Source organism: Mytilus edulis, chromosome 9, assembly GCF_963676685.1.
Source record: "Mytilus edulis chromosome 9, xbMytEdul2.2, whole genome shotgun sequence".
In the NCBI taxonomy this organism is placed as follows: Eukaryota; Metazoa; Mollusca; class Bivalvia; order Mytilida; family Mytilidae; genus Mytilus; species Mytilus edulis.
This window is the reverse complement of record NC_092352.1, coordinates 37,763,299-37,835,387: the sequence shown is the minus strand read 5'-3', so window position 1 is coordinate 37,835,387 and position 72,089 is coordinate 37,763,299. Positions and strand designations below refer to the sequence as shown.

The following is a 72,089-nucleotide window of genomic DNA, read 5'->3' as shown; positions in this document are numbered from 1 at the left end:
ATCTACAAATAGAATGATAACCGGAAATTTGTCTGTCATTATATACAATTATAATTGTCGAATGATGACTTTATTTTTTTTTGGAAAATTTAATTACATCAGAGGAAAACATTTATTTTTACCATAAAAGGGCACTCATATGAATAAGTTTACAAAATGTTTCAATTGAAACTAAGAATTTAATGCTTTTAATCAAGTCAAAGTTATATAGATAGAAATAGTTGTGATATCACTAAAGTACAGCATATCATCATTTTGGCAAATCACATAATTTATAATATAGTAATGATCCCAAATTTAACGTCAACTTTGGTTCAATTTCTCCATAATTCATAACAGTACGTTTTCAGCATAATTTACCTTTGTCCCAACTCAATCTGAAGAAAAGGTTTGTGTCCATGGATACACCATTATGGTGAGCACGTCTTGGTTGAAGAAAATTTTTGAATAAGTTTCGGTCTAGCTTTTAGAAAAGCCTTAATGTAAAAAAAGAATGCTTCAATCAATGGATTTTGACTATACATGTATGTCCAAATGTGCTGACTTTGGATATATAAATAAAATTATGTGGTGGGATGGTAATTTTGAAATATGATATACTCTTTAAGAAAATTTAATTGACCGTGCATTTTTAAATTTGATATTAATCAATTTTAGAACCAAATTAGGATCCTTTTGATGTTTAAAAAAAAAAGTTGAATTTTACGCCCGTATTTGGTCAAATATCCTTGACAGTTGTACTTTGGAATGTATCATTGAATAATATATAATGGGTATTTTGTAGGCGACAAAACATCGGATGATTTTGTTTTTAAATTGAACAAGGAAATAAAAGAAGAAATATCAGACTTTTTTAAAACTCAGTTGATTTAATTCAAAAGCTGTATTTTGCGAGTTGAAAGAAAGATGCCAGAATTGTAATTGTAAAATGAACAGCTACAGTTTGAATATGTAGGAATTCAATTTTTATATTAAAGGCAGTTGTCGATAACACATTAAGGAGCCTTTGAAATAAACAACAGGGAGAAGATGAAACGCCAATCACGATTAATGCATATTTATCTCTGAGAGTTTGTAGGGCAATGCATGTTCTTTTAAATTGAAAGCCCATAGAATCATGTCAAAGCGAGTGACCTAAACGGCTCCAAACGATCAATTATCCATAAGACGTCTTCCCATTATTGTACGATGCTGGAATATTAATGGCATAAGACAGTCGCATCAAATTCCATTATATTGACAACAATGTCTGAACAAAACAGACATAATAGGTTAAAGTGAAAAATAGGGGTACAACAGCCAACATTTCGTTATAATCTTAATCACCATCAAACAAATGAATATGTAACAAAAAAGCATAAAAAGGCATATAGACAAAGCATATTACCAAACATAAAGGACAAGAATACACAAATTTACCATAGCAGAATAACAAAACGACGGGATGTACAGTACAGAGTCACATCATATATGTATCAAAGAAACATAAAAAGGCATATAGAAAAAGCACATTAGCAAAACTGAAAGACGAAAATACAAAAATGCTTTACAACAGCACAATAACGAGAGTTAAAGTACAGATCCACTTCAAATGTATCAAAAAGAAAAACCACAGAAAAGCACACAGGCAAAGCAATCAAGAAAAAATGAAAGACAAGAATACGACTATTATCGTAGAACAATAACACAATGACGGGATGTATTAGTAAAAAGCACATTTTCAAAATAGTCAGATCTATTGCAAAGAATGTCATTGTGAATTTTAATAAACCATAGGCAGATACACGTCAAATAGTGTAGTACTAAGAAAAAACACGGGGATAGAACAAAATTGAGTATTTAATATATTTTTGTTTGCATGAATAGATCTACGAGAGTAACTCTGAATTTCATTTATCGCTGCATTAAACTTTTTATATCCACTAACGTTAAAATATTATATATAAATATACTAAATAAATAAATGATTTGGAAAATACATTGAAGGTATAAAAAGTCATGAGAATTCCGAATGCAATTAGGTTATATCCGGGCACTCTGGTTCTAAACCTTGGTTCCATCTGGGTTTTCTGGTTCTGAACCTTGGTTCTTTGGTTCGAAACCATGGTAACTGGTTCAACATCCGGGTTGTTTGGTTAAGGCAACCCAACTGCTTGGTTCCATCTGGGTTCTATTCTAGAACATTCTAATGTTCCCGTTGAACATAACAGAAGATAACCGCAAGTCTCCGAATAAAAAGGTAAAGTAGGTCAAAGACGCTAAAATTATTTTATAACATTAAACATTTTAGCATCGACGGTAAAGGAAGCTATAAGGTATTTATCTTCTCATTTTAATTATTTTGATAAGGAAACTAGATAAAAATAAAGCATCGTATAGATTTTTAAAACAAACCGAAGTATACAGTACATCGAACATCTTTTTATTTAATTCAGTCATGCTGTTTTCTTTTTTTTTCCTTTACTCATCCCTTATTTACGTAAATATGTCTACACAGTGGCGGATCCAGAACTTTTCCTAAGGGGGCCCGCTTCATTCATGCTTCAATGATTCCCTATATAATCAACCTAATTTCCCCCACAAAAGGTTTGGGGGACGCCCCCTGGATCCACCTATGCTAGAAGTTTTAAAACCACCCAATTAGGACATGTTGTTTATATAGCTAACGATATGTGCATCTAGCCACTTGACCAGTTGACGACTTGCATATATATTTGATTGCACATTTATTATCAAGTTCGACTGAATTTTATTTAATGGATTTTTAATAATGTCAGATTTGAAAGAAATACATGTGAAGTATATGTTAGAAATCTTTTTGTTCAAAACAGAATATTAAAAGACATATAAAGGAAAGTTATGATCAATAAGTTGGTAAGCTTTAATTAGGTGGAAAAAAAGTTATAAATATAATAAAATGTATAATTATGTACAATAAATTTGTCAAATTTGATACTCATTCAGTCGTTGTGAAGGGCATGTATATAATCATTCGGCCAAAAATAAAGAAATCAAGATTAAGATTGAATAATATTTTTATAATAAAATTAATTGTACATGTGTTAATGACAGTGCTAGTGGGATGTGTATCACCAGCACAATAGTAAGAACTTCTGTGTTGGCGCCATGATTTAGGAACATAAAGAGTTACACTAGTCCGTCTGTCCCGAATGTCCCATAAAAACGGGTTCTGCTCTTCTTACTTTAGTTTGCCTCAATCAAATACTTCAAAACCTAAACACAATATATAAAAGGAGCTGATGCATGAGTGCCAATGAGAACTCTCCACAAGAGACTAAATGACACAGAAATTAACAATTATACAATGTAGCCTAGGTCACCAACACGGTCTTCAACAATGGGCAAGGTTCATACCGCAAAGTCAGCTTTTAAAGGCACCGACATGACAATGTAAAACAATTCAAACGAGAAAACAAACGGTATAAGTTATGTACAAAAAATAAACGAAAAACAAGATAGGCACGTGCATATAAAATAAGGCGGGGTTAAAAATGTTAGCGGGATCCCAACCCTCTCCCGTATGTGGCATGAGTGCCAATAAGAACTCTCCACAAAAGACCAGATCACACAAACACTAACAACTATGGGTCATATGCAGCTTTCAACAATGAGCAAAGTCAATACCGCATATAGTCAGCAATAAAAGACACTGAAATGACATTGTAAAACTAACACATAAAAAACGACATTCATTGATTTACAGGCTCCTGACTTACCACAAGCACATACATACCGAAAAAGGCGGGTTGAACATGTAAGCGGGATCCCCACCTCAACACAAAATCAAATTTGAAATTTTTAAGTATCACTTTTACCGTTCAAGAGTTATCATGTCCCTTTAAAAAAATATATAAAAAGTGCTGACTCTTTCGTTTCCTTTGTTTTAAATAAGTCTGACTCAATCAAATGTTATGAACCTTATACGCGATTCACATTACCCCATAACACAGATCTGTAAAGCGCAATATTTGGTCACGATGGCGTCACTGTTCATGTTTTTTTTAGATGTTAAAAGTTGTGGTACGAGTACCAATGATACAAATGTCAACCCGGAGCCTTGAGATAGGAAAACTGCTAAATCTATTGTTTCCGTTCTTTAACTTTAATTTGCCTCAGCCAAATGTTTTGAAACTTATTCACAATGCTTATGGTCACAAAACGGTCAAAATTACGCGAATCCTGCATCTATATGTGGAAGTTTACTCATTTTTTTCACAAGCAGGGGCATCTGTGATTAATAGACATATTCTACATTTATTTCAGTAATCAGCTTATTTTCTTCCATTGAATTCTTTTTTAAATAAACTGAACTTGCACATTTTTTTACAGGATCTCGGTGCAGTTTGGTAACAGACAGTGATATCAAGTTAAATGTGACCAACTTAAAAAAGTGTTTCACTAGATTGAGCTCTCTGTCTAAGTGTACTTTAATGGTTCTTAGCATTGAGTTCAGTTTAATGATATGCGTATACCTTCTGTGTGAATTTTTATGATGTAAAAGCAGACTATCCATACCTACATGTCCATGAAATGAAATCTAAGGTAAAATGATTGAAACATTTTGCATTATCTATCACAGCTGGCAGAACATGATGCTACTGAAGCAGTAAATTTTCTTACTTGATATTCACGGAAATTAAAGGATTTAGTTTCATTTGAACCAAACATTCTAAAAAATTGAGAATGGAAATGTGGAATGTGTTAAAGAGACAGTAACAATGTCAAAAGAGCAGAAAGCAGTCAAAGGCCATTTATGAGTCCTCATAGCTGACTATGCGGTATGGGCTTTGCTCATTGTTGAAGGCCATACGGTGACCTATAGTTGTTAAAGTCTGTTTCATTTTGGTCTTTTGTGGATAGTTGTCTCATTGGCAACCATACCACATCTTCTTTTTTATATCTTCAACAAAGCGAGAAAATCCCTCTTCCAAAGTCGGGCTCTTAACAAAATGTGTACCAGTTCAAACTTCAAATTATAAAATCAACTTACAATTAAAAATATACAAGACTAACAAAAACCGAAGACTCCTGACTTGACGTCAAGGTAATCATACCAAGAGACACATCCAATATGCAAAGGTCAAGAGTCAAAAAGTCATAGTCTGGTCAAGAGATTCTTGTGAAAAAAAAAAGGATTTTGATAAAAGGGTCATTGTGGTACACTAAACTAACAATATATCTTATGTATCTAATATATCTTAGAAGATGTGGTACGAATGCCAATCATACAGTTAATTTTCCATTTAATTCAAACAAAATATACAAGTTTTACATTGAGGGCAAAGGTCAAGCTCACATGAAGTTTCTCGTGCCAATAGACTCATATAGAAAACCTAGGGCAGAGACAGAAACACAAGACATATAATAACTAAACTCAATTGAATAGAACTTGTATTGCAGGTCACTACAATTGCCTTCAACAAAGAATATAAACTCTCGCAACAAAGCAAGATTAACCCCGTCTTTCACTAAAGTTTGAGCAGGATTCTTTGCAACGATTATCTTAACACATATAATTGAGAATTGAGTCGTGCAGTTATGTCAAGAAATTAAAACGGTAAGATTAAACATTAAAACAGTAAAAAACTAGCCTAAGGGTTTACCATTAATTTTTAACCCAACCATATGATAGTACTATGGTAAACTTATGGATACACATGATACAGTCATGAAATTGAATATTTGAAATAGTACGACCAGAACAATACAAGACAGAGTTGTAAACAAAAGAAAGTAATGATGCATATCGAATTTTTAATTCCAATGCACAAATTAGGAACCGTAGTTTTCATTCAATTTATTTATCTAAAATGTACGCTTGGGTTAAACAATGGAAATTAACACTGTATATTTATATAAACGATCAATCTTAAATAAAATTAAATAAATAAATAAATAAATTATATTTAGATTAACAAAAACTCCGTATACTATAATTACATTAAACAAATACATGCATTATCATGAATACATTATATATTGCTTCTTATAACTATGTAATTTTTAATTGTCATAATAATCTGCATGGGAATTTCCTCATTTCTAGCTATAGAACATTCATCGGGTACATAAAGTTATCATACCGACTCGGAAAGTTTTAATTTACGACAGATAGTTCAACTTGTATTACCATGATTACCTATGAATTATTTTATGGGCCATTTACAAAATGCCATGATATAACGTAAATTAAACTCATCATAGATGAAGCCATCAGAAATGTTTTACTATCATGTTTCTATTGCGAACAAATAAAATAAAATGGCCGCCTGATTGGAAAGTTCTAGATGACCTATTAGATGGTATTACGTCTGTCATACCAATGATTGAGATAAACTTATTGACGTTAAATACGTTTCCGCTGATAATAGACGATTATGGATCCTTCTTGAGTTTGAAAGATTGCATCGTCTTGTGAGAGTAGAAGTTAAAACTACTCGAAGAATTAATCATGTTAATAGAAGGAAATCTGCAAGGACAGATAGTCTTAAAATTCGTAGTGTTGGCCTTGGTGGAAAGTCAGCAGGTATATATTTAAAGTGTATATATCAGATGCTGGGAAGATTAAACATATAAAGAAAAGAAAGTGGTTTTAAAAAGATGATTTTGAGATTGATCGAACTATTTTGCGTTTTTCAAATAACATAGAGAAGACAAATTCACAAGTGAAGAGCAGTGGAAGAATAAACATATGACAATACGAAATGCATACCAAAACGATGCCATCAAATAAGTTTGAGGAATTTAAAAACATTGTGATTTTGTTGTCGAACAGACTTTGCAACTGGCTTGCGCCTGATTGTCCGGTTTAACGTACGAAACCTTGGAGGGATATGAAATTGCCCAAGAAGTGCGAGTCGTTTGTATTTATTTGTGGAACTTGAAAAAAGATTTTTTTTATTAACAACGATGCCGGACAGTATTTTTTACCGTTATCAGGTATCAACAAAGTAACAGACTTTCCCTTTTGGTCAGTTTTTGACCACCTTACTCTTAGCTCCAGGACTTTTCTCTTAACTAAAATATAAGAAATTGTTAAGTTGGAACCATTTATAACAGACTTGGATTTTGAAGTAGTGATTTCCCCTACTCTTAGCAAACCAAAGAAGGCAACAGAAAAAACTGCTGAAAATAAAGCAGCTTGATATTTATTCTTACATACTTTATCTAAGCAACTTATCATATCTGATAACAATTGCACTGTAATTGGTGCTCTAATGTCATTACGTTTTCCCCCTTGAATTCTTTTCATTCCTTATAATGCATTTCCAATTATAAAAGAATTTTGTAGTATCCTGTATCCGTTGAATTTTATGATGGTATTAAACTCCTGATATATAAGGTGATATAGTCCCCCCCGAAAGACCCTGTACTGACAAAAAAGCTATAAAATTTAACAAATCATTGACTGGCACCGGCCAATCCTGTTTCAATTTATAAGATGATCTAAAAGTACAAAGTTCTGACAGAGCCAAATTGTATGATTTTTGTGTATTTTTGGACACACCTTGATTGACAATATAATCAGCCACCTGACTTAAATGTTCCAGATCTGTGTTGGAATTTTGGTTGGCCACTGGTCTGCTTCTGGAGCTAGGCTTCTGAACTTCCCCCATTGAGAACGAGAAAGACAATCAGCAATTTGGTTTTGTTTTGAAGGGATATAAATTGCCTTAACTAATGTATTATTTTTTAAGTTCATTAAAACCATCTGTCTTACTAAAGTCATAACTCTACTTGATTTGCTAGTTTTCATATTAATGATTTGAACAACCGCCTGATTATCAACATGAAAAATAACTTTTTTGTTAACAAAATAGGATTCCCAGGACATAAGAGCAGCTACAACTGGAAACAACTCTAACAATGTCATATCCCTGGTGATTCCAGTCTCAACCCAATGTTTTGGCCATATGCCTTGGGCCCACTGACCTGCAAAATAGATCCCATACCCGCCTTTGGACACCCTGCACTATCAGTGAACAACTCTAATTTGTCATTTGCAACCCATGCATTGTCTGTTATTACAGTGACACCATTGTATTGTTTTAAAAAGTCTAACCAAACTTCTAAATCTGCTTTCATCTGCTTGTTTACTCGAATTTTGTAATACGATTTTCTTACCCCGATTGTTGAATTTATGAGTCTGCGACAGAAGGTGCTTTGCAGGTAGTCATAATTATATATACATATGTCAAGAATATAATACAAATGAAATACAAAGTGATCATAGATTATAACTGACAAATAAACTCTGAATTAAAGAACTACTAAGTAGTATCTTAATAAATTTAAAGAATGAAGCATAACAAATTAAAAATTCTATGAAATACAAATGAAATATAAATTTCATACCCGCCAAACCGAAGGTCCGCCAAAAAAAATCAAAAAATCTCAGAAACTGCAAATTGCAACTTTTATAATAATTCTAAAATAATAAGAGAGTAAGTCTACATCATCTTCTATAATCCAAGTCGAGGACTCGAACCTCGATCCCCCATCACACGGACAGGTGTACTAATCATTGTACTAACAAGGATGCATGATAGAGTCAACAGTGTAAACCCTCAACAATAATAGAAAAAAACAGGATTAAAAGTCTACTCTCTCTCATGCGGAGATTAAGAGTAAACCTTCTCCTAAAATTAAGCTGCAATTTACTAGTAAATTTAATTTAAATTCTTAATCAAATTTCCAAACACAATCAAAATTCATCAAAGGATTTAAACATGTGCAAGAGTATTAGCTTTAAAGCTAAAAACCTTATTAAGACCAGTGGTGGACAAATGCAATTTGTCAACTGTAAACAAAGTGTTAATTGGCTTTCTCACTCTACTATAAAAAGTCTTCTCACATTGCATGTATTTGACATCAGTTAGAGAGGAAGCCAACTGTTTTAGAACATTGTTAAAATTGATGACGAACAATTCAGAATGATTAAAATCACATGGTCTAGGTAATACAGAAGATAAAATAATAACACAATCTGGATTACAAATCCTCAATTCATGTATAATATCACGAATGTATTTTTCAAAGAAATTAGCATTTATATTAAATACATCATTTGTACCAACATGTACAATTATATTGTTAAAATGGTACCAGGTGAATACCCTGTTTTTTAATTTCCTTAAAAGCATTTCACAACTCAGACCCCCAAAGGCCTGAAGTTGCGTATTCCTCATCTCTGGAAGATACTTTAAAATAGAATCTGATATAACTAAACTGGGTTTACCCCATGCCTTCAAACCTACAATATAATTTAAAATATCAACTAATCAAATTATAACACCAAATAAAAAACATATATATCACAGTCTACCCATCATTTTTGACGACACTTGCATCTTGTCATCTAAACCATATCTAAGATATAATTTATAGGCGTCACTCTTCCAATCCAAGTTGCACCTCCTCTTCTAAAGCTATGAGAAGAGTATTTTGTTGGATCTAACCCAATTTTCTCCACAATGTTTTTCAAAAAACTCTGTAACATATTGTAGGACACTGGCTTAGTTTTTCTACCAGATAAAACAAGAAAAGCTGGGGAAGATGCTGAAGCAAGAAATCTTATGCACATGGCCTTAAATGCACTAAAAGCACACAACGGAGAGGATGAATTTTTAACAATTGGTATTTTTAAAACTCTCTCCCCAAATTGTATAGTCTTAGACCAACGAAACTGAACTAGTAAATAATCTTCAAAAACTGAAATATTTTCTCTATGCAAACATTTAGAGCTATCATCTACTGTCCCAACCAAATTGGATTTTCTACAAATCAAATAGCAAGCAAAAAGAAAAATGCACCAATATGTGTAACTATTGACATCATCAAAATTTAATTCCTCCCTTATTTTTAATAAAATACTAGGAGTGATTGGAAGAGCTGCCCGAACTGTGTGGGGATTGCATCGTTTTAATCCCTTCATAAACAATCTAAAATAGAATGACTCAAAATGAATAAAAGGTAGATCAAAAAGTAAATGTATCACCTTAACTCCATTCAGATAATTTCTGATTGAGTCTACACTTTTGAATGATCTACTTAAAAATTGTGCAAACAAGCAAAGCGTATTTAACTCGCAAGGCAATGTCTTTAAATTATAAAAATGACAAAACAGGAAAAAGGCTTTCCACTGTATCTTCAAATTTTTTCTAGTTCCTGAAGCGTGTGCAGATTTCAAAGATTCTTGTGCTTGTGTTTTAAGCTTGAGAAGATCTACAGATAAACTAAGTTCACCAATTGTGACAGAATCTGAAAAAATTTGAATCTACATTAACATGTTGAAAATTTCTACCTTCAATTGCTTTATTAACCTGCACAGGGTAAATATCTGACAACCTCCATCTGGACAACATATCTGGTAACCTATTCTCAATACCGTCTATATGAATAGCTCTTAATTCACATTTTTTAATTGCACAAATAAAACATATTTCTCTAAGACAAGCTTGTAAAAAACGACTCCTTGATTTCCCTTGATTGATAACTTGAACTGAAACCATATTATCACACTGAATACATATCTTTCTGCCTCTCTGTCCCCACAATTTCAAACAAACAATAACTGACAATAATTCCAAAGCATTTATATGTAAGTTTTGCTGTACAATAAAATCTGGAAACACACAGTGAAAGAACTGTCCATTCGAAACTCCTCCACAACCAACCAAACATGCATCTGAAGCCATATACTCGTCTGGTTCTGTCCACTCTTGAAGATTCAACAGTGAAACACCATTATATATCTCCAAGAATTCTGACCACCAGAGAAGATCATGCTTCAATTCCACGGAAACCTCTAAAATACAATCCTCATTTTTAAACTCCCTAAGAAAATTTAAAATTCTTGATATAAAAATACGACCTGGTCGAACACAACTAGCAATAAAATTCAGTTTTCCTATTAAGGACTGTACTTCTTTTAAAGATGATGTGTCTTTGTTTAACCAAAATGACACTAAGTCGAAAATCTCCACTAATCTATCAGGAGCGACTTCCATAGTCATTTTTTCAGTATCAAACCAAACACCTAAAAAGCTCATTCTGTGAGAAGGACTACTAGCTTTCTCTACAGATTCTTCTTCCAAACCACAGCTATCTAAAACCCATTTCAATTTTGTATATGAAATATCTGCTTTTTCACTAATTTCAGCACCAGCAAAATCATCTAAATAACTTTCTGATTGAGTCTACACTTTTAAAAAGTCTAACCAAACTTCTAAATCTGCTTTCATCTGCTTGTTTACTCGAATTTTGTAATACGATTTTCTTACCCCGATTGCTGAATTTATGAGTCTGCGACAGAAGGTGCGGCCTGGAGCAACTACCTTACAAGCAAAATTCAGGAGCCCAAGAAGGGATTGCATATCTTTATTAACCTGCATTATAAAATTATAATCCTGGTACTTTTGATAACTATTTAAGAGTTATTTTAGAACTGTCCAATGTATCTCTGATTTTTTGTGAGAGTTTGACAAGTTTTTCATTTGGAAGTCGCATGATTAAATTCTGTGTATCAATTCTATACCCAAAAACATAAGTAATGTAGTCGGCAAAGAGTCTTGCACTAGCAAGAGAAATACCTATTTTGTTGCATACTTTTTGGAATAACTTCAAAGTATTGCCAACTTTTGATGTTTGGCTCGACTCGACAAAAATAAAATCATCTAAATAATGGAGGATATCCTCATTTCCGCTTTTTAGCAAATTTCTCCCACAGGGCACAACTTATTGAGGCCCCATAGGGAGCATTTTATTAAGATAATATTCACCCTGAAATTTTATCCCAAACAAGTCAAAATGGTGCGGGGCAATTGGCAACAAACGAAAAGCCGCTTTTACGTCACACTGACTGATTTGGGCAAATGTTTTGTGTCTATTAATCAAACATGCTGCTTCGTCCACTGAACTGTACTGCACTGAACAATGATCTTTATCAATAAAATCGTTTATTGAACTATTCTCAGGATAGGATAAATGTTAAATAAGTCTGAAATCCCCATCCTTTTTTTGGCACTAGCCCCATTGGTGATACCGAAAGTGTGGGAAAAGGTGGGTATCTGAAAGGACCAGCAATGCGACCAAGTTTAACTTCCTTCATTAATTTTTCTTTTTAAATTTTGGGTAGCTGTAATGCACTTTTTAAATTGGAACTCTCCCTTGGTTCCCTAGAGCCAAAATATTTTAATGAAACACCGTATTTGAAACCAGATATAATTTCATGTGCTACATTGTTAAGTGGATAGAATTCTAAATAATTTTCCAAGACTGATACTTTTATAGGAGTATTTCCAAATAAATAAAAATTAATACTTTTTGTTACTTCTTCCTTGGGCCCGGTTATTACATTGGGCCTTTCTGTGTTTGCCACTGCATATTCCACATATGTGTTTAAACCTACAACGAGGGAAGTAGGGACAGTCATTACCATTATTATGGTATTTACATGACATATTTACACTTCCACTAGTTACCTGTGATTGTTGATGTGTTCTTTTGTTTGAAAGTGTAGCTGCATTTGAGTTATACATACCACGATTTTGTGTATTTGTTCTATAACCCTGTGATTGCACTGACACACTGTTATGTACACTACAAACTCCTCAGAGTCTGAATTGACCAGTTTTTGTGCTCGACCAGTAAAATCGAGCACACATTTTACTCGACTAGTCTCGACATTGTCTCGACTGTACTTAACTGTGCTTAAGTGTACTCGACTAGGTCTCGACTAGGTCTCGACTTTACTTAATTAGTCTGATTCAGTACTTGATGATCTTTGTGTAGTCTGAAATGGTCTTGACCAAGGCTCGACCTGTCTCGACCTGTCTTGACTAGTCTCGACCTGTCTCGACTAGTCTCGACTCAGTCTCGACTAGTCTCGACTCAGTCTCGACTAGTCTCGACTCAGTCTCAACCAGTCTCGACATGTCTCGACTAGTCTTGACCTTCAAAATTTAGTTTTGACTGGTGTAATCAGCCCATCTAACTAAATTAAATATTGATCTTAAAAAATTCAAGCTTTTTAGGTAGTTTGATTTATTGCTGTGAAATGAAAGAATTTAATTTTACAATATGTAAAAAAAAAATTATTATATAAAAATTCAGATGGGCATCTTTAATTTTTTTTATAACTTTTTCAAATCAACTTGGATTTTCATCAAACTATGCAGATATCTTACATATACATCAAGCTTACTGAATCCCATTTCATTTAGTTTTTTGTTTTATTGCTGTAAAATTTAAGAATTAGAGTAATTTTTGTAAAAAACAGCTAGGATTTGCAATTCGGACAAAATAGAGATAGTACACTTTAATTTTTTAAATAACTTTTTCAAATCAACTTGGATATTCATCAAACTATGCAGCTATCTTACATATATATCAAACTTACTGAATCCCATTTCATTTAGTTTTTTGTTGTATTGCTGTAAAATTTAAGAATTAAAGTAATCTTGGTATAAAAAGCTAGGATTTGCAATTCGGACAAAATAGAGATAGTACACTTTAATTTTTTTAATAACTTTTTCAAATCAACTTGGATTTGCATCAAACTATGCAGCTATCTTACATATATATCAAGCTTACTGAATCCCATTTCATTTAGTTTTTTGTTGTATTGCTGTAAAATTAAAGAATTAAAGAAATCTTGGTATAAAAAGCTAGGATTTGCAATTCGGACAAAATAGAGATAGTACACTTTAATTTTTTAAATAGCTTTTTCAAATCAACTTGGATTTCCATCAAACTATGCAGCTATCTTACATATATATCAAGCTTACTGAATCCCATTTCATTTAGTTTTTTGTTGTATTGCTGTAAAATTTAAGAATTAAAGTAATCTTGGTAAAAAAAGCTAGGATTTGCAATTCGGACAAAATAGAGATAATACACTTTAATTTTTTTAATAACTTTTTCAAATCAACTTGCATTTTCATCAAACTATGCAGCTATCTTAAATGTATACTTAGCTTACTAAATCCCAGGTCATTTTGTTTTTTGTTGTATTGCTGTCAAATTTAAGAATTAAAGTAATCTTAGTATAAAAAGCTAGGATTTGCAGTTCGAACAAAATAGAGATAGTACACTTTAATTTTTTTAATAACTTTTTCAAATCAACTTGGATTTGCATCAAACTATGCAGCTATCTTACATATATATCAAGCTTACTGAATCCCATTTCATTTAGTTTTTTGTTGCATTGCTGTAAAATTTAAGAATTAAATTAATCTAGGTCAAAAAAGCTAGAATTTGCAGTTTGAACAAAATAGAGATAGTACACTTTAATTTTTTTTATAACTTTTTAAATTCAACTTGGATTTTATTGAAGCTATATAGCTACCTTGGTGATGTATTCTTCTTACTGAATCCCAGGTTGTTATAAAGTTTAATTTGTTGTAATGCTGTCAAATTTAAGAATTAATTTAATCTAGGTAAAAAAAAGCTAGGATTTGCAGTTTTGACAAAATAGAGATGGTACACTTTAATTTTTTTCATAACTTTTTCAAATCAACTTAGATTTTCATCAAACTCTACAAATATCTTTGCAATATATTGATCTTACTGAATCATAGGTTGTTATTTTGTTTAGTGTATTTCTGTCAAATTTAAGAATTTAATTAACCTAGGTCAAAAAGCTACGATATTAGAAATATATCTTTTCTCATAATTTTGGAAAAAGTATACATAAAATATTAATATAATTCCTTTAATGTTTTATTCCTTTTGATATACACTATATAAATATATCAAAAAGGGATGAAACATTAGAAATTATTAAAATAGTTCTTCTGATTTGTGATGATTTATAAAGCAATACCTTCTGCTTGGGGCAAACTTATTAAAAAGATCACATCTACCAGAGAGTTTTAAATTCTAAATAACATTTATTCAAAGTTGCAACATCCTGTTAAATCTTAATTGCAGGGCTTTTAATTCACTAGATAAGTAATACACGAGTTTAAGAAAAGTAGGGCTTTCTTTTTACCTGTAAAACTCACGTGTACTGCAATTACATCATGTATAGTGTCATGTCATTAAATTTGACAAAAATATATTTTAAAACTTCATAACAACCTGGGATTTAGTAAGATCACCAAGGTAGCTATATAGTTTTAATAAAATCCAAGTTGATTTGAAAAAGTTATTAAAAAGCTTAAAGTGTCCTATCTCTATTTTGTTCGAACTGCAAATTCTAGCTTTTTTGACCTAGATTAATTTAATTCTTAAATTTTACAGCAATACAACAAAAAACTAAATGAAATGGGATTCAGTAAGCTTGATATATATGTAAGATAGCTGCATAGTTTAATGAAAATCCAAGTTGATTTGAAAAAGTTATTAAAAAAATTAAAGTGTACTATCTCTATTTTGTCCGAATTGCAAATCCTAGCTTTTTATACCAAGATTACTTTAATTCTTAAATTTTACAGCAATACAACAAAAAACTAAATGAAATGGGATTCAGTAAGCTTTATATATATGTAAGATAGCTGCATAGTTTGATGCAAATCCAAGTTGATTTGAAAAAGTTATTAAAAAAATTAAAGTGTACTATCTGAATTTTTATATAATAACTTTTTTTTTACATATTGTAAAATTAAATTCTTTCATTTCACAGCAATAAATCAAACTACCTAATAAGCTTGAATTTTTTAAGATCAATATTTAATTTAGTTAGATGGGCTGATTTACACCAGTCAAAACTAAATTTGAAGGTCAAGACTAGTCGAGACATGTCGAGACTGGTTGAGACTGAGTCGGACTAGTCGAGACAGGTCGAGACTAGTCAAGACAGGTCGAGACAGGTCGAGCCTGGGTCAAGACCATTTCAGACTACACAAAGATCATCAAGTACTGAATCAGACTAATTAAGTAAAGTCGAGACCTAGTCGAGACCTAGTCGAGACCTAGTCGAGTACACTTAAGTACAGTTAAGTACAGTCGAGACAATGTCGAGACTAGTCGAGTAAAATGTGTGCTCGATTTTACTGGTCGAGCACAAAAACTGGTCAATTCAGACTCTGAGGAGTTTGTAGTGGTACTGTGGGAGATGTGATGTGTAATAGCAAATATTCACCGTGTATATTTCCCCAAGTTATAAGAGAGAAGACGTTAGTAAAGTCAAAATATGTTTTATTGGCGAAGTAAGATCATGGCTTCTGTCGGTTACCAACCCACAAACAAAGGGTCTTTGGGCAACCGTAAATTAGATGCAAATAAAATAGATAAATAAAATTCAAAATTCAAATAAAAACTAAAATGAAATGAAATTTTGAAATAATGGGGTGCTGAATTGAACCCTGGCAACAGATGTCCAAAATCAACATGAGAAACTACGTTTGAGGTGGAAATGAAGATTACATGGATTAATGTTCTAAATTAAATAATAATACAGTGATAAATCAAGTTCATCGGTACTGGTGCAGCCTATAAAGTCCGACCTAGTGATGAACTCTGCTTAAAGACTGTCATAAAATTATCTATCGGTACACTATGACTGTTAATCCGTTATCACTCGTCAGATGGACGTCGTACTGTGGTTAATTGTGTTTATAGACTGGCGAAGAGTTGTAAATCCAGAAGCCGTGACAGGAGGTTTATGTTCAGGTTAAAATCAAGCAGAAATCTGTAAAATAAGACATAAAACAGCAGTATCGAAAAACTAAAAGAGGAGGGATGGGTGGGTTTACATTAATTATGCGTACAATAAACTCAACAATCTGACTTAGATATATTCAGTTACTACCTAGCAGACCGTGCATTAAAAATATTGTGAGGAGTGCTTTAGCTGTTAAAATTGATATGCCGTGTAATCAAATTAAGACATGCGCGTTACATTGACCTGTGCATGAACTGTCGCAAGTCTTGTCTTCCTCTGATAACGCGATTTAACGGTCAAGCCCTTTAAATCGAAATAAATTTGGATTCTTTTCTATTTTTAGCCTAAATTGCTCGTCATAGGTGGCCCAGTTTTCTGACCTTGTTGCCGCTAATCTTATATCGCGCATATATTTTAACAATTCCTGTGTTCGTGTGCTGTATTTCTCAATGTAGACACTCAAAAAAATCATGAATGCTGAAGTCCATTCATTTATTGACAAATAAACCCCCGACGATCTTTTTTCAATGCAAATTTTCCCCCTTTTTAATTTCAAATCGCCCTCGTCAACCTCTTCCATTTCTTTTTGCGTTCTCAAAAGAGAATGAAGCTCTATAAATTTTCCCTCCCAAATCTTTTCTTTAATTTTAAAAGACACGTGTTCCCCCACTGTGTCATGAACGCTAGATTCTTGTGACGGAGTGAAATCAATGGAATTATTTGCAATTTCGTGCCTTAAAGAGGGGAATGCCCGTGCATCCTCCTCCGACTTATTACCTGATGAGATATCAGTAGTTTCCTCAGGTACTTCTGCCACCACATGTCCGACCTCTTTTATTTTCTTGGCAGGTCTTCTCCGGCCAGTTCCGTCTTTATTTTGGGCAATTTCTTCGGTCTGCACTTTCTTTTCTCCTGTCCTGCTGGTCGTTCTTCTTTTCTTTCCCATGGCCCTTGATGGCGATCCTACGGCATTTTTCTTGTTAGGCATCTTCTTTTTGGATATTTTAACTAATTTGCGTAACACTTGCTTTCTTGTCGACAGCAAATTAACAAGTGTCCGATACGGGAATTCCAAAATTCTATTCAAGCTGATACGGGATTCCAAAATTCTGATTCATACTGCGAGCGCCGATATGGCCATGCCAAATATGGCATTGAGCTACAGGCTGCAACACCCACGCACACACACGAATATTCGATTGAATTAAACCAGATTATTGAAAATATGAAATTTTTATAATCTCAATTATTCGTTCTTACATTGATTATGTTATAAATGAATTAAAAAACATAATTGAATATGTACTTTTAAACAGTTGTGCAAACTTACTGACCTACATTATGTCGGTATGTATAGTTTGAAATATCACAAGGTTATGTTTTCGCAGATTTTTTATAACGTCTTTACGATTATTTTTTGGGGTACGCACCCATTAATATTTTAGTCTGGGAAACATGATTTATTTATAAGTTGTAATTGGCCTTAATCCAGTTTTTAAAATGACGAGTATTTTAAGATAAATAATTTGCGTATAGATTAGGGATGTCAACAGATCTGAAATTTAATACTCGGATACTCGGTCATGATTCTCAAGTACTCGCGAGTACTCGGATGAATCTTAAGGTGGTACCCAACACTTTCACTAAAACTAATTTGTCTCGTTTAATTTTCATGAAATTTTGTCAAAGTATTTACTTTGACCCTTTAACAAAAATAGAAAAATTTCAAAGATTTGGAACCAACCGTTTTGTCAGAAAAATTACACTGGTTATATAATAATTTGACAAACACCAATTTTGATCATTGAGAAGCTTAATATTCCTTTTACAACACAACGTAATTAAAACGTTTAGCTGACTTTACACAGTTATCTCCCTGTAGTGTTAGGTACCACCTTAAACGTCAATTGAAAAATAGATTTTAGTTGGGATGCAGTACTAGTATTATTGTTATTACCTTTCATAAACATATTAACAAAAGACAAACGTACTACAAACAGCGTGATTCTCTCGTTTGTGTCAATTAAACAATGAATTACCGACCGCAGTTTTTACAAATAACCTATCATAATAGCAATTATTGTTTGGGTACTTGATCATGAACCAAATTAAAATATTAAGATAAAAAAAAAGACAATATATGTATCATCTGTTCCTTGGGAGTTGGTATTTTTCAAAATACGACTTGTCCATTATGGACTTCAAATTACTTGTGCTTTTTCGTGTTGCTCAATCTTACTTTATCTGTATTTGGTGTTTTTGCACTATCGTTTGTCTGATTTTCTTTATTTTTAGTCAAGAGATTGTCAGTTTATTTTCGACTTTTATGTAATTGTTTATTTACATGTGACGCAATTTATTTTTACCTAGGTTTTGACCAATCCACTAAATGAGTCACAATGCATGATGGACTACTATGTGTTTACAATCAAACAAGAACACGTGTTATTTACTGAAATACAACACATTTTTCGTGCAATGCGGGATTCACAATTTCGCTTAGTTTTTCATTTTGTGTGTCTCCTCATTTATAGTTCGTGATATAAAGTATTACTTCCATGCTCAGATTAAAGAAGAGTTGTTTCTATGCGAAGAAAAAAGGGTTTGAATTACCCGATATATAGCCATTAACATGTTTGATGATGGCACAGAGATTTCATGTATTTGTCCACCAGAAGCAACGAAACAACAGTGAAAAGACACAATTACCCATGAGACAAACTTACTGGTGTAAAGTAAGCCGTCGATAACAGCCGGTGCTGATATTCAAGAGTACAGCAATGTTCGTATAGATAATTAAAGGCAAATGTGGGATCCTTGAATTTTGTGTTCGTAACAAAAGGCGAAGAAATATTTACATACATGGCAGTGTTAACAAAATCTATAAGTATTTTTGTTGGTCACATTTCAGTATATCGGACTTCCAAACTGTTCACTTTTTTTGAAAGTAGTGAAGTCAGCAACTGTAGTTTCAGTTTGTTCGTTTTTTAACGGGCTCGGACTTCTTTTGGTTGGCTTGCTTGCTTTGTTTGTATAGCTGTTTATACAAGCTTTGAAAATAAGATTGACATCTTTAAACAATATATATATATAGGCATAGTTTAACTTGTATATTTTATATTTTGTACAATATACAAACAAAGCAAGCAAGCTAACCAAAGTTTTGCTCCACATGCATTAGAAATATGCTGTAATGATTTTATCCATATGTATGTGCGACAAAGTGGAAAATTTGATATATTTTGTGAAAATTGCAGCGTTGGATCTATAATAAAAAAGAAGATGTGGTATGATTGTCAATGAGACAGCTGTCCACAAGAGACCAAAATGACACAGAAATTAACATTTTTAGATCACCGTACGGCCTTCAACAATGAGCAAAACCCATACCGCATAGTCAGCTATAAAAGTCCCCAATATGACAATGTAAAACAATTCAAACGAGAAAACTAACGGCCTTAATTATATAAAACAAAAATGAACGAAAAACAAATATGTAACACATAAACAAACGACAACCACTGAAATACAGGCTCATATACAATATTTTTTTTATGGGATAGATTTCTTGTCCTTTTATATATTTAATTGGGCCGTTTTTTTTTTGTTTTGTTTTTTTTTGATTGTTTTACACAAGTAATTTTTGGGTCATTAATAGCTTACTTTTCAGCATTGGACCTATGACTGCTTACTTTACTAAATTATGTCTTTGTTGGAAAGATGTCTCATTTGGCACTCATACCTCATCTTCTTATTTCTATATACAAAGCACGTTTTAGAAAAAAAATAATAGGTAATATGACACCCACTATGATCCAGAGACTTAATATTTGAGATATTTTACATATGTCAACAGGACAGCAGCCGAACGATAAAAAAAACCTCTGAGGTATATTTTGTGATAAAATTCGCAACAAACGGATATTATCAATTAATGAAACTATAAAAAAATGTATTGAGCTATATACCGTACCCGCTCAGTGGCGGATCCAGGGGGGCGGGGGTTCCGGGAGATGGACCCCCTTTTTATGGACGATCAGTGCATTTGGATGGGGACATGTAGTTGGAACCCCCTCCCCTTTTGTCCAGGGTTAGGACCCCCTTTTTTAAAATGGCTGGACCCGCCCCTGCCGCTTTCATAACACTTCTTTTTAGCATACTGAATATTATGATGTTCTTACTATTAGTTCAGGTCCTGATAAAAAAAAATACACATTCAGTACAAAAAAAAGTGTTTCAATGAAAGTTTCGTGTTTTTCTAGGCAGAAATGATTTTGCGATGACATTATACAGGTTTAAAAGAGCTCAAATGATTTTCTTACTGGACAGTGGTCACTTCATTGGATATTTCACTGTGTCATGTTGTGAAATTAATGCAGGTTCAAAAATCATAACAATGCACAAAACCGGTTCAACTACTTTTGCAAGGCGAAAAAGAAATTCGAATCGTGAAGCCAATAAACAATATTTTTTTTAATCTGAGCATGCAAATTGAAGATTACGTTATATATTTTACATTAAATATATTTGCAGAATAAAAACTTTGGTAATGAGAGTCCCAGACTGTTTTCCCACTAATTCCACGTGTTTTAAGTAGTAGTTAACTCGTAGTAGCCCACAATGCATTGTAGTTCATCGAGTCGATTTGTCAGTTTTTCAAGGCCATATTGGCCTTGTGTTTTGGAAATTACTATGCAAATATATTCTGACGTCAGAATATATTTGCATAGTAATTTCCCAACACAAAGCCAATATGGCCTTGAAAAAAATGACCAATCGACTCAATGAACTACAATGCATTGTGGGCTTCTACGAGTTTACTATCATTTGAAAACACGTGGAATTAGTGGGAAAACTGTCAACTAATATAGTGTCTGGGACTCTCATAATAAATCTTTTTGATCTGCGAATATGTTTATTGTAAAATGTATAACATAATCTTCAGTTTGCATGCTCAGATTAAAAAAGTATTGTTTATCGGCTTCACGATTCGACTTTCTTTTTCGCCTTGTAAAAATAGTTGAACAGGTTTTTTTCATTGTTATGCATTGTACCTGTGCAATATTTTCACGGCGTGAACCAGGGAACTTTCAGATAAAGTGACCACTATCCAGTATGAAAACTTGTTGAGCTCTTTTAAACTTGTATACCGTCATTTTAAAACATTTCTGCCTCGAAAAACACGAAGAACTGGCACTGAAACACTTCTATCTGTATTGGATGTGATTTTTTTTTATCAGGAGCAGAACTTAAATTAAGAATATCATAATATTCAGTATGTAAGAAATAAGTGTTTTAAAAGCGGGGACGGTAAATAACTTAACATGTTTTGTATAGTTTCATCCATCGGTCTGCAACAGAGGTATTTTTATCGTTGGGCTGCTGTCCTATTGACGTATGTGCAATTACTCCAAATATTTAAATCCTCTGGATTATAGTGGGTGTCATATATTACCTATAAAGGTTTTCTAAAACGTGCTTTGTATAGAAATAAGAAGTTGAGGTATGAGTGGCTAATAGGACATCCTAATTTCCATCCAAGACACAATTTAGTAAAGTAAGCAATCAAAGGTTCAATCCTTAAAAGTAACCTATAAACGGACCAAAAATTACTAGTGTAAAAGAATTAAAAAAAAACCAACAACGGCCTTATATATGTATATATAAACAAAAGAAGAAGACTGTTGAAAAATTATCCAATAAATAAAAGAAAGTATAATAGGTTTAGACTCAACTCTGCACTTTTCACAAAACATATCAAAGTTCACGTCCTTGTCGCCCATAAACATGGATAAACATCATTGCTGGTTTCATAAAGGTTGGCAAATGGCCGAGTCCGTTTGAAATATAAAACAAATAAATATCTCCATTAAATCAAAAACAAACTTTGCAAAGAAAAAACCAAAATAAAACTACAGTTGCTTGCTTTATTACCTTCATAACAAAGGGAACAGTTTTAAAGTCCCAAGTACTGAAATTTGTAAAAAATCAATACTTATAGATTTTGTAAACACTGTCAGACAAGAATTTAAAAAGGTCTTGTGCATTTTTGATGAAATATGACGGATGTTATATTAGGCTTTGAGCATGTTCGATACCCTTAGTCTGTATACCTGTCAAATTCTCAATATGAAAATATTACTTAGTATTCTACCAACATCAGTAAATGTTTGATAATGGAAACCCGAACTTTCTGAAAGATGTTTGTATACAGAAATAAGGAGATGGGTATGGTTGCCAATGAAACAACTATCCACTTAAGTTCACTCAAATGAAGTGGATGTTAGCGATGACAGGCAACCGCAATGCCTTCAATTTGATTGGTGATTATACTTTGTTGTTTCCTAATGACAAATGAATAAATATATTATTTCCTCGATTTAAATTACTTTTTGATCATAAAAGAAGGTACAATATCATAAAATCAATTTTGTGACCCCACACAATCCCACATTTGTTATTCTATCTATGCGAAGTTTGCTGCCCTAATGAATATTATCACCGGTTGTTATCTACAGCTAGATTTACACTAGTAAGTTTGTCGTAAGGGTAATTGTGTTTTCACTGTTGTTTCAGTGCTGTCTGGTGCACTCGAATACCTGAAATCTCCGTGTCATGATGAAACATAGTAATTGCTATGTTCTCGGTTGATAGTAAACACGTAGTAGCATATCATGCATTGTAACTCATTTAGTGGATTGGTCAAGAGCCCAGGTAAAAATAAAGAATAAATTGCGTCACACTTAAATAAACAATTACATGTGCGAGGTCATCAGTATGCTAATTTATGCATATCCATATAAGGTAGTGTTCCTGACCTGTTTAAATTTCGCTCTCGTACTTTCACCTATCTTTAAATTGTAAATTTAGCAACTATTGTTAAGTTTCAAAAACTGAGTAAATCAATTAATTCAAATGTACATCTCATACCAATCACGTTTACCTAAAATATAAAAAAAGAAGATGTGGTATGATTGCCAATGAGACAACTATCCACAAAAGACCAAAATGACACAGACATTAACAACTATAGGTCACCGTACGGCCTTCAACAATGAGCAAAGCCCATACCACACAGCCAGCTATAATAGGCCCCGATAAGACAATGTAAAACAAAAATATGTAACACATAAACAAACGACAACCACTGAATTACAGGCTCCTGACTTGGGACAGGCACATATATAAATAATATGGCGGGGTTAAACATGTTAGCGGGATCCCAACCCTCCCCTTAACCTGGGACAGTGGTATAACAGTACAACATAAGAACGAACTATAAAAATCAGTTGAAAAATGCTTAACTCATCAGATGGACAAAAAATACAAGTGGACGTGGCCGGGTACTGATAAAAGTCTTGATTATTAAACAAAGGTAAGTTTTTACGGCTTGTGATGAGTTAATTATTATAAATCCATGAAAGTGTTGATCCGTGTGCAAACACCGTTAAAAATTTCCCTTATCAGTTGCGTCGGGTTTACCACAGGTCACTTTTATTTTGTTCTTGATTAGTTTAGAAATATGAACTGGTCAATTATTTCAGACGGAAGACAGTTTGACTCTTTGTTTTTTGTTCTAAGTAGTGCACATGAAAATGACGTTGCTGGCACTTCTATAACAAATAGTATTCTCGGGATAAACATATTTATGTTATTAATTGATTTTATTTAGGGGATATTTCAACGGAACTAATGTGAGTGGAAATGTGAAGAGAAATATTTCAAGATGTATAACAGACAAACGAGTATCCGAGTACTGACATGAACTCGAGTACTCAGCCTTCAGAACGAGTACCCGAGTACTCGAGTACTCGTTGCCATCCCTAAATTATAGATATATGAAGATGTGGTATGAATGTCAATGTGACAACTCTCTATCGAAGTCACCATTGTGTTTTTTCGACGGTGGATTTGTGCTTTTTCAATCTGATGAATCGAGCCTTTTCGGCATATTATTACAGATTACCTTTCACTTGAGCATCTTTACTAGTCCAACAGCTAAGTCCAATATTTTGGGACAATTGATCACTTTGTGGTAAAAGCATGAAACTTTGCACAGTGTTAGTTATGATGTTTATAAATATTTTTGGATATGGAGCCATCAAAAAAAAAATTCCACAATGGCCGCCAATTTCAAAATGGCCGCCAACAGTCATAAAGCAGAGTCTAAAAATATAGTATAATTTATCATTTGAAAATAAAAACACAAAACTTTGCATATTGCTAGTTATGATGATAATTAATCTTTTCTGAATATGGAACAATAAAAATAATTCCATAATGGCCACCAATTTCAAAATGGTGGCCAACAGTCATGAGGCAGAGTCCAAAAATATGGCTTAATGTCCTTAATTTATCATTTGAAAATAAAAGCACAACACTTTGCATATTGCTAGTTATATTGCTTATTAATCTTTAATGAATATGGAATAATCAAAAATAATTCCATAATGGCCGACACATTCAAAATGGCCGCCAACAGTCATGATGCAGAGTTAAAAAAATGGTATAATTGATCATTTGAAAATAAAAGCACAAAACTTTGCATATTGCTTGTTATGATGCTAATTAATCTTTTATGAATATGGAACAATAAAAAATAATTCCATAATGGCCGACAAATTCAAAATGGCTGTCAAAAGTCTTATTATCAGAAACCATAAACATTCTTGCTTTCAAATATGACACTGGTCCTGCATTGACGAGAGTCTGCTTAGTAGACAATTTTTCAACATATCAAAAGCAGCTACGTTTGTTCGTACAGATATTTTCGCATCAAATTAGGAATTTAAAGGAACCTTCCCAAAGTGATGTCAGGAAAATTCTGTACCCCAGTCATTGCTTTCTTTGGTCAGTATGATTTAGTTTGGACCCAACATTCAGGATCGTTTATATTCTCAGTCGACATTAACGAAAGCACAGCGCTTCTAATGTATAGATGTACAAAGAAACTATCAAACCGTCACATAAAAGATCATGAACCTACAGTTTGTGCTTATTTGGGAATCATGATCCTCTGTAAGACTAGAAAACGTGATCTACATGTAGTAGATACTTTCTTCAAACTTGGACTATTTGTCTCCTACCACTGAGTGTTAGAAATTTCTACTTCCATGGCTTATGACCGTTATGTAAAAGACGGTATAGTTTGCCCTACCACAAAATGTATTTACTTCATCTGCTGTAGACAACATTGATCACAATCCAAGCAGTATATCGTCAAAAAATTCATTCGATGGTACAGGTATATCTTTATTCCAACATATTTCAGAAGATGTTCAAGGCGTTGTTCAAACATTTCTCCAATCTGAACCCATGTTGAAATGCCAGTCAAAGAGAGTTTCTCTTTAACCATTACCAGAGAGTTATTCAATCTTCCACCAGCTGTACTAAGATTCAACGAACCAGATATCCCATTAGTTGAAGGAGAACTTTCAATTGATATGTCCTCATTCCCAGCTGCATTAAAAGGGAAACTCAAATGGCTGAAACATGTTGCAGAAAATTCAAGTGTTAAGGCTAAAGTGGGTAAAAATATTTCATGGTCCGCCTATCATGCTGTAGTACTGCCAGATGCGAATAAATTACCAGCAGTGTCTGCCCTTCTACCTCTGTTTCATGAGCAAGCAAAATCTGTTGCATTGATACGACACTCATTGAACATTATTCGTAACGCTGTAAGAAAGCTAAATCCAGACCAAACTCCAGTTGTTGCTTTTAACCAACCCCTTTTCACAATAGCAAAACAATTATAATGGAACTGGCCTCAGATGTATGGCGAGGATCACTTTGTAATGATGTTCGGCGGCCTACACATAGAAATGGCTGCGTTCAAAACATTTGGTAGTTGGCTTGAAGATAGTGAATGGACAAGTGTTTTAGTAAATGCACAGGTTACATCACCAGGTACAGCTGATTCATTCCTAAAGGCTTCTCCTGTTACAACAACACGAAGAACACACCAAGTTACAGCATGCACACTTAACCGTCAATTGTCAAACGCGTACTGCCAGTACAAAGATGTTTTGAGGTATGATGAGGTTATCTTAGAATTTGAAGAGTGGAACTATCTAAACAATCTCTTCACTTTAAATTCTGGTATATGAATCTCAAATTTGAATAGACATTATTAATATTTATATGGTCTATACGTGAGGGTAACTTTTTATTATATATTGAAGCTCTCGCAAAGATCATTCCTTGGTTCTTTGCCTTGGATCACACCAACTATTCACGATGGCTGCCAATTCGTCTGCGTGATATGCTTCAGTTACCAAAAAAGAGACCAGAAACCCACAGAGCAATCCTTAGCGGCAACCCTTTTTGTCACCAAGACCGAGAAGAAATTTTCCTGTATGGCTTTTAATTAAGCCGACGAACAAAATAATGCGCATGTTAAAGCAGATAGTGGTGCTGTTTGATTGACGGAAAATCCAGGAGCGCTTCATAGATTGATGGTTGCTGGGCCTGAAATGGCTAGTTTGGTAAATGAATTTGAAAATGCCACCGAATGCTTTGTATACACTAACGAATCTAATAAACCTCATCATGAACAAATATTATCCTTCCAAGAATCATTCCAAACAGACTGCAGATTGAATAGCTGTGGATAGGTTTTGGCACTAGGAAGAACTTCCGATATATAAGTTCATGGATGGTGCCTTGTCCTAGGACCATTGAATCGAAAGTCGTTTCACTGTGTCATGCCTTTACCGGTTGTGACACAGTCTCAGCTTTTTCTGGGAAAGGTCAGAAATCAGCTTGGGACACATGGTCTGTATATGAGGAGTTTTCAGAAGCATTTCTTCAGGTCATTGAGAATCCAAATGAAGTGGAAATTTTAAAAGTGTTAAAAGTAATAGAACGGTATGTTGTGCTTTTGTATGATCGGTCTAGTACAAATTATACGATGAATGAGTTAAGAAAATAGTTATTCACACAGAAGACAAGAACAATTGACAATATCCCTCCAACACGTGATGAACTTCTTCAACATACGAAACGTACAGCTTACCAAGGTAGTGTTATTTGGGGCAATTGTTTAGGTGCAAATCCAAGTATGCCAACACCAGATTTATTTGGTTGGCAAAAACTTGATGGTACTTGGGTACCATTCTTGTCTGTGCTTGCTGACGCTTCAATGTCATGCCAAGATCTCATCCACTGTAAGAAATGATGTCGAGGAGCATGTAAATGCTTGAAAGCAGCATTAAAATGCACAGCAATATGTAACTGCTAAACGGACTGTGAAAGAGAAACTGATTGAGTCACTGTGCTTTATTTTGATTTTCCTGCATTTTGATCATATTGTCATTATAATTTTGATCTATGTTTATGTTAAATAGCTACTTGGGAGTTTTTTTTATTTCTTACCTCATTTCTAAAAAGTAAATTCTCTTTGTAGAATTAAATACTGCATATGTTGTTGGTTTTTTTTTCATTTCAGGAAAATTGTTAAATTTTCTAAGGTTATTACCTGTAACTGTGGGGGGAAAAAACCTCGCCAAAGACGCCATTTTGAGTTGAATCGACCATTTTCATTTCATAGCTAATGTCACTCATTACATAAAATAATATGTTTGTATATACGTGCTTGTATTGAAAAAATGATCAAGTATTTTTTAATCATTTTTATACCATATTTAAAAAGAAACGTAAAATTTTGACATGTTAAACGGCGCCATTTTGAATATTGCTGCCATTTTGGAAATATAATCTATGCACCTATGTATTGTTGATACACTGTAGGCCTGTATTTATGTCAAATGATCAGTTTCACGGATTTGGTAACTTTCTATCACACAATGATAATGTACACTTACGAATACTTTCAAACTTAGACATTTTGACGCGCCATTTTGAATTTGGACGCCATTTTGATGATTTCTTTATTACAAGGTTTACGAAAATAATAACTGACATATCTTAATTGTATTTTATTAAGTTTGTGACATCTTCTGAACTCATTAAAATTGGAAGTCTTCATCAAATGAATGATGTTATACTTATGTCGGCCATCTTGAATTTGGCGGCCATATTGGATTTTTTTTTTCGTGGCTCCATATCTGAATTTTGTCTATACCCCTTAATCTTTCACTATGCCAAGTTTCATGCTTTTACCATAAAGTGATCAATTATTCTGATATCCGCTGGACTATACAACCGCTGTCGTAATTAATCGATTTGTTACCAGTGTTACCTCGTCACATGCTGTTTGTTTCTATGCAAAGGCAGGAGCCTAAAATTCAATTTCCGTCTATTGATTGTATTTGGTTTTTTTTGGAGTACACATCAGGTCGTTCGTTGAAACATTTACATTGTTGTTATATCGGGACCTATTATACCTGTCTAGAGATTTTGTACAATAATTTCAAGATATATACGTACCCTTGAAACAATCAAATTATAAAGGCAACGACCAGTCAACTTTCGGGGACAGGAGGTTAGCAATTATATCTGTTTCATATTTGTTATATCCAGTCTTAAATGTCGCTTTTTTAGCTCACAAGGACCAAAGGGCCAAGTGAGCTTTGCTCATCAATTGGCGTTCGTCGTCGTCGTCGTCCGTCATCGTTAACTTATACAAAAATCTTCTCCTCATCATTGGGGTATCTAGTTTAAAAAATGTGTCCGGTGATCCGTCCAACCAACCAAGACAAGTTTCACAAATGTTTTACAATAGCACACTAATAAGACATACAGCATTTTTTATTGTACCTGTAGGTTGCATTTCTGTAAATATAGACAATGCAATTTCCTATAGTAACTCTAGATCTTTTTACGGCTAAAACTGTACCACTTTCACCATAAAGTTTCGAGAAAAAAATACATCTTAGATGGGACTGTTTAACTGCACTACTTTAAAAAAAAAAGTAAACAAAAAGGGCTATGCAGTATATTATCAACATTTATATGTTCCGAGTTACATATTTTAGAGAAATTCTGAACTACACCTACCTTCACTTTGGATCTTCCTTAGAAATTGAGGGGGCTGTTCTCTATTTTTATTTATACTGATAACATTTCCAAGTTATGTCTCTATGAGATTAAACATAAAGATAATATCTTGGAACCAGTACGTAAACCCAAAAATATAACAATGAATAGTATATATCAACCTCCCCCTGTACTTAAAAGTACAAACTGTATATATGATGAATTTTTTGTGATTGTCGAAAAGGGCATTTAGGTTTGCCCTTGTTTGTCGGTACTTACGTCATAGATTAGTTTCCGTTCTCAAACTTTAATTGGCCCATTTAAATATTCAGAAATATATACGAAATGCTACAAATCATAGATGAAGTAAAACAGGTACAATAAAAACTGCTGTATGTCACATTATTGTGCTATTGTAAAACATTTGTGTAAAAGAGGGACGAAAGATACCAAAGGGACAGTCAAACTCATAAATCTAAAACAAACTGACAACGCCATGGCTAAAAATGAAAAAGATAAACAGAAAAATAATAGTACACATAACACAACATAGAAAACTAAAGAATAAACAACACGAACCCCACCAAAAACTAGGGGTGATCTCAGGTGCTCCGGAAGGGTAAGCAGATCCTGCTCCACTTGTGGCACCCGTCGTGTTGCTTATGTGATTACAAATCCGGTAAATAGTCTAATTCGGTAGGTCACATTTATGAAAGGGAAGGGGATTGCAGTTACGACGTAAGGAACATATCCGAAATCATTTGTGAAACGGTTATTCCATAACGGTCAACCAACTCGTGATGGCGTCCGTAAAATTTACGAAGGGATGATTTCAACTTCACCATTTGGAACTCTTGGTTTAATAGCTTCCTTGTGAGCAGTAACCCTCTATCAAGAAAATCATGATAGGAAATGCAAGCACGGGAATATCGTATCAATTGGGAGATATATACCCCGTATGCAGGTGCTGCTGGAATGTTGCTACTTAGAAATGAAAAGTTCACAATTGGAAAGCTGAAATCATCTCTTTTGTCGTAAAGTTTTGTTTTCAATCGACCCTCATTGTCAATTTCTAGATGTAAGTCAAGATATGAAGCCGACTTAACTGTATCTGTAGTATCCTTTATCTCCAATTCGATGGGATAGATGCGTTCCACATAGTCACCAAATTTTGAATTGTTAAGTGAAAGAACGTCATCTATATAGCGGAAAGTAGAGTTAAAGGATATAGCTAACTTCTTATCTTTCTTCCTAAGAAGTTCCTGCATGAAGTCAGCCTCATAATAATAAAGAAACAAGTCGGCAAGTAGAGGGGCACAGTTTGTTCCCATTGGGATGCCGACAGTCTGTTGAAAAACACGTCCTCCGAACGTTACAAATATGTTGTCAATCAAGAAATCAAGCATCTTGATAACATCGGTTTCAGAGAATTTTTTGTTTGAATCAGAGTGATTCTTTACAAAGTATGATTTATCCCTCCCTAAGACAAGATACTTGTATCTACGTTGGCCATTCTTTTTTATGAAGCAAAGTAATAACAACTCTTTCAATTTGTCTTTTAGTTTGGAATGTGGAATACTTGTGTAAAGAGTAGAAAAGTCAAATGTTTTAATACTGTTACAAGATGAAAGAGAGTTAGATTGTATGTACTCTAAAAGATCTTTGGAATTTTTAAGTATCCACTTCTGATTCACGCCACCTCTAGAATAGGCAGTTTCACAATAACTTTGAAGCCCGTCTTTGATTGCTGATAAAATAGATGTTAATAATTTAGAAAGAGGTTTCGTGGAGCACTTGGAAGACCCAGCAATATACTTATCTTTCATATTTTGCTGATGTGCATTGTCTAAAACATAAATGACGTGGCTCTGTACTTATATATCTCGTCATTGTGTTATTGTGCTATAGTAAATTTGTGTATTCTTGTCTTTAATTTTTGCTAATATTCTTGGTTTATACATGTATGCCGTTTTGTGGTTCTTTGTTACATATTTGTTTGTTTTTATAGAGATTAAGATTATAACACAATGTTGACTGCTGTACCCCTAATTTTGACATTTCGCCGGAGCATGAGTGTCTATTGCACACTTATTCTTTTTAAACGGAAGGCATTTATAAAGAAAACATCAACTAGGGACTATTACAGAACTGTTCAAGTTTATCTGATATGCTGCGTTTACGAATACTCAACTACAATTGTAACACACCTTATCATCGATTAGTAATAAATAAAGGCAATAGAAGTATACCGATGTTCGAAAGTCAAAAACCGATTAAGACAAAAAAAAAAACCAAATCTGGGTTACATAATTAAACCGAGGGAAACACATCAACTATAAAACCTAAAACTGCATATCGTGCTGTATGCAACCTAGATTCTGTATTAAATAACTAAGTGTTATGAAGTAGAGACAGGATAATGAATAAATTTCAAATACATATTAAATACATGTAATCAGAGACAATCATACACTCGTACTTCAATATAAATAGCGGATTGTTTTCAAATAAACTTTATAGAGAGTCATTTTTACAGAAAGAATGATTTGATTTAATTTGGAAAAAGCATGCAAAAAATGTTAAACATTCCTTTTCAAATCTACTTCGAGATTGAAGGCCTTGGAATGTCATATAAGAAGTCCTCGTGAACTATTGCCGTATCGCAGTATGCAGCAACTTGACCATGTTGAACATCGGTCGACATCACTAAAGTTCCTGCTATACCCGGACGTTTCGTACTATCTTTATTCACAGCAGGAGGATGAGTAAGTGCATCGCATGGTATACAGTATTCAGTACGTTCTTTCGTCTTCAACGAGTTTCCTGCTTTTGTCGGACATTTCAAGCCACTATTTATGACAGGAGGAGAACGAGTAAGTTTGTCATAAGACAGAGAGTAAATTTTATGTTCTTTTTCTGCAGTTGGTTCCACCTCATTCCGCATTGTAAAATCAAGTCGTTGATATTGATTGTCCATATCAACAGGCTCCTGATAATCGTTGACTGAAATGATTTCAAAACCCTGTGTATGCTGACGGTTTGAAGGTTTTGCATCAATATGAGACCGGTTGTTGCATCTGGACGTTTGCATTAGTTCTTGTCCTTCAGCATAATTCCTCATACCAGTGCATTCAGATTTGCGCTTGTATTGTTTCCGTTTCCTGAAATTTGAAGGAAATGTCATAGAGCTAGTTACGTTTTTCTTGGTTTTTTATATGAATTAAACATGTATCTGTGAAAATTTTAAAAAGTGAAAATATTATATGTCACTAAGATATAACATTGAGCGTGTACATAAAATAAAAATCTTAAAAGAAATATTCGAAAGCGTTACACAACTCTAATAAAAAAAACAAATGCCGGGTTCCGAAGGTGGCCAGTATTAAGAAATAGTGTTTGCTCCATCCAAATTGCCCGTAATTTTGCAATGACCAATCTTCATGGTCAACCTAAATATATTGTATGATTGTATCTCTTTCTCGCCACTTATATGCATCAAATATCTGCAATGAATTATTGCAATTGGAAAATCGTCTAACAACAATCAATCAATCAAATATAAGAATTATTATTAACAAATAAGATAACGCACAATTATATTTAAAAAAAAAACGCGTATATTTTGGTTCTATGTAATCACAACGACTATTATGAACTGTCATTCCCATAGGATATCTAAAGTCAAATCCTTCAGTATAGACATGAAAATACTGATATCGTGATATACTAACTTACTGTTTTAAACGACAAGAAAAAACTTTAAATTAAGGAATGTATTCATTCATTTAAAGTTATGATTGCTTGTCCTTGATTTACTATATACACATGGTAATTTTGGTGATATCAATTCGTCAACACTTATATATAATTTTTTTTTCATCTCCAACGTCAGAATGTACATCTAGCGCGCTTTGATAAATTAAAGTTTATTTTGTTGAGCATATAACTTATATTGAAAATTTACCGTTTTCTTTTAAATAGAATCAGGGTCCCAATTACCACAGCAACAGTTATTACGGCGCCAAGAACGGTAATAACTGAAAAAAAAACTTAAACATCTGCATTATCTGTATTACTTAAATATAGTCGCGTTTTGAAAGTCCCCTCTTGGCTTGCGCCGGTTTCTCTACTCCTACTTTTTTTTTCTTTGGGTATACTGAATCTTGAATCCGTTTTTGACTTGCAAAATATTATTGTTATTTCTATTCTTAAAGTGAGGCAAGCGTTACTTGTGAAAGGGGACGAAGTCCGTATTAGTTACATTTTCTTTTAATTTTAACATATTTTAAATGCTCCAGTCTTGAGTTATAAATAATTTGTGCTGACGTTCAAAAACACCGCAGAGCAACAAAAAAAAAAACAAACGAACAGCACGAATCCAACTATAAACCCGGAAATCAGGTGTTCGGCAAATAGAACTTTTCCGTCGTAACTCTACAATAAATATTCAATATCAATGATAAAGGGCAATCAACCCGTGAAACTTACAAAAGGTTGATTTCAACTTTGCCCCTTTGAATTCATAGTGTAATAGCTATCAAGAAAAATCATGATAGGAAATACAAGCCAAAGAATATCGAATCAACTGAGAGAAATGTACTTCTTTACCAGGCACTGCTCGGTGGTTCTCTATAGAAATTGAAAGTTCACTATTGAGAAGCCGAACCTAACTCGTTTGTCGTGAAGTTTTGTTCCAACGTACCCTCATTGTCAATTTCTAGATGTTAGTCAACATATCAATTATTTATAAGAGACCATCAACTATAATGCAGAAAGTGAAGTAAAAGGACACTAGTACTGTTAACTTCTTTTCTTTCCTCCAAAGAAGTTTCTGTATGAAATAGCCTAATTTGAATGATAGAACAAATAGGTAGTTGAATGTTTATAGAAAAACACGTCCTCAATCATTCTTTTAATGTCAGTTTCATAGTTTTTCAGTATGTTTGTTTTGATTTTTCAAGTCATTTATGTTGTATATTTATGATATATGTCCTTTAGTTGTACTAAATTTTGGTTTTGCTTGATCCCAACTATTGTCACGTTAACCAATTTTAATTGTCAATATAACAAAACTATAAACAGCTGCCATACAAGAAGAGATTAGTCTAAACTTGGTTTAATCGACCATTTTGTTCGGAAAATGTCAGTGACACGTCAGGAATATGACAGTTCATTTTTAGTCATTCTATTGGCAGATAGAGTCGATTGGTAGGTTTTTCAAACTTCTCTCTTTGCGAATTTTCTTTGAAGTTCAGTGATTGTTTTTTATATACTAAAGACATTGAGATAGAGAGTAGAAAAATATAGCGGGATTGTGATTACGAGAGAATGAAATGGTACACATTCAGATTTTGTTGTATCAAAAGAAATATTTAAGTCAAGATAATTTTCTAGAAATATGTTAATTGTACAACATACCTATAACTTGATTCATGGTCACTGGAACCGATGATTTATTCCCAGGTGACGCTGTGGCAGAACCCACGAAGTAAATCGTCTGTTCCCGTTCAGTGCTTGACTTGTTGATATAAGTTGTTATTGTTCCACTTACTATAACAATGTTAATACTTAAGATACATGTTTGCGCTTGATTATCAAAAATGTCATAAAATAATGGATTTATTTACAATTTAACTGTCTCCAAATAGTATTTGATAGTTTTAATATGCTAAATATGGAATAACCAAACATTGAGCCAGGATAATACAGCTATACACACATCTTGTAAGCTAGAAAAAATCTACATTTCGCAATTCACATTGTCGGAATAAGGTTTTGTCTAGATATCTTCGAAACAAACTTTGACTGAATATATATATTGATTACAAACTGAAGTTTACCAAAAAATGTGGTTTATTTCCTAGTTTAGTGTATGTTTCCTTTGCTTATTTCTTTCCCATAATTTTGTCGGTCTTTCGTTGTCTTGTGAGGTTTTGTTTCTCTCCCTTTGGTATTTTCCACCTTTCCTAATGAGAAATGAATGTTAGGCTGATATACAAAAAAAACGACGTGGTATGATTTTCAATGATATAACTCTCATCAACAGACCAATTGTCACAGAAAATAAGATCTATACCGTACGGCCTTCAACAATGACCAACGATATGCCGCATGTCAGCGTTAAAAAACAAAGAAATGACAAATGGAAACAATTACAACGAGAAAACTTACGGACTAGTTTATGTATAAACTAATGACCGAAATACAAATATTTAACTAGCATAGTAACAAACGACAACGGCTTTATGTTTAACAGGAATAAAAATAATAAAACATTCATATTCTGTTCCCAAACATATAATATGAACTGTACATGTAACAGATCGTTCTTAAACAAAGTTGCAATCTGCATCATACCTTTTTCTTTTGTCACTGATATCTTAGGTGATGCTGTAGATGACACTCTTAATGTAACTGAACTCGTCAGGTGAGTGGTAGACAGACTTGTTGTCACATCGATAGCTGTTGTTATTGTTCCCTGTTCTATAAATAATTAAAAAAATGAAGTTTGTACATGTTAGTTACTTTCATGCTAAAATTAATAATGTTATTAAAGTGCAGTTTTTGTATACATATGTTTCCATATTTTGCTTTACAGCACATCTTTTGAATGTAAGCTTTGTAGTAGTTGCAACTGCGTTCGACTCTTATCTTAACTAGTTAATCAATCAATTTAGATGCCTGCAAATTTTGTTTTGTAGTATTAAATGTATGATAAATAGAATAAACAGACAACTCCTCATTTCAAATATGTTCGAAATACAAATTTTTCCTGGAGGTAGGAGAAATATTTTAACGTACGTTTTATGATGAATCTTTTCAGAAGAAAATGTAAAGACAAATCGAACTAGTCCTCTGATGTATAACATTCGTTTCTTGGGATTTTATAAAATATCAGCTGCTACTCACAATATGAAACCTTTTGTTAAGTGAGCGCAGCTGACAAGTTCTTTTAAGCTTTACATATGTAAGACATTGTGAAAAACTCTTTGAAAGGACGGATTCATTTTTCTTAAATTAATATTGTTTAGGGGCCAGCTGAGGCCCACTTCAGGGTGCAGGACTTTCTCACTATATTGAAGACCCGTTGGTGGCTTTCAGCTGATATCTGGTATTTGGTCGGGTTGTTGTCTCCTGGACACATTACCAATTTTCATTCTCAATGTTGTTCAAAATATGACGCAAAACATACAAACTTATGAAATCAAAATTTATGACAGAAGAATATCTGAAGAGAAATGTCTCACAAGAAACAAATGATCAATCTAGTCGAGAATGCGATGTATAACGTTTCCTCTAGATTTATTTTAAAAGGGGCGTATCCGAATATTTCGGTTGAACAAAGACTATACAAATTGTGTGACAGTGGCAAAGTCGAAGATGAGTTGCTCATGTCATGTAAAATTGTTGTGTTGTGTCGTTTTCTAGTCAGGAACAAGAGAAAGAGTCAGTATTGTGAGTATGTCTTTATTGTTTTATATTTAGTTATGTAAAACTAATATTCCGTAAAACTATTATGTACAACTAACATTCTAATGCAATTTGTTTGTAATGATAATTTTCATTGGACGTTGACAAATATTTTCAAGGGGTAAAATCCACGTTTTACCAGTCCGTAATAAAGAAAGCCACCATGTTGAACTCCGATGGTTTTTCATGCAATTTCTCACAACATAAACATGAAAGTCACATTTTCAGCATGCAAATGTTTTTTGTTATCGTTGAAATCAAGCGTACCAAAGGTATAAATACGACTCGAGGTTTATGTTTGACATCGTGAGTAAACATACGACGACACATTGTTTAGTTTCAAAAGAAAATGTAACAGTTTCGCGGTCTTTTTCATTTATATTATTTTACGCTAAAATATTTGTTAAATGATATTTATTCTAATATGCTTCATTAGAATGGAGATAACTGTATTGTATTTAAGCTTTGCCTTCGTACAACTTGATAAAACTGTCGCAAATATCCGTCTACATAGCTCCGCTACACGTCGGACTCACTAGGTAAAATCAGTTTGCGACAGTAAAATCTACGTTTTACGGAGGCCAAGCTTAAAATACAATATAGTTATCTCCTAATTGTTACTTATTAGACACATTAAAACTTGATTGATTGAACAAATTGATAAGTTCTACGAAAGTTCATATGTTCTGTTTATGCTCTAAGATTGTTCTGTAAAATTACTGTTTGCGACATACCTGTTAATTTAGTCATGTTAACAAAAATGGATGTGTCTGTTCCAGGTGATGATGTGGTTGAAGCCTTGGAGCTTATTTCAGGAAGAACGGTAGACATACTGGTTTGTCTGTTAACATCTGTTGTTTTTATTTGTGGTACAATGAAAAAATAAAATATTTCAGTAACCGTCATGTACATGTACATTTTGTGTAAGTATCAGTAGTAGTCAACAAATAAGGGGCTAATTATCCAAAGGTTTCTGCGTTTTCTCTGTACTGATAAATATATATAAACAATGTCATTATAATATCTTGAAAATGTGTTTGAAGCATGCTTAGCATCGATTATAAATCATAATGTTAATTTGTATAAGACTTCGAAATATTTAGATTTCCATGGATCTTTGCGGCATAGCCTTTCTATCAGGTTTCTTTCTGGGTATGAACAAATCTTTCGTTGAGACAATATTGCATTTTCTTTTATCTTACAATGCTTTAGAAGTTTTTGTGTGACAATTGAGAAGTTTTGGTATAAGCCTACAACAAACGTATACTCCTCAGAGGACCAATATGGGAAATTTTAAATTCGTTAATCTAATTTGATATTAATAATGAGTATCTATCAACATATGAGGTTCGAAATTCAATATCCAAAATGGCACCAAAATGAAATTTTCCACTGAAATAGCAAAAAATCAAATTGAATTGCTTGTGATATGCCATAACATTAAATTAGACGTTAAATAGTATGTTAACAAAACAAGATTGTTTAGACTCTTGTCATCTAACAAACGCCCAAAAGTTAGTCATGTTAACCGAAACGGATGTGTCTGTTCCAGGTGATGATTCGGTTGAAGCCTTGGAGCTTATTTCAGGAAGAACAATAGCCAGACTGGTTTGAAAGGTGTCTTCCCATTTATCCAACTTTAAAAAAAATGTATTCTCATTTAGTAGCCAACTTTTATTTTTGTTAATTATTGGGTTGTTTGTTTAGTAATAATAAGGTGTCTTTCTAAAATGTTTTTATATCATTTAAAAATGTATATGTAAAATAGGCGATAGTAAACTCGTTACATTTTATTTTTAAATAAAATTTAGTATATTTTAAATAATAAATAAATGTTTCGCCATTTATACAGAAGAAACCCACAAATCAGTAATATTTTTATATTAACATTTTATGAAAGTAAATATGACTGTCTTTATTACTTTTTAAAATTGTAGGTGCAAGTCATAACATTACAATAAATGTTCATGGTTAAGCTCATGATAATGTAAAGTCAAATCGAACTAGTCCTCTGATGTATAACATTCGTTTCTTGGGATTTTATAAAATATCAGCTGCTACTCACAAAATGTTCATGGTTAAGCTCATGATGTAGTATGTAAAGCTATTCAAGCCAAACGTCCATTTAAGAAATAATTGATGCAAGCTATACTTGATTGTAGTTTTAACATGGGTAGACATTATATTCATGATTATTTTTGTCCGAGCGATAGTGATTATTATTTCGATTCTGATTAAGACAATTAAGGTAATTTCTATGTCCGATGTGTATAAGTGTAGATCGTTTGTGTAGGCTATTCCATGAAACTCCATGAAAGAGATACAGAACTTGTATACTGGAAATGTACAGAAATGTACTGCCCAGGCCCCTGGCACCATAAACACCACAGATAATCTAGTTACCAGATTTCCAAGAGACCACAACGTCCCACCATCAGATGCAGATATCAAAGCCAAACTTATTGTTCTATTCAGTCTTTGTGTAGTAAAACGTATTCAACTTATATTTTGTCCCATTTTGATCATTTGGTCAGAAGAACAGGAAAAAAAATGAACGAAAAGGATATATTACACAAAAAAAGCTCCATCTCATTGACAAATCTCTTCATGAATAAAAGTGCAACTGATATTTTTCTATCAAATTCACATTTCAAGTAATGGTTAAAATTTTTTAAAATACTTTCAAATGCTTTACATTATATTAACTAAATGTCAGTTGCACATTTAAACATGCTATGCTTAATAATACTACAGAAAATTTAATCCGGGTATAATTTTCAGTCTCATTTATCACCTGTCATGCAACCCAAACTCTAATTAAAAAACCGTTTGTTCTTGATTACCGTTGATCTCATCTATCGAACTTTTTTTTTACCTGTACTACTAGTCCAGCGGATATCAGAATAATTGATCACTTTATGGTAAAAGCATGAAACTTGGCATAGTGAAAGATTAAGGGGTATAGACAAAATTCAGATATGGAGCCACGAAAAAAAAAATCCAATATGGCCGCCAAATTCAAGATGGCCGACATAAGTATAACATCATTCATTTGATGAAGACTTCCAATTTTAATGAGTTCAGAAGATGTCACAAACTTAATAAAATACAATTAAGATATGTCAGTTATTATTTTCGTAAACCTTGTAATAAAGAAATCATCAAAATGGCGTCCAAATTCAAAATGGCGCGTCAAAATGTCTAAGTTTGAAAGTATTCGTAAGTGTACATTATCATTGTGTGATAGAAAGTTACCAAATCCGTGAAACTGATCATTTGACATAAATACAGGCCTACAGTGTATCAACAATACATAGGTGCATAGATTATATTTCCAAAATGGCAGCAATATTCAAAATGGCGCCGTTTAACATGTCAAAATTTTACGTTTCTTTTTAAATATGGTATAAAAATGATTAAAAAATACTTGATCATTTTTTCAATACAAGCACGTATATACAAACATATTATTTTATGTAATGAGTGACATTAGCTATGAAATGAAAATGGTCGATTCAACTCAAAATGGCGTCTTTGGCGAGGTTTTTTCCCCCCACAGTTACAGGTAATAACCTTAGAAAATTTAACAATTTTCCTGAAATGAAAAAAAAACCAACAACATATGCAGTATTTAATTCTACAAAGAGAATTTACTTTTTAGAAATGAGGTAAGAAATAAAAAAAACTCCCAAGTAGCTATTTAACATAAACATAGATCAAAATTATAATGACAATATGATCAAAATGCAGGAAAATCAAAATAAAGCACAGTGACTCAATCAGTTTCTCTTTCACAGTCCGTTTAGCAGTTACATATTGCTGTGCATTTTAATGCTGCTTTCAAGCATTTACATGCTCCTCGACATCATTTCTTACAGTGGATGAGATCTTGGCATGACATTGAAGCGTCAGCAAGCACAGACAAGAATGGTACCCAAGTACCATCAAGTTTTTGCCAACCAAATAAATCTGGTGTTGGCATACTTGGATTTGCACCTAAACAATTGCCCCAAATAACACTACCTTGGTAAGCTGTACGTTTCGTATGTTGAAGAAGTTCATCACGTGTTGGAGGGATATTGTCAATTGTTCTTGTCTTCTGTGTGAATAACTATTTTCTTAACTCATTCATCGTATAATTTGTACTAGACCGATCATACAAAAGCACAACATACCGTTCTATTACTTTTAACACTTTTAAAATTTCCACTTCATTTGGATTCTCAATGACCTGAAGAAATGCTTCTGAAAACTCCTCATATACAGACCATGTGTCCCAAGCTGATTTCTGACCTTTCCCAGAAAAAGCTGAGACTGTGTCACAACCGGTAAAGGCATGACACAGTGAAACGACTTTCGATTCAATGGTCCTAGGACAAGGCACCATCCATGAACTTATATATCGGAAGTTCTTCCTAGTGCCAAAACCTATCCACAGCTATTCAATCTGCAGTCTGTTTGGAATGATTCTTGGAAGGATAATATTTGTTCATGATGAGGTTTATTAGATTCGTTAGTGTATACAAAGCATTCGGTGGCATTTTCAAATTCATTTACCAAACTAGCCATTTCAGGCCCAGCAACCATCAATCTATGAAGCGCTCCTGGATTTTCCGTCAATCAAACAGCACCACTATCTGCTTTAACATGCGCATTATTTTGTTCGTCGGCTTAATTAAAAGCCATACAGGAAAATTTCTTCTCGGTCTTGGTGACAAAAAGGGTTGCCGCTAAGGATTGCTCTGTGGGTTTCTGGTCTCTTTTTTGGTAACTGAAGCATATCACGCAGACGAATTGGCAGCCATCGTGAATAGTTGGTGTGATCCAAGGCAAAGAACCAAGGAATGATCTTTGCGAGAGCTTCAATATATAATAAAAAGTTACCCTCACGTATAGACCATATAAATATTAATAATGTCTATTCAAATTTGAGATTCATATACCAGAATTTAAAGTGAAGAGATTGTTTAGATAGTTCCACTCTTCAAATTCTAAGATAACCTCATCATACCTCAAAACATCTTTGTACTGGCAGTACGCGTTTGACAATTGACGGTTAAGTGTGCATGCTGTAACTTGGTGTGTTCTTCGTGTTGTTGTAACAGGAGAAGCCTTTAGGAATGAATCAGCTGTACCTGGTGATGTAACCTGTGCATTTACTAAAACACTTGTCCATTCACTATCTTCAAGCCAACTACCAAATGTTTTGAACGCAGCCATTTCTATGTGTAGGCCGCCGAACATCATTACAAAGTGATCCTCGCCATACATCTGAGGCCAGTTCCATTATAATTGTTTTGCTATTGTGAAAAGGGGTTGGTTAAAAGCAACAACTGGAGTTTGGTCTGGATTTAGCTTTCTTACAGCGTTACGAATAATGTTCAATGAGTGTCGTATCAATGCAACAGATTTTGCTTGCTCATGAAACAGAGGTAGAAGGGCAGACACTGCTGGTAATTTATTCGCATCTGGCAGTACTACAGCATGATAGGCGGACCATGAAATATTTTTACCCACTTTAGCCTTAACACTTGAATTTTCTGCAACATGTTTCAGCCATTTGAGTTTCCCTTTTAATGCAGCTGGGAATGAGGACATATCAATTGAAAGTTCTCCTTCAACTAATGGGATATCTGGTTCGTTGAATCTTAGTACAGCTGGTGGAAGATTGAATAACTCTCTGGTAATGGTTAAAGAGAAACTCTCTTTGACTGGCATTTCAACATGGGTTCAGATTGGAGAAATGTTTGAACAACGCCTTGAACATCTTCTGAAATATGTTGGAATAAAGATATACCTGTACCATCGAATGAATTTTTTGACGATATACTGCTTGGATTGTGATCAATGTTGTCTACAGCAGATGAAGTAAATACATTTTGTGGTAGGGCAAACTATACCGTCTTTTACATAACGGTCATAAGCCATGGAAGTAGAAATTTCTAACACTCAGTGGTAGGAGACAAATAGTCCAAGTTTGAAGAAAGTATCTACTACATGTAGATCACGTTTTCTAGTCTTACAGAGGATCATGATTCCCAAATAAGCACAAACTGTAGGTTCATGATCTTTTATGTGACGGTTTGATAGTTTCTTTGTACATCTATACATTAGAAGCGCTGTGCTTTCGTTAATGTCGACTGAGAATATAAACGATCCTGAATGTTGGGTCCAAACTAAATCATACTGACCAAAGAAAGCAATGACTGGGGTACAGAATTTTCCTGACATCACTTTGGGAAGGTTCCTTTAAATTCCTAATTTGATGCGAAAATATCTGTACGAACAAACGTAGCTGCTTTTGATATGTTGAAAAATTGTCTACTAAGCAGACTCTCGTCAATGCAGGACCAGTGTCATATTTGAAAGCAAGAATGTTTATGGTTTCTGATAATAAGACTTTTGACAGCCATTTTGAATTTGTCGGCCATTATGGAATTATTTTTTATTGTTCCATATTCATAAAAGATTAATTAGCATCATAACAAGCAATATGCAAAGTTTTGTGCTTTTATTTTCAAATGATCAATTATACCATTTTTTTAACTCTGCATCATGACTGTTGGCGGCCATTTTGAATGTGTCGGCCATTATGGAATTATTTTTGATTATTCCATATTCATTAAAGATTAATAAGCAATATAACTAGCAATATGCAAAGTGTTGTGCTTTTATTTTCAAATGATAAATTAAGGACATTAAGCCATATTTTTGGACTCTGCCTCATGACTGTTGGCCACCATTTTGAAATTGGTGGCCATTATGGAATTATTTTTATTGTTCCATATTCAGAAAAGATTAATTATCATCATAACTAGCAATATGCAAAGTTTTGTGTTTTTATTTTCAAATGATAAATTATACTATATTTTTAGACTCTGCTTTATGACTGTTGGCGGCCATTTTGAAATTGGCGGCCATTGTGGAATTTTTTTTTTGATGGCTCCATATCCAAAAATATTTATAAACATCATAACTAACACTGTGCAAAGTTTCATGCTTTTACCACAAAGTGATCAATTGTCCCAAAATATTGGACTTAGCTGTTGGACTAGTCCAGCGGATATCAGAATAATTGATCACTTTATGGTAAAAGCATGAAACTTGGCATAGTGAAAGATTAAGGGGTATAGACAAAATTCAGATATGGAGCCACGAAAAAAAAAATCCAATATGGCCGCCAAATTCAAGATGGCCGACATAAGTATAACATCATTCATTTGATGAAGACTTCCAATTTTAATGAGTTCAGAAGATGTCACAAACTTAATAAAATACAATTAAGATATGTCAGTTATTATTTTCGTAAACCTTGTAATAAAGAAATCATCAAAATGGCGTCCAAATTCAAAATGGCGCGTCAAAATGTCTAAGTTTGAAAGTATTCGTAAGTGTACATTATCATTGTGTGATAGAAAGTTACCAAATCCGTGAAACTGATCATTTGACATAAATACAGGCCTACAGTGTATCAACAATACATAGGTGCATAGATTATATTTCCAAAATGGCAGCAATATTCAAAATGGCGCCGTTTAACATGTCAAAATTTTACGTTTCTTTTTAAATATGGTATAAAAATGATTAAAAAATACTTGATCATTTTTTCAATACAAGCACGTATATACAAACATATTATTTTATGTAATGAGTGACATTAGCTATGAAATGAAAATGGTCGATTCAACTCAAAATGGCGTCTTTGGCGAGGTTTTTTCCCCCCACAGTTACAGGTAATAACCTTAGAAAATTTAACAATTTTCCTGAAATGAAAAAAAAACCAACAACATATGCAGTATTTAATTCTACAAAGAGAATTTACTTTTTAGAAATGAGGTAAGAAATAAAAAAAACTCCCAAGTAGCTATTTAACATAAACATAGATCAAAATTATAATGACAATATGATCAAAATGCAGGAAAATCAAAATAAAGCACAGTGACTCAATCAGTTTCTCTTTCACAGTCCGTTTAGCAGTTACATATTGCTGTGCATTTTAATGCTGCTTTCAAGCATTTACATGCTCCTCGACATCATTTCTTACAGTGGATGAGATCTTGGCATGACATTGAAGCGTCAGCAAGCACAGACAAGAATGGTACCCAAGTACCATCAAGTTTTTGCCAACCAAATAAATCTGGTGTTGGCATACTTGGATTTGCACCTAAACAATTGCCCCAAATAACACTACCTTGGTAAGCTGTACGTTTCGTATGTTGAAGAAGTTCATCACGTGTTGGAGGGATATTGTCAATTGTTCTTGTCTTCTGTGTGAATAACTATTTTCTTAACTCATTCATCGTATAATTTGTACTAGACCGATCATACAAAAGCACAACATACCGTTCTATTACTTTTAACACTTTTAAAATTTCCACTTCATTTGGATTCTCAATGACCTGAAGAAATGCTTCTGAAAACTCCTCATATACAGACCATGTGTCCCAAGCTGATTTCTGACCTTTCCCAGAAAAAGCTGAGACTGTGTCACAACCGGTAAAGGCATGACACAGTGAAACGACTTTCGATTCAATGGTCCTAGGACAAGGCACCATCCATGAACTTATATATCGGAAGTTCTTCCTAGTGCCAAAACCTATCCACAGCTATTCAATCTGCAGTCTGTTTGGAATGATTCTTGGAAGGATAATATTTGTTCATGATGAGGTTTATTAGATTCGTTAGTGTATACAAAGCATTCGGTGGCATTTTCAAATTCATTTACCAAACTAGCCATTTCAGGCCCAGCAACCATCAATCTATGAAGCGCTCCTGGATTTTCCGTCAATCAAACAGCACCACTATCTGCTTTAACATGCGCATTATTTTGTTCGTCGGCTTAATTAAAAGCCATACAGGAAAATTTCTTCTCGGTCTTGGTGACAAAAAGGGTTGCCGCTAAGGATTGCTCTGTGGGTTTCTGGTCTCTTTTTTGGTAACTGAAGCATATCACGCAGACGAATTGGCAGCCATCGTGAATAGTTGGTGTGATCCAAGGCAAAGAACCAAGGAATGATCTTTGCGAGAGCTTCAATATATAATAAAAAGTTACCCTCACGTATAGACCATATAAATATTAATAATGTCTATTCAAATTTGAGATTCATATACCAGAATTTAAAGTGAAGAGATTGTTTAGATAGTTCCACTCTTCAAATTCTAAGATAACCTCATCATACCTCAAAACATCTTTGTACTGGCAGTACGCGTTTGACAATTGACGGTTAAGTGTGCATGCTGTAACTTGGTGTGTTCTTCGTGTTGTTGTAACAGGAGAAGCCTTTAGGAATGAATCAGCTGTACCTGGTGATGTAACCTGTGCATTTACTAAAACACTTGTCCATTCACTATCTTCAAGCCAACTACCAAATGTTTTGAACGCAGCCATTTCTATGTGTAGGCCGCCGAACATCATTACAAAGTGATCCTCGCCATACATCTGAGGCCAGTTCCATTATAATTGTTTTGCTATTGTGAAAAGGGGTTGGTTAAAAGCAACAACTGGAGTTTGGTCTGGATTTAGCTTTCTTACAGCGTTACGAATAATGTTCAATGAGTGTCGTATCAATGCAACAGATTTTGCTTGCTCATGAAACAGAGGTAGAAGGGCAGACACTGCTGGTAATTTATTCGCATCTGGCAGTACTACAGCATGATAGGCGGACCATGAAATATTTTTACCCACTTTAGCCTTAACACTTGAATTTTCTGCAACATGTTTCAGCCATTTGAGTTTCCCTTTTAATGCAGCTGGGAATGAGGACATATCAATTGAAAGTTCTCCTTCAACTAATGGGATATCTGGTTCGTTGAATCTTAGTACAGCTGGTGGAAGATTGAATAACTCTCTGGTAATGGTTAAAGAGAAACTCTCTTTGACTGGCATTTCAACATGGGTTCAGATTGGAGAAATGTTTGAACAACGCCTTGAACATCTTCTGAAATATGTTGGAATAAAGATATACCTGTACCATCGAATGAATTTTTTGACGATATACTGCTTGGATTGTGATCAATGTTGTCTACAGCAGATGAAGTAAATACATTTTGTGGTAGGGCAAACTATACCGTCTTTTACATAACGGTCATAAGCCATGGAAGTAGAAATTTCTAACACTCAGTGGTAGGAGACAAATAGTCCAAGTTTGAAGAAAGTATCTACTACATGTAGATCACGTTTTCTAGTCTTACAGAGGATCATGATTCCCAAATAAGCACAAACTGTAGGTTCATGATCTTTTATGTGACGGTTTGATAGTTTCTTTGTACATCTATACATTAGAAGCGCTGTGCTTTCGTTAATGTCGACTGAGAATATAAACGATCCTGAATGTTGGGTCCAAACTAAATCATACTGACCAAAGAAAGCAATGACTGGGGTACAGAATTTTCCTGACATCACTTTGGGAAGGTTCCTTTAAATTCCTAATTTGATGCGAAAATATCTGTACGAACAAACGTAGCTGCTTTTGATATGTTGAAAAATTGTCTACTAAGCAGACTCTCGTCAATGCAGGACCAGTGTCATATTTGAAAGCAAGAATGTTTATGGTTTCTGATAATAAGACTTTTGACAGCCATTTTGAATTTGTCGGCCATTATGGAATTATTTTTTATTGTTCCATATTCATAAAAGATTAATTAGCATCATAACAAGCAATATGCAAAGTTTTGTGCTTTTATTTTCAAATGATCAATTATACCATTTTTTTAACTCTGCATCATGACTGTTGGCGGCCATTTTGAATGTGTCGGCCATTATGGAATTATTTTTGATTATTCCATATTCATTAAAGATTAATAAGCAATATAACTAGCAATATGCAAAGTGTTGTGCTTTTATTTTCAAATGATAAATTAAGGACATTAAGCCATATTTTTGGACTCTGCCTCATGACTGTTGGCCACCATTTTGAAATTGGTGGCCATTATGGAATTATTTTTATTGTTCCATATTCAGAAAAGATTAATTATCATCATAACTAGCAATATGCAAAGTTTTGTGTTTTTATTTTCAAATGATAAATTATACTATATTTTTAGACTCTGCTTTATGACTGTTGGCGGCCATTTTGAAATTGGCGGCCATTGTGGAATTTTTTTTTTGATGGCTCCATATCCAAAAATATTTATAAACATCATAACTAACACTGTGCAAAGTTTCATGCTTTTACCACAAAGTGATCAATTGTCCCAAAATATTGGACTTAGCTGTTGGACTATACCTATAAATTATAATTTTAAAAAGTTTGTTCAATGAGAATGAACCGTTTGAAGCCTTGGCCTAATTAAAATACATGTATGTACACACATAATAAAAAGTTATAAATCAGAAGTTCAATACAGAACATACATGTTTTTTCTTCTTCCACGTGTATTTTAAAACTGCAATTGTCTTGGATCTATGAGACGAAGAATAACCTGCATCTTCAAATTTAGGAGATACAGCAAGTCTTTCGTTTGATCAATACTATACCCCATGGTGTGTTTTACAACAAGAAAAACCTTAAAATATGCATTATATAATTTATCTATAAAAACTTTTTGGGATTTGTCATTTACTTAGTTTCATAGATCATAATTTATAAAAAATAGTTCTTATTTTATTAACTTAGTTAAAGCTAATTAAGGGGGTACCCAACACTATGCCCCCAAAAAATCCTGTTGTTTAATTTTTCTTAATTTTTTTTCATTGATAAACTAGGCCAACCTAAACATCTTGTAAAAATTTTAAAAGATTTGGCAACTAAAATATGGCATCTTTTACATACTAGTATCGGCCAAAATTGGATGTTTCTGAAATATGGGTATAGGGTTGAATTTGTTAAAATTTCTAAAATTTAATCCTAAATTGACAATAGCATAGCTAATAATGATAGCTGAGGTGAATATTAGTTCACTGATACCCCTTTCTTATAAGTTTTTTTTTATTCCGGATTTAAAATTGTGCCAGAACTTTAATAGGGGGTATCAGAATCAGCCCCGAAAAGTGAATGCTGTGCTTCTAGTATTTAAAGAAGATTTTTTTTTTTGAAAAAAAATGTGTCGTTTAATTTTTTTTATAAAACTAAGCATTTGGAGTGCTATCCTAGTCGGTTGTTCTTGCATTATTTTTTTTTAATTTAACCGTTAGATTTTTTGGTATTTAAGTTTAAATTACGGCCCACCCTCAAATTTTTTCATTAAATAAGAGCAAAATCTATTGAAAAAGTACATAATAGCCATATTTTTGTTCGTCTTTTGAACTAGGCCTTATATATTTGGCATGTGGATGTATCATCACAGGGTTAAGTGTTTTGTATCATGATGACCTTTGAGTGACCTTCGAATGTGACCTAAAGGTCAACTTTATGGGTTTGTTTCGTGAAAAACACAACCATGTAGTCCAGGACTTTTTTGCCTTTTGACCTAGGCCTTACATCTTTGGCATGTGGATGTATCATCATGAGGTAGTGTGCCTTCTTAAAACTTTGCCTTCATGTGACCTTGAACTTTGACCTCAAGGACGATAATTGTGTTTTTTGGTAAGAAACACTTGTACGGGCCATATGCATGACTTTTATGTAGTTATGAATTCATATTTATTTTAAAAAATCATATTACACAAGCTTTAATCGACCATACAACAATATAGACACATTTTATGACATGTCAACCCGTTCAATGACACGGAATACATAATGGACATGTAGTCACATAAAATTGTTTGAAAAGGGAATCGTTTCTTTTGAAGCGCAGTGAACGTACTTAACTACTCAACAGACAGCAAAGTGAAAACTTCCTAGGAATCAAACAGTAGGAGGAATTGTGCCAAATAACTATATACCAATAATATCCGACTTTCAGTTGCAGGGGCAAAAAAAGGATGTAACTGATTTTTGATTTGAGATACGAGCTGTTGAAATTAAAAGCATGACACGCCAAAAATACACATGATACATAGGGAAATTAAAGCTTTAAAATTGGAAGATGCTTTACATGATCAAAATTTTCAATTTATTGGTCTTTTGGCCAGATTCAAAAATATACAATTCAAAAACACGGCTCATGAGACATGAAATAAAACTGACTGTGCAAAATCCTTATACTGTTAAATCAAGTTCGTTAAACATGTTAAACATAGAAATCTTTAGTATTTCTGAAGAGGTTATGAAAATTAGATACAACTGGTTTTTAGTTAAAAGCACGGCAGTTACAAGTTTTGGGGCCCCTTATTATTATAGAGAATGATTACTCTATTCAGTTAAAATCTTGAATTGAGACTCGAGAAGAAACATTTTCACTTGTCACTTGCAATAACACCACGCTTTCTTTTTTATATCTATTTCAAAATTGCATTTGATAAAAAAAAATTCGGAAAGATACACAAACATGACAAAAGCACAACTAAAGAAAATAACAAATTTTACTATCCTTTTGAAATTTAAATTTGATAAAGCGAAAATAACATGTTCTATTTATATCATACATATGTAGTTTCAGTTTCAACTATGATTCTAAATATAGACTTTACTTTCCCTAAAATTGCGGACGGAATAGAAGACACCCGTTAATATTCTACACCTGCCAGGATAAAGGTTTGAAAAAGATTCTAGGAAGATATAGTTTTTTGTTTATTCAGATGAATTAAGAAGGCAAAAACATGTGTCGTGTTTTTTAACTGAATCGGACGTTTTTTTCTTCTTTTTGCCTTGTTCCGTGACATGTAAATGGTGCACTGGTGGTTGATTATCCCTCTGGGTATCTTCGAACTTTTTACATATATATAAATCATGCAATAAAATATTCAATTGCAGTTTAAAAAATATGACAGCAAATATAAAATTATAAGTTATTCGTCATCTTTTTAACATTACTACATGTATTACTAAGGCCATAGAGTAAAACTACATGTTTCGTTTAAAAAAAAAGTATTGTGGAGTCAATTTAGTTTTGATTTAATCAATTTGATAAGAAGATCTGCAAACATAACCATTGTGTAATTGTCCAGGGATTCTTATTTATTTGGGTAAAATTTTATTGTCGGAGGGAGATACCATTTGTAAGGGGGGAGGGGGGGGGGGGGGGGTACTAGGGATCCTGATCCCGAAATACCGGCTTAAAAACACGAAATCCTGAGGTCCCGAATTTAAATAAATTTAAATCCCAACTTACCGAAATTCGAAAAAAATAATTTTCAGATCTCGAAAGGGTAAATCCCGACCTTAAAAACACTCGATCCCGGAGTCCCGATAAAGGTCTTATCCACCCTCATTTCATGATTTCAGGAGGAAGGCTGGAATGAAACTTGAAAAAAGGCAAGACAGGCTTTTGAACAAACAAAGGCAGGATCAGTCATTTTGCATAACAAGTAGGATGACAATTTATGAAAACAATTTCAGTAAACTAATGAAAATTGCAGGTCTGTAAAGAATGAAAAATAAAAAAAAATGCAGGACAATAATGATGATTACAACTATAAAAAAAATGCAGGACATAATTTTGAATCCTAGCCCCCCCCCCCCCCCCCTAAAATCAAATGGTAGCATCCTTAGACTTTTGACTTTTTGTACTTTATTTCATTTTATTTAAGACCTAGGCATATTGCCAAGTAAAAAACGAAAGCAGTTATGGTCGTTTCTCTTTTGGTTTCCCTCCTTTTCTAACGCCCTGGTTTTCTTTTGGTAAATTTATTTCACTTTGAAATTTCCCTATTATGTCTCATTGAAGATTCATTTATGGAAAATGAGTAACGTTAAATGAATTTAAATATTAAATGAATAACAAAGGGTGTACAGCTGGTCTTAGCAATAATGTAAACATTCTGATCATGATCTTTTAAAAGCTTCCATATTGCACATAATTTTAAAACGTAGCAATGAATCAGAATATGAGTAAGAGTTATCTTTTCTTAGGTGTTCTGTACCCCCTTTATTGGTCGAACTGCTTCATAGCTCAATCATCGAATGATCTTTTGGTTTGTGTAAACCAAAATACAAAAAGTATCATCAATTGTTTAGCAGTGAAAGTATAAATTAAGGTTTGTAAAATATTGAATTGCATGAAAATAATATCCATTATAATTATGGCCTGTAGAAAAAGTGAATATCAAAATTGTAACCACGAGAAGGTTTTTAATTCTGGTACCTTTGATAACTAATTATTTCAATGAGGGGGAGCCCGAGCTGAAATAATGTTTTTAAAAGGGTTGACAATTTTGGATTTTCATCGATACTAAGGGGCAACAAATGTTTTATTATACTGAACTATGAGTGGAAGGGCCTTTTGAATCATTGAAAAAAGCACTTCTTATATTCTTTAGTACAAACACAAGATGAAGTTTGAAATTACAATTCAGTCGTTTTGTTCTAAAATGTCTCGTAAGATGGACTCTTTTTGAAAAATTTTACGTCTGTGACGTCATTTTCATGGGATGTAACAAGTGTACAAATAAAGAAACTTAAAAAGTTATTCGTCAGTGAAGAATGGGGTTATTCGTCCTTCCTTGGAAATAAATGAAAATTATCTGAATTATTCCTTGTCACGTGATAACGTGTTACCCAATATATTTTTTTGTAATATATGTAAGGCATCATCACATTGGTTAAACAGTTTCACTCACACCTTAAACGTCAGCTTTTGATTGGAGTGATCCTTTTTTTTTAAGTTTGAGCCGAAACAATCCGTCTATCGCTCTTAAAGCTTTGTCAAAAGGTACATCGCGTTTCAGAAAATATCATTATGTAAACCTAAGTCCACTTACTTAGTTTGTGTTGGTATTAAATACTGCAACAACACCAATAAATAATTCAAGTATATCCAAATACAATAGGATATGAATATTAAAATATGCATCAAAGTAAATGGATACGAGCATCAGGAGATATAGTGCTTTTGTGAAACTTAAAACTTTTATACAGCATAGAGATAATCATTATATATGTTGTATATGTGTCGGTTGAAAATACAAGAGCACACACCTCAGCAGTTGTGTTATATAATGAATAAAAATATTATCTTAATGTTACCCATCTACCTTCACACTTTGCAGATACTTCGGTGATGGTTTTATCAGTTGTTGACTCACATGAAGCTGAACAATTAACACGCTTACATGACAACGGGACATACTGCATACTTTCATGTACTGATACACATTCGACTTTCAATAAGTCTTCCATGGTATCTGGAATTATAAATAAATTTGTAGTACCATTATTCTCTCATAGATGCGAGCTGTTACATGAGCTGCTCATTTTTAAAATCCCGCAATTTTGTTGTATTCCCAACCCTTCCTTATGTTGTTTCTTTTTTCTCCGACGTTCCATTTTTTCTACCCCTGTAGCCTACATCCCAATTTATTGCATATTTCCATTTTTTTGCCCTCTCAATCTCACAACCCGAAAACGAAAAACGAAAACCAAAGGAGGGTGCGGTGTGTGTCTCGTGTCTTGGCGTACACATCAGATAGAAAAATGTCCTGTTTGGTATTATCTCTGAACATATATTCAAGAACAATAAACAATTGTTAATAAGTATCATAATATTATGTCTTATTTCAAGTAATATCAGTTAGTGTGATAAAAGAGTTCGTGGTCAAATAAAACTAAATATGGATCCCTATAAAGTCTTACAATCTCGTTTACCAAGTAGATAAAAGAGAGTTTCAGTATAATCGTTAAAGTGTGATCTGATGAAATACTGCAGCAGTAAATCTGATGAAATATTCTGATTCAACATTAAGGACCCTAGACTCTAAGGACCTATTTTTTCTAATGGGACTATTCAAGGACATGAAGACTTTTTGACACCATTAAAGAATCACGCAGAGTAGAGATTTCAATATACCAATAAAAGAGGGACGAAAGATACCAAAGGGACAGTCAAAGAATAAAGAATCCTGGGATAAATATATATTCTTGGGTACTTATAGAGTATTCGTAAAACACATTCTACTTAGAATGTGTTACTTATTGGTTATATTAATTGGAATGCAAATTGGCCTGAAACGATGTATTTTTTAATCAACACCTTTGTTCCCATATATATTTGATTTGTTAGAAGTAAATCCATCAAAATCAAAAGCTTCCATTAACACACAAGACCAATACAGAATAGGAAAAAACACGAAAAAGTAATGGAAACATATCAATCTAAAAAGAGAGAAATGGAAGGTGTTTCAACCCTTAAAGATTATGGAGAAACAATAGATAGCAGCAATAGTTTGTAATGGCACAGGGTGTATGGTGTAATGGTTTATTGCTAATGATGTATACATTAAATGGTATCAACGGAAACACAATTGCCTGGTTAGAAGAATGATTGACACACAGAGAATAACAAGTCACACTGGAAGGGGAAAGTTCAAGTAATGCTGAAATAACATTTGAAAAACCACAGGGAATAGTTTTAGGACCATTGCAGTTTCTCCTATACATGAGAGACAAAGGTTCAAAATAAAATCAAAGATTCGCCTATTCGCAGATGATAGCTTACTTTAATTTGCGATATCAATAAAGGACGACTGCAAAAATCTACAAGAAGATCTTGATAAAAAGGTAAAGTGGACCAAGATTTGGCAAATGATATTAAATCCCTCAAAATGATATGACCTGACAACAACCAAAAAGAGACAGATTATCCATTTCAACTACAACATCAATGGGCATATCCTTGAATCAGTCGTATCAAACCCATACATAGGAGCTGAACCAACCAACACAATTTCATAGGACAAACCTTTTAACACTAAAGGAAACATAACATTAGGCTTCATACGAATACATATTGGATACTGTCCATAGAAATTCAAGAAACAAGCTTGTCTTAACCTTGTCTGCCCACTGTGAATACGGCTGCAGCGCATGGGACCTTCACATTCAAAAAACATATACTGTGGATTCATTAATATTCGTTGGATACCAATTTTCGTTGATTTCGTGGGTACAGGGAAACAACGAATTTAAATGTTCAACGAAATGCATATTTTCTAAAGGAATGCATGTGAATTTTGTCAAAATCACGAATTTAAATATCCACGAATATGCAAGTTTCTCTCTATCCACGAAAATTGGTATCCACAAAAATAAATGAATCCACAGAATACAAGATCGTGATGGTCCAGCGGCATGCAACACCCCTTATCAAAAACAACTACTCAAGAGAGCCTGGAACAGTAATAGCACTTTTAAAAGAATTGAATCTGAAACCACTAGAATTCAGAAGAAAAATAGCGTGTATAACGCTCTAGCATAAAACCCTCAATTAAAAGGTCGCTGTACTTATTCCAACAAACATTTTAAAACTAAAGAAGAACTTAAAAACTCCATCAACTGAATACCAAACGATACGTACAAATCAGGCCAAAACAAAAATGTTTACAAGTACAACTTTTTCTTGGACCATCAGATACTGTTATAAACTAGCATCAAACTACAAGAGATTGTGGACCGTGAGGAATTCAATACCAAACTCACCAAGCTTCTCTGTAGGGGATAACGAACACGAAAAAAAGATAGATGATATTTTTAATCAGAACCTGTACATAAATGTTGAGCATAATTTGGAACTACAGTTATTAAATATTGTATACAAATTTGTTATCATATTGGAAAACGTCAAACTAAACTTTTCTTGAGTGATGGGTTCAAGAACCTTTTTCGAGTTATGACATAGGTTTGCAGCTAAGTCATAGATGTAGATGTAGATGAGTTACATAAAAAGTTGATTTCTTTTTATTCGTCGTATCCTCGTAACGCAGGCTAACAAATTGGACCTTGTTATTTTAGTATTATAGATGAGCAAGTTTACACACACGGACAATTATTTTGAAGATGAATGTAGTATTTTGTTTTGTTTATATTCGATTATAACCATATAAATATATTATGGTCGGTAAAAATCCAGCTTTACTGAACGATTAACTAAATCATAACGCACTGTATGAACTACAGTACATCTTAAGATCCATCATATTGTTGATCTTGTGGCCTTATTTACACTACAAATTTTACTCTAAGTACAGACAAATTTATTCACCTAGAAAAGATTTCCTGAATGACAGGAACTAGATACTTAAATTCTCAATAAATTTTATGCTTCAGAAAATTATAACCTTATCTTGATTTTGCAAAGGTGCAAAAATAAAGTTGGGAAAGAGGTTTGGGATCCTCTTCTCATGTAATAAATGTTGTAGGTAGTATTGATATAAATGGACAATAGATGAAAAATAGACATCTGTAAACAATAGGTGAATAAACTCATCATAGAAAACAATATCAAATATTGTACGGTTTAAAATGACTAACTTAGTTAACCTTATCTAATAAAATTCATATGTTTGTGAATTGTTTATTTCGCTATTTTCTGCAGACTGGAAAAAATGCACATCAAAATTCAGGTAATTTAAAATTTTCTGAAACATTAATTATATGTGCCTTTTTATGTCTAGGTTCAACCATACCTTAAATCTTTTCTAGATGCATCAGTTTGCCTGTACTTAATTATAGTAGATGTTGTTTTGTAAGCAAGGCCATGTTTTTCAATTACTTTTGATAACCCTTAAGGTTTAACGTTACAATTATTATACTTAAAATCATTAAATTCACTTACGACAATATTTTCTTTCTCCATTTTTCTGTATCAATCTGAATTCATGTCGTCTGTTAAAAGTCGTCCAGTATTGAGTCAAATTTGCAAGTTTATTCACATTTTCAATGACCGAATGGTTAGTAACTGTTATCTTTGAAGAGCATAGATTAACATCAAATTGATCAGATACTTGAGTCTGACGTAGTTTTATATCTAAAGCAGAACAACAGCAGATGATCAAATGATAATGAAAAAAATGTAGATTTCTCTAGATATCAACGCTTTAACACAATGTCAATAATAAGGCTTCTTATACTATATAGGAAATGACTTGTCAGTTTTTATTGTATGGTGGCCTCTCGTTTTTTTGTGTTTCCTTGATTTACTGTCTCGTTGAAACATGTCTCCTTGACACATACTTGACGTAACTTATTATGTATAATCATTCCATTGTAGTAAAGCAAATGCAGTATTCACCTTCATTTGTCTACGCCCCTTTAAAATAGTTTATGTAAACCTATCTATTTCTTAAATACAAATTGCACTAAGTCATTTGGCTGACCACTTTGTAAAACGGAATTATTATAGTGCGTATGAGGATTATACATTTTCAAAAAAATATATATTATGAACAAATCTAAAATTTCATAAATCGTAGCTGATTAGATATTCAATATATGTCTCCTTTTTTCCAGTTATTAGAATTTTTGTCAATTAATCAAAATATTATTGCCAATTTGATCTCTATAGTAAACAAATATTAAAATGTGTATTAGTTCGGTGAAACTGGACGCCATACTAAACTCCAAAACATATGAATCAACTAAAATAAAAAAAAAATAAAACAGTCAAGCCTAACAAAGGCCACAGGCTACTGACTTAGCACAGACGCAAAAGTTGCTGGGATGAAACATGTTTTGTGAGATCTCAAACCTCTTCCTATGCCTGTATACAATGTAGAATAAAGAATAGCACAGCAATACGCACAGTAAAGCGCAGTTTGAGTCCGATGTCAGAATGGGTAACAAAAGAAACTAAGCAAAAATGATAATGCTACATAAATTAACTGAAGACTACTTATGACGTGTTCACACCAAACGTCATGTACAGTAAACATGTTAATAATTAGTTGAATGTTATTTACACTAATGCAGCATTAAATTTGTTCACATCTATACACCGTTGTTAATTGCCTGTACAAAATAGTTATCAAAGGTACCAGGATTATAATTTAATACGCCAGGCGCGCGTTTCGTCTACATAAGACTCCCATATCAAAAATGATCATATAATTGATATTCATGTCAACACAGAAGTGCTGAATACTGGGCTGGTGATACCTATAAGATTTGAGCACACTTGTTTACTACATGTATATGTCATTTAAGTGCTCATTACAAAAAAATCATATTTAAATTTCTCGGACAAGTTATGAAAGCCATTTAGATGATTTGCAGTACTTTAAAGATACTTAAGATGTATCGATTATAAGGCGCGGATCCAGGTATTTTTAAAGGGGTTTTCAACCCGGATAAGAGGATCGAGGTGGGGGTAGGGGTTCCAACATGTTCCCATTCAAATGCATTGATCGTCCAAAAAAGGGGATCCAACTCGCAAACCCCAATCCCTTGAACTGCCAATAATTACGCAATACAAAAGTGGGCTGCAGCAGTGTGCTTACAGACGAAGAAGAAGGATTAAGATGTTGAGAATTTCGCAACAACGAAAGATTACTACATTTCCACAAGTACTGAAGAAGGCGGGGAAAGTTTCGCATAGACGCAATATTTAAAAAGATCTATTATATTAATCTTGATTGACAACATATTTGGTACTTTCGGAGGACGTGTTTTTCAACAGATTTTCTTTATTATTATGAGACTGACTTCGTACAAGAACTTCTTAGGAAGAAAGATAAGAAGTTAGCAATATCCTCTATAAACTCTACTTTCCGCTATAAAGATGATGTTCTTTCACTAAATAATTTAAAACTTGGTGACTATGTTGAACGCATTTATCCCATCGAACTAGAGATAACGGATCCTACAGATACAGTCAAGTCAGCCTCATATCTTGACTTACATCTAGAAATTGACAATGAGGGTCAGATAAAGACAAAAATTAACGACAAAAGAGATGATTTTAGCTTTCCATTTCTAAGTAGCAACATTCCAGCAGCACCTGCATACGATTGATAAGATAATACCGTGCTTGCATTTCCTATCATGCTTTTTTTGATAGAGGGTTGCTGCCAATAAGGAAGCTATTAAACCAAGAGTTCCAAGTGTGAAGTTGAAATCATCCCTTCGTAAACTTCAGGAGTTGATTGACCGTTATGGAATAACCGTTTCACAAATGATATCGGATATGTTCCTTACGTCGTAACTACAATCTCCTTCCCTTTCATGAATGTGACCTACCGAATTAGACTATTTACTTGATTTGTTATCAAATAAGCAACACGACGGTTGCCACATGTGGAGCATGATCTGCTTACCCTTCTGAGGCACCTGAAATCACCCCTATTTTTTGGTGGGATTCTTGTTGTTTATTCTTTAGTTACCTATGTTGTGTCATGTGTACTATTGTTTGTCTGTTTGTCTTTTTCATTTTTAGCCATGGCATTGTCAGTTTATTCTCAATTTATGAGTTTGACTATCCCCCTGGTATCTTGCGCCCCTCCTTGAAAGCGAGTTGATAAATTGGTGAAACATATTTGCGTTTTTCTCAATTCATTCGTTTTGCTGGAATAAAACGGTCACGAGTGTGAACCAAGAGCAATGATCAAATACTACCATACAAAAACTACGAATTTGGCTAAAAAATAACAGTTCGTACATTGCAAATGAATGCTTTTTTTTATGTATTTCTAAGTGCATTTTACCACATCTGAAATACTAGTCAAACAATACAATTTACCGCGCACTCTTTTCAATAATGCATTTATGAGTGAATCGTTGATTGAGTAAAGACCAATGGCAAATATTTCTGTGAACGTCCAGTCGATTCGGGAAAACATTTTCAAAGCAAAAAGAAATATACCGAGTTTAGACCAAAAAATCGGTATAGATCTTTATTAATAATTGTTATAACAATCAATTTTATTCACAAAATGTTTCTTCTTTAAATATACATGGCAAAATGCATGTTCTATATACCTTGTTTTATGTACACTTAACCCACACAAGACTATGCCTACATTGACTATCGACTACATGTAGAGGAAACATGATTTAAACTACACGTAAACCTCGAGTGATATCAATGGAACCGTAATTGTGTTTTGTTTAGTGTTAATCACACTAACGCAACACCAAGTTTAGGTCAATGGGCACACGGCCTAAGTCTAAAAGTTTCTGACATGCCAGTTTTAGACCTCGTTTGCACTGATTGAAAGATTATGTCTTCATCATACGAAAATCAAGCAACATCCCTCCTGTAAAGGGTTTATTATCATACCAACATAAAATATATATGTCGAACATTAGCCGTATCATGACAACGACTGGTTTTAGAATAAATATGTTTCTTTCCGATGCAAAGACCCTATGAGAAAATCAATATTAATACCAAAATATGCAATCCTTAATGAGTTGACAACAGTATCGTAACTATGTCCCTTCTGAATAAGTCTGTGTAAATATTTATCCAAGGGTCCGGGATTAAAATTTCATACGCCAGACGCGCGTTGCGTCTACATAAGAAAGGTTTGTTAAGCTTTTGAGCTGAATGCCGACATTTTTGTGCTTTGAAAGAATTACTATAAAATTTTGGATATGAAATACCTGAACGTAAGAGATGTCTGCATTTTGAGTGATCCTACTTTATAACTGTCAGCTTTTCCGATCACATTGATTAATAACAGATCTGTTCCCATACAATACCACAAGTTAGCAAAATTACGTGCATGGTCACGTTTGGTAATGGTTTGATTTTTTTGTATTTGTATTGAATTCAAAACGATTGCTCAGAATAGAAAATCGTATCACGTTCACACGATTTGCCAACGTTTTATATGATATGTAAAAGGCGGCCGCACCTACCTGCAACACCACGGATGTTTATGGGGACTTATTATTATATATTGTCGACAAACGTATTCACAGCCTAGTAAAGTTTATCTAAATATGTGCCTTTGTTTATGATTATCATACATTTGCATACATATTCAAATCAACCATTTTATGCAGTAAGAGTTGTGTGTTAGCAAGGTTTTAACGTTGATATATAACAGATCTGTGTTATATTTAGGTTTTAACATTACTTGAATGGTTTAATGGTGACTGATTTCTGATGAATATGTTTAATTATGCAAACAGACACTGTCTTTACTATTTAAATTACAGTCTATTCAGAAAAAAATCATTGTTTTATGCTATTTACCTATAACATTGGTCCAAATGAAAGATTTTTTTTGTGACGCAAATATGGACTGCGTTACACATGAAATGCCAATTGGCACTAGAAAAGCACGGCTTTGACGAATCTCGATAACGAGGTTTGCATACACTTCGATAAAGATGATATTTGAAAGAAAATACATTTACCTTCATGTTCATATACTGTATATAACTCTGTGGCACCACATGGAAGTTTCTCGTCACCAATACAAAAGTTGGTGCATTGAGTAATATTTTTTAACTTCATTCTGGATGTTGAATTTAGGCAAGAACACACATTACCCTAAAATAATTTATTCTGTATATGTTGTATGATAAATCGCTGAAGTGTATAAATAAAATAATTATGCAAATTCAACTTTCAAAGTGAATTAACGACATGGTCATGATCAAATAACACAAATGGAAGGGTATAATTCATTTGAATACTTATATACATATAACGTAAATCTATTGGTGGCCTTCGGCTGTTGTCTGCTCTATGGTCGGGTTGTTGTCGCTTTGACACATTCCCCATTTCCATTCTCAATTTTTCTTCTACACTTTTTTTCATCAACTAATGAACAAGAAATCGAACTTGATTAGAAAAAAAACACTGTTGAATTGTTAAAAGTAAAAAAAAAGAAAATTAAGTTTAGAGAAAGTTAAGTATGTTGCGGCGAAGAAAAAAATTCTACTCTTTCTGTATAAAAGATGAACGACAGCTTTTGTGCTGTGTGTACAAAAGTACAAGACAATAAAAAAAAATATCCATTTGTTAATGTTCTATATAGGATGTACTAATTTACTAATTTTTCTTGCATTGCAATTTAAGACAAACCTATTTTGACGATCTATTATCCCATCGAATGTTTACTTATTTTTTTACGTGTTTAGGAGTACGATTAATTCCCAAAAAGCTGTCTCGTAATTGCATGGATGTTTTTTGGGCTCTGTTAAAAATCACTGCATACGTCTTGTTGTAAATATTTAAAACAAATCGTGAGTCATTATAATTGAAATGTATGTCAGTGAAACAATACTGTCAATACATTTTAAATTTCAAACTGTTTTTAAGTCAGGAGTGCTGTGGTTGGGTGTAAAAACTATATTTTATTGTTTACTTATGAATAACTGCAGTTATGTGTATTTTTACAAGATAAATTTTGAACTCTATTGCAATTTAACTATTTACACCACTGGGTCGATGCCACTGCTGGTGGACGTTTCGTCACCGAGGGTATCACCAGCCCAGTAGTCAACACTTCGGTGTTGACATGAATATCAATAATGTGGTAATCTTTATAAATTTCCGGTTTACAAAACTTTGAATTTTTCGAAATTCTATGTATTTTCTTTTCCCAGGCATAGCTTACCTTAGCTGTATTTGGCACAACTTTTTGAAATTTGGATCCTCAATGCTCTTCAACTTTGTACTTGTTTGGCTTTATAAATATTTCGATATGAGCTTCACTGATGAGTCTTGTGTAGACGAAATACGCGTCTGGCGTACTAAATGATAATCCTGAACTTTTGATAACTAATCAGTTAAAAGTATTTAAAATTTTATATATTTTACTAGTATGGACATATCTCTGGGCATGGATACCATACACAAGCTCCTTTAATTTCTTAGATAGTCATAATACCATTTGACTTCAATTTTTAAAACATAATAATGATATTTTATAGTCTCACATGGGGTATTAGATTATAATCCTGGTACCCTTGGTAACTATTCACTGATTATCATAATTCAGTCAGATTGCACTATCTTAAAGTTTGTGATTAGTTTATTTTTTTTTTATTAACAGGGAATACATTAAGATATTTGCAGAGAACAAAACTTTTTGAGAAAATTGCTGAGTCATCACGACGAGTCAAATTGATTGGTTCTGATATAAAGATACCCCAGTAAACAAATATTAGCTTTTTTTATGAATTGAAACAGACTCTAGCCTGTTTGTATTTTTCTTTACTTTTAGCATTTATTGATTCAATTTGGAACACCGGAATTACAGTCTCGACAAATATTTGTTACAGAAATAGTTGCCTCGATTGCTGTGTGATGCACTCAGTGTATCACTATGCTTTTTCCCAAAGACATAATATGTTTACATAAGATATTATAAAAAAGAATTTGTGGTATGATTGCCAACGAGACAACTATCCACAAAAGACCAAAATGACACAGACATTAACAACTATAGGTCACCGTACGGCCTTCAACATTGAGCAAAGCCCATACCGCATAGTCAGCTATAAAAGGCCCCGATAAGACAATGTACCATTTGACAAAGTATAAATGTCACACACTACTGCTTTATCCAGGTTTTTATAATTTGTTATTTTCTTAATAAACAATCCTGTATGTATAGTTTCAGCTATTCTAAAGGACTTAATATAACTCGGACATTACATGTACATTACTTCACCTTTGATTTTCCAGCTAATTATCAAAGTGAGGTTTCATGAGTTTTAGTTTAGTTAAGGATTCAAAATCGTAGGCAGTAACTGCACAACTTTATAATAAGTCTTCAGACATAATTTATTTAAAATATAGTTGAGCATTTTTAAATTTTGACGATTGTAAAATTTGTATTAATCAGCTGATATTAGTTTTAAACTTAAATCATATAAACCGTACTGCTGTCTATTTTTCATTATATTTGACACTCTCAATATTTTGTCAATTTCTGGTAGGTGCAAACCTTTCTGTTTAATGGCTAGTACTAGTTGATGAATGTTTATTGGAGCTATGTTGTTGAATGCACACGTTCTTCTTACTTTTCATTTTTAAGTGTAGGTCATTTACCTAAATAAAGGCAACAGTAAAATTGAGAATGGAAATGGGGAATGTGCCAAAGAGACAACAACCCGACCATAGAAAAAAACAACAGCAGAAGGTCACCAACAGGTCTTCAATGAAGCGAGAAATTCCCGCACCCGGAGGCGTCCTTCAACTGGCCCCTAAACAAATATATACTTGTTCAGCCATACTAATTTCCAAATTGTACACAAGAAACTAAAATTAAAATAATACAAGACTAACAAAGGCCAGAGGCACCTGACTTGGGACAGGCCCAAAAATGCGGCGGGGTGTATAAACAGTAGTATACCGCTGATCAAAAGTCGTAAATCGATTGAGAGGAAACAAACCCGGATTACAAACTAAAACCAAAGGAAACAGATTACTATACGAGGAGAATAACGAAACAACAGAACACTGAAGTGCAACAAAAAAACAAAAGACAACGCAACATACCTTGAAAAGAACTATTAAATAACAACTGCCATATTCCTGAATTGGACATTTTAAGAAAAAATGGTGAGTTGAACCAGTTTTTTATGATTTTTTTAAAAATAAGATGTGGTATGAGAGCCAATGAGACAACTGTACATGCGTTAAAAGTTAACCATTATAGGTCAAAGTAAGGTGTTCAACATGAAGCCTTGGTTCACTTGCTAAGCTAAAAAGATCCCAAAAATGACTATTGTAAAACAATTCAAACTGAAAAACGGCAATATCTACGACTGTTTCAGTTGAGATAAGCATGTATACTGTAACCACTGTAGTAGCCTGTGTAATTGGAAGTAATAAATAACAAAATGTTAGTCACATAACATCAAAAGTATCATATTGTAAAACATTGACCCTTAATCGAATAAATTTGTAATATGGAATTTATTCTGTGCTAAAATTTCCCAACTTTATATAATGATATGTCATTTCAAAATCAAAAAGAAGGTGAGGTGGTATGATATCATTCAGCTTTGTTCCGGATTGTTAACAAAGCAGATCACATATCGTATAGTAAACTGTAAAAGGCTCCGAAATGACAAAACGTGAAACAATTTAAACGAGAAAACTAATGGTCTGGCTTTTTTACAAATGAGTAAACGAAAACAAACATTACAGACAGCAAAAATGGTAGTAAATCAAAGAATAATTTCAGTAGATTTTTAAACAAAAAACAATGAAAATTATTGATATTGCCAAAGATGACAAACCCAAATATTTCAACAATTACAAAAGAGAATGTTTTGATGGAACAGAACAAGATTTGTTTTTAAAGATTACTAATACTATATATTACCCTTAATGCATAAAATTTGTCTCCTCTACATATGTTGGAACAGGATGATGTTATTTTCTGATGAATCGTGTGATTAACAGCAGAGCGCAATGCATCGTTACCATGAAAACAACCTGCGATAAATGAAGATATGAACAGATACACATATATTATTTTATATATTATATACCTATAGATATATTTTATCGGGTATGACATTTCGGGATGGGCACCAGGAAATAGTCAAGGATATGTTCTACGTAAATATATCCAATAAGTATGATTTATTTTATTATTGTCGATAGCCCTTTCAAAAACATAAGCTCGAATAATACAAAAACGAAAATCAACCAAAAAATAACCAACACAGAAAGTTAATAGCTGAGTAACACAAACCCCAACACAAATCAGGGGTTATATCTTGTGCTCCGTAAAGGTATACAGATCCATGCTCTGCTATTGATAACCGATGTCTTGTGCATGTCAGTACAAACCCGGTGATAAGTGAAATGCGGTAGGTCATATTCGAACATTATATCAGAAATGACGTAATGCATCTTAACATCAAATTCAAATTTTTTTTCTAAATTTATTGACCAATTTCACAAAAAATATCATATTTACAACACATTCATTATCATGCATAACAAACTGATAAATAAATGTGGTCTTTGAACTCACAACCGGTGTGTTGACAGGCTAGTGATACACGAGACCACTACTAAAAAGACTCATCGATGTCCTTTAGTGATTATGTAAACAAAACTATTTTACCAAAATTTATGGGTCAATAGACTATTTGCCAATTCCCGTATTTGACCCTGTAATAAGAGGTCCCTTTTTTAGTTCTCTTACCTATGACGGATTTTTTTTAAATTTACAATGGAGAGCTAGCAGAAAGAGCAAATTTACCTGTGCGTAAATTTGAGTATTCTTTGAGGTTTTCAAATCTTTCAAATTACTTTAATTTGTTGTTTAACCAAATACTTCTGACATCAGAAATAAATTTTCAGGAAAAATTCGTAAAACCGCCTATACATCAATTTCAATTCATCATGCTTTGCATTGGAAAAAGTCAATTTGGTAAAGAACCATCCTACGATTGACAAAGACAAATATTTTCTTTTAAAAGTTTGTAATAACAGAATCAAATCGGTAATAGGCAAATGGGCTATTGTTAAACAAAAACTTAACCATATCATATGTTATTCAGAGCAACTGAGCAATATTTCATGTTGGCGTCAAGCCCAGTTATATGGAGATTTTGCGTTTTCAAAAAAAAATTCCAAAACGTTTTGTTTGTAATTAATAGACTTATTTTTCCAAGAATATTATGTACATGTGCATCTACGTATTATGAACCTACAAGGTCAACTTTACATGAGAGAGTTGAAACCTTTGTCTTTTATATACTGACATGATTTAACAAACTTTTCTAAAATTGTCCGTTTATAAATTTTGAAATTATTAAGATACTAAGGTTTCAACTCCCTCAGGCAAAGATGACTTGAGATGAATTTTGCTATTTATTTTAGGTATTTCGTCATATAGCTCGTCAACGGTTTCGGTACTTATACATCTTCGGATTTCAAATGTTTGACTTTGAGCGTTCCTCATGAAGGTACATCCAGTAAAGCGCTTCGAACGTATAGAATTATTAAACGTGTTGTTTTCATTTTTTTTTTAATTAATAACGGATGTCATTTCTTAGTTGATTTATGATTTTTAATGACATTCATAATTTTGTTTGTTAAGACGGCCATAGGACACTGTTACCTGATGAATTAAGATTTATTTTATAAAACTTGTGGTTGTTAGGTATTTGATATCAAATTGTATAAGTTTGAATTTAAAAGATAATATAGCGGTATTCAGTCATTAAATTTTAATATATTTGGAGTTGAAAAGTACTAGAGCACCTGCGAAGATTGATACAATTGACTTTAAACTTGGCAATGTATTTGTCAGTTTTCTAGCTAACATGATAATACGTTTATATCCACTAGGGAAATCAATTGCATTTGTTCAAAAAAGAAAAATATGCTAGTATAGTCAAAGTCGATATAAGTCTTCATAGTACGACGTATTTTTCCAATGCAACATTCGGCAAAAAAAAAGAAAAAATAACAAAGCAAAACACCGAAATCTTAAATGCAAAAAGTTGGAAGATTGAAATATAAATTGACAAAGGCAAAATTTCGGCTATATTAACGGTCAGAACAATTCAAAATATCAATCATATTTCTGGCTCATTTCTAGCGTTTTTCAAGAAGAAAATATAAAATGACAAATGCAAACTTTCAGCTATATCAACGGTTAGAACAATTAAAAATAGCAATCATATTTCTGGCTCATTTCTAGCGTTTTTCACGAAGAAAATATAAATATATTTTTACAAATACAATCGTTTATATATATATAAAAAAAAAAGAAGAGTTGTATGATTGCAAATGAGACAAATCTCCACAAGAGACCAAAATGACACACAAATTAACAACTATAGGCCATCGTACGGCCTTCAATAATGAGTAAAGCCCATACCGAATATTCAGCTATAAAAGGCCCCGAAATGACAATGTAAAACAATTCAAACAAGAAAACTAACGGCCTTGTTCATGTAAAAAAAAAGGTCTGATTTGGTTGCTCTTCGATTTTTTTCACTTAACAATTACATGTATCATACAAGTGGGATGTTAAGCTAGCTATAAAACATGTGTAACACACCATTTTATACCAAAGAACGGAGTTACCCTTTTTGAATTTGCCTTGTAATTCCATATTTTTGTTTTACTGTTGTCATGAAAGAAAACTATCGAAACCTGAAAATTCCTCAACATTGATATTGTAGATTGCAAATACGAGTCGTTCTTGATGGATACAAAGAAAAATATTATGAAAATCGAAAAAGAGACATTTTAAGCTAGACATCACAAATTTGACACATAAGTTAGAGGTCAATGCACCAAAACACAAGTAAAATCTAATGGTGAACTCAAGTAAAAGTATTTTATAGAAAATAAAAAGAATGTTTCTCTTTTACATCTGCAGCTTAATTTTGTTTTGAAGCAACTGCTTTAATTAAACAAGCAACTTTCAATGAAAATAGTGCATCTAATCACAAAATGTATTGTTATTTTTTCTTACTTAAAACGTCTTTCTTAATTCTAAAGCGAAGCCTGTTTTTCTATAACAAAGGATTTCTGTACAGAAAAAAAGAAATAGGACATAAATTTTATTGTAGAAAAGTTGAATCATTTCTTCAAATGTAACCTGCCATGACCTAGTAGACCTTACAAGATATTTGTTTAATATTTTACCCCGGATCTATTAATTTAATTTTGGCTTTCCCCTTTTGAAACACTAGAGATGCCCATTTTTGATAAGTTTCATTTGTGTTTCCAACTCTCTAATTGCTTGTATAACGATTAACTTTTGTGATTTGTCGTTTATATTTTATAGGTCATAGTGATATAAGTATTTTTTAAATTTATATTGTCTGATTCTAAAGCTAGCGTAACCTCTTATTTATATGACAGTTGCATACAACACAAAAAGGCAAACAGTCAAAGCACATAAGCAAAAATGAAGTTGTGCACGAGGGAGATACTTGCCTATATTTTAAATGATTACTAAAATGTTATTAGGGAAACTTGCCTTTGGGGAAAATCCATGGTGTCTGGAAAAACGAACCATTAAATGAATCCTTTCCGCCGTTTAACTCTTGAACGGTTTGCAGAGTGTACAATTTACAATATGTATTAAAGCTTACAAACACTCCGAACTGCTCTTTGCTGGTCGTCAGATCTAAACCTGAAATTAAAAAAAAAAAAAGTTCAATAGTTCTAAACATATGATGAATTGTTGGTTGTCGGATGCTACTTCTTATTCTAATATATCACCCATCTGTACGTAAGCCCCTTCTAATGGTTTTCACTAATCACAGATGTAACAAAAAGTAAAATTACAAAAATACCGAACTCCGATGAAAATTCAAAACGGAAAGTCAATAAACACATGTCAAAATCAAAAGCTCAAACACATCAAAATATTATATACCAACTGCCATATTAGTAACTTGGTAAAAATATTTTTTCATGTAAAAAAATGTGGAATTAAAGAGGGTCATGATACAAGAGGGACATTCAAACTCATAAATCAAAAATAAACTGACAACGCCATGACTCAAAAAGAAAAAAAACAAACGATAGTACACAAGACACAACATAGAATACTAAAAGTAAATAACACGAACACCAAAAAAACTTAGGGGGGATTTCAGGTGCCCCAGGTAAGGATAAGCAGATTCTGGTTCACATGTAGCATCCGTCGTGTTGCTCATGTTAATACAAACCCGGCAACATTCAGTAGGTCACATTCGTGATAAGGGGACAGGATTGTAGTTACGAAATTAGGAACATATTCGCTATCATGAGTAAAAGGATTTTGTATAACAGTCAACCAACTTCTCATTGCCTCCGCAAAATAACGAAGGGATGAATTTAGCTTCACACTTTGAAACTCTTGGTTTAATAAATTTCTTTTGAGCAGCAAAGCTCTACCAAGGAAATCATGATAGAAAATATTAGCCCGGGAGAATCGTGAGATATTAAATGAGAGTAAAACAATTTGAAACGTTTTACGTATAACGTGTTTCAAATAAAACATTTTCTTAACAAATACCACTTTTTGACATCAAGTGTTTTTCTCTTTATCTCGAAAAGGAAAGGAAAAGTTTTGTTAAATGTCCATTAAAAAGGATAGATTTACTAAAAAAAAAACGTCTAATCAACAACTAACATGTTAAGTTCTAGATCCACTATATATATTGAAGGAAAAACATAGCAATTTCGAAATGGTAAGAAATTAAGTATTTAGGACTAAATCATGTGTGTACTCTGAACAAGTGACAGTATTATACGTCTCTTAAACCAACTAAGATACAAAGGAACTCCAGCAGCTCATAAAGGTAATAGAAATAGTCAATTTGGTCCATTTTTATATATAACTGTGCCATTTGATTTTGAACAAAATTGAAAAATGTCAAATTATATATATAACAAAAGAGATGATTAAAACTTGACATAATGAACTTCCCGTTTGTAGCTGGCGATGTTTCTCTTGTCGCAATTTATCGACAATCCTATGACGTGTACATTTTAAAACGTGTATGTTTTGTTTTTTCTAATTATTCTATCTGGCCTGACCTCAATGAGCGTAGTGTTGCACTAACATACAAGTAACCTTTACATTCTAGTTGAGGAATATATACGTAAGATGTGCTTGACAAAACCGTTCGAATTGTTGGGTCCCCAATGGTCCCCAGCTTCATTGTGTATTCCTTTGTTTCGAGCGTTATCAATGAGTATCTTCTTATCCTGGTATCTATGTTGAGCTTAATCAAAGGGTAGCAGATTCCATAAATAATTTAATACACAAAAAAATAATGATTATCGTAAAGAAATTAATCATTAAGAATGTTTACCACCCTACAATCCATTTTAATGTCGTAAATAGAAACATTACATTACATATTGATAAATTTAAGTTTGGAAAAATTCTTATACATTTCAATGTTTACAAGGGGAGTTAAGAGGTACATCTCAATGATAGAGCTTGCAAACTTAAAAAAAAATACCAAAATTATATCAAGAGGGTAATAAGATTTATCATAGATACTAGGGTGAACATTTTGTATGTGTGCCATAAGCGCGTTTCGTCTACAAAGGACTCATCAGTGACGCTCGAATAAAAAAAATAAAAAGGTGAAATAAATAAAGTACGAATGGAAGAGCATTGAGGACCCAACATTCCTTAAAATTTTACCAAATACTGATTAGTAAATAAAGGCAACAGTAGTATACCGCTGTTCAAATCTATTCGTGCGGTAGACATGGTAGAAAAGTTTTAGTATTTGAAACATTCTAATTTTGTAAACAGTTAATTAATAATTATTGGCATATTAATGATAAGTCATGTCATCATAACACACTGTCTTCTACAAAAAAGAAAAGTGCTTATACAATATGCCTCAATAATATAAAATAGCTGTTTATAAATTTCGTTTCTAAATTGACAAAAAAAACTCTTTTCAAAATTTTGCCAACTTCAATTTTTGAAATTGTTGCATTTTTTTGGCCAAAAAATTCTAGGGCTAAGTGTAATAAACACTTTGTTTTAAAAAAAAAACACTGACATTGTAAGATTCTTTATCCGTAAGAAATAAAAAAGTTTATCAAATTTCTGTTTGATTCAAGAAATATGAAATTGTTTCCTCTATTGAAGTATATAAACATATAGAAATAAATGTATAAATACCTGTATGCATCACAAAAAATAACGAAAGCTCCAATAATTTTATTATAAACATCATGATAATATTCTATTGCAGTTTGGTTATGTTTTAATATCCAGAGAGATGTCATCACGTGTGAATATAATAAGTATTGAATGATACCCGGAAATTTGTCTATCACAATAGCCAAATTTTGAGTTTATTTTCAGAAACATTAAATTTCCATAAAAGGATAACTATTTTAACCCTCATAGTGCGGTCATATGAATTAGGCCAAAATACTCTACATTTCAAATAGAAATAGTTGTGATATCAGTTTTAGCACACAATAACTTATTTTTGCACATAATTTTATTTATAACAAATAAAGGCAACAGTAGTATACCGCTGTTCAAAACTCATAAATCCATGGACAAAAAACAAAATCGGGGTAACAAACCAAAACCGAGCGAAACGCATTAAATATAAGAGGAGAACAACGACACAACATCGAAACGCAACACACACAGAAACAGACCAATCATCAGACAAAACACCACGAGAATAACAAATGTAACATGAAAACCAAATACATGAATTTGGGATAGACAAGTACCGTGCCACGTCTTATCTCAATATCTCAAAAATAAGAGAAAACACAAACGACTCAACGTTAAAATGCAACACAAAGAGAAACGAACAATATATAACAATGACCATCTTCCTGACTTGGTACAGGACACTTTTAAAGGGGAATAAAA

General features: G+C 33.0%; 1 protein-coding gene across 1 annotated transcript; it reads right to left on the bottom strand.

Moving 5' to 3' along the window:
- Positions 1-32,092: 32,092 nt before the first annotated feature.
- On the bottom strand, positions 32,093-37,992 carry LOC139490309 (uncharacterized). The gene is made up of 5 exons (XM_071277142.1): positions 37,768-37,992; positions 35,921-36,046; positions 34,982-35,113; positions 33,528-33,600; positions 32,093-32,724 (listed from the first exon to the last, which is right to left on the bottom strand). The coding sequence occupies exons 1-5, from the start codon at positions 37,949-37,951 to the stop codon at positions 32,163-32,165; spliced, it is 1,077 nt and encodes a 358-aa protein (XP_071133243.1). The 5' UTR covers positions 37,952-37,992; the 3' UTR covers positions 32,093-32,162.
- Between the last annotated feature and the right edge of the window lie 34,097 nt (positions 37,993-72,089).

Coding starts and splice junctions, on each gene's coding strand:
- LOC139490309 (XM_071277142.1), bottom strand. CDS start 37,951: ATGTACATGTACATGACGGTTACTGAAATATTTTATTTTTTCATTGTA. Junction 35,114..35,920: donor ATCAGTGACAAAAGAAAAAG/GTATGATGCAGA, acceptor ACATTGTTATAG/TAAGTGGAACAATAACAACT. Junction 32,725..33,527: donor ATTCTATTTAAAAGAAAACG/GTAAATTTTCAA, acceptor TTCAAATTTCAG/GAAACGGAAACAATACAAGC.